General features: G+C 44.5%; 1 pseudogene and 7 gene segments (V, D, J or C); all 8 read right to left on the bottom strand.

The window, feature by feature from the left end:
* Positions 1-14,924: 14,924 nt before the first annotated feature.
* Positions 14,925-15,440, bottom strand: LOC132516951 (immunoglobulin heavy variable 3-11-like). The segment is given in 2 exon segments: positions 14,925-15,241; positions 15,346-15,440. Coding segments are annotated over 2 exon segments (363 nt in total).
* A 7,640-nt stretch (positions 15,441-23,080) lies between these two features.
* LOC132515325 (immunoglobulin heavy variable 4-59-like) lies at positions 23,081-23,626 on the bottom strand. The segment is given in 2 exon segments: positions 23,081-23,484; positions 23,569-23,626. Coding segments are annotated over 2 exon segments (450 nt in total).
* A 6,100-nt stretch (positions 23,627-29,726) lies between these two features.
* Positions 29,727-30,242, bottom strand: LOC132516593 (immunoglobulin heavy variable 3-23-like). The segment is given in 2 exon segments: positions 29,727-30,043; positions 30,148-30,242. Coding segments are annotated over 2 exon segments (363 nt in total).
* A 3,198-nt stretch (positions 30,243-33,440) lies between these two features.
* On the bottom strand, positions 33,441-38,240 carry LOC132515275 (immunoglobulin heavy variable 4-59-like). The segment is given in 4 exon segments: positions 33,441-33,448; positions 35,199-35,240; positions 37,814-38,110; positions 38,195-38,240. Coding segments are annotated over 4 exon segments (393 nt in total).
* A 5,267-nt stretch (positions 38,241-43,507) lies between these two features.
* On the bottom strand, positions 43,508-44,028 carry LOC132516453 (immunoglobulin heavy variable 3-23-like). The segment is given in 2 exon segments: positions 43,508-43,824; positions 43,929-44,028. Coding segments are annotated over 2 exon segments (363 nt in total).
* Positions 44,029-51,511: 7,483 nt separating this feature from the next.
* Positions 51,512-52,046, bottom strand: LOC132515235 (immunoglobulin heavy variable 4-59-like; annotated as a pseudogene).
* Positions 52,047-54,435: 2,389 nt separating this feature from the next.
* LOC132516367 (immunoglobulin heavy variable 3-23-like) lies at positions 54,436-54,902 on the bottom strand. The segment is given in 2 exon segments: positions 54,436-54,752; positions 54,857-54,902. Coding segments are annotated over 2 exon segments (363 nt in total).
* Positions 54,903-68,510: 13,608 nt separating this feature from the next.
* Positions 68,511-68,983, bottom strand: LOC132516860 (immunoglobulin heavy variable 3-23-like). The segment is given in 2 exon segments: positions 68,511-68,827; positions 68,932-68,983. Coding segments are annotated over 2 exon segments (363 nt in total).
* Positions 68,984-72,089: the final 3,106 nt, after the last annotated feature.

The raw sequence follows: 72,089 nt of genomic DNA, 5'->3' as shown, positions 1-72,089 counted from the left end.
TTTTCCCTTCTTTCTGCATTTGCTCGCTTCTCTGATTAAACTTATTCTTTGGCTAAATATTTTTCCACAGAAAAATGGCAGGTGGAAAGCATGAGATGAAGGACGATTTCATTTCCACGCCTAGATGTGGGGAGAGCACCTTTCACATGGGAGGTTTATTTTTTGCTTCAGGGTGACAGGGAGGAAGGTCAGCATGTCCCTCTGCACTGGCTCTGTCTTAAGTCACTTTGAGGCATATTTTCGGGTGACCTACCCTGGGCGCCAACACTCAGGGCCTCTTTTATTATTTTGTTTCTACATATGCACACCAAGCATTTGATGTAGGTAACGAGACACTTGAATCTACAGATGTGAAGCTAAACTGCAGCCTGGACTTGGCACGTGATGTGCTGGAGAGCACACATCACGACACAGTGAGACCTCCTGTCGAGGCCTGGGCTTCTCCACCCTGGACCTGGCCTCCCCTGCAAAGGTTCCTGGACAGAGGTGGGCCTGCCTGTAGGTCTGCAGGACTCTTCGTGGAACGAGAAGCTGTGGGACTTTCCTGCATTTTAGTGCTCACGTAAGATGCTGTGGAGAAGAAAGGAGAATAGACTTGTTTTCAGCAGCTTGTGAAAATTCATGTTATTATCCACCTGACTCTAAACGTTCCCAACCAACTACATATGTGTCTATCGGTAATAGCTTTGATGATGAATATTTGACATAAAATAAACTGCGCAGTAGAACAGGATGCAGGTATGATCTAAGCGTATAGGGATTCTACTGGCCCTGGAAGCAAGGCGCACATGTAGAAACACCCCCACCCAGGTCCCCTCTAACTGGCATCTTTCCCAGTGACCCCTTGAGGATCCGGGACTGCTCAGCGCATTTATGCTTCTCATGCAAGAGGTTAGCAGGCAAGTCAACAGGCAGCATCCTGGCAGGGACAGCTGGTCTACAGTAGGGCAGGGCTGAGATATCACAATGAGGAAGGAAGAATATGTTTAACTCTTTATACATCTTTCATTGTGTGATTGTTCCAGAGTAAACCCTTAGGGCCCATATATCATCTTACATATGCACTCACATCCTGTGATGTAGCTGTCATTGTTAGCCTCATGTTAGAGGTGTAAACTACACCCAGAGGAATGGAGGGTGTGTGTAGTGTCCAAGGAGAAACATGGGGCGACCGTTAGATCCAGCATCTGCTCCTGAGCTCTGGGCCAGGCTGCTCCCGGGAACCTAGTTCAGGACAGAGTTGGAGTTTTCCGGGTGAGGTTTGCAGATCCCCCTCCTGTAATGAGGTCATGATGACTTTGCTCTCTTCTCGTGTTTACCTAAAACATATGGAGGGGGTCAGGGTTGATGAGAAGTATTTTCAAGAGTCTCTTATGTTTCAGTATCTTCCCTTCACTCCTTCCCTCCCAACTCATGCATTTCTTTATTTGTAATTACTTTAATGAGGTTCTTGACATGTAACAAAGCGCACACACTCAGAATGAACACTGTGATGAATACTGACGGAGGCATAAGCATTATCAGGAGAGAACAAATCAATTCCTCTCATTATTTTCAGTAGTTTCTGCGTTTCCTCCTTCCTGTCCCTTCTTATCTTCCATCCTGTCCCCACATCACTGTTGATCTTCCCTTGTTAATTCAGGTTACTTTTCATTTTCTAGAATTTATAAAAGTGGGAACATAACATAAGTCCAAAACAAAAAAAAATATATATATATTCTTATTGTTATGGCCTATTTTAGTCAGCACAAATATTTGTGAATACTCTCATGTTTTTGTTTGCATCAAGAATCCTTGGTTTTAATAACAGGTTGCATTTAATGAATGATCATAGCACGATTGGCTTATTTATTAAGCTGATGTGTGATATTGGAACCCTTTCCAGTTTCTGGGTGTTACGATAAAGCTGATACTCGTCTTGGAGACGCAGAGAGATGAGAAGCTGAGAAAATGCTTCTTATTTAATGTTCTTAAAACAGCCTCAAAATGGGGCAAGTTGAACATTATCAGAATCTCACCAATATATCAGATAATTATAGAACGAAGACAGCAACAAATTTAAATCTTGGAGAGAGACAAGTGCTCACAGAATAACAAAGACTAAGATTGTTAATCCTGACATAGGCTGCTCAATGGAATAAAAACTACTACAAGATTAAACTAGAAATGGATGCTTTGAGGTCAAGTGTGGTTAGGGTGTAATAGTGTCCCAACGTCTCCTAAGTAACTACCTCGCCAGTGTCAGCGTGGTCCTTCTAAAGTGTGAGTCAGATGGTGTTACCTCTATCCACACAGGTGTGTCTTCCTACCTGGGACAGCTCAGGATTCCTGCCTGAGCTCTTAGGTCCTCCTGCATCCTGGGGAGGAGGACCTTGGCCCTGGACTTGGATCTGCACTCTTTCATAGCATCTCCGCTCACAGCGTGACCTTTGTCCCCTCATCCAGTCCCACTGTGCCATATATTTACCACATATGAAATAGGATCGCAGGCGGAAATGCATAAGAATGTTTCAGGGCTGACTCATGCACAAAACCCTGCTACAACTGCTGACAGTTTACACTGACAGCAGCTCTTTACTTTGTTCACCGTCTCTGCTTAGGGAGGGCCTGGAGGAGAAGCCCATCCTGCCCCATGCAGGGTCGCTGTGAGAGGCTCAAGTTCAGCTACAGGACCTGCTCCTGTGATGCACACTCACGTGTAAGGGAGGGTGACCCTGACTGTAGGCTGGGGGCTCAGCCGGGTCTGAGGGCTGGGCCTTGTGTCCACCTCGTGTGGACATTGCTTGGGCTCTGACTTCCTTTCAGCACGATGCCTGGGTCAGCTGAGTGGTCTCTGCATCAGAGCCCATCCTCCATGCAGTCACTCACACACCTAGACAGAGCTTAATGTAAGATCTCAGGAGTCATGCTCGTAATATTTACATAACTGACTTGAAACTTAGAGCTGCATCATCGACTGCCCATGAATTATTGTGGTCTCTTCATTTACAACTGAGAAAAAATGGAATCCACAAATACGTTCTTCCAAAAATTAGTACATAAACAATGCGTGATGTATCCATGCTGTGGAATTGTATTCAGCAAATAAAATATTAAACTACTATACCATGAAAGGACATGAGGGAATCTTAAATGCATAGTGCTAATTAAAAAATCGGTCTGAAGACGTTCAATTTCACCTATTTCACATTTGGAAAAGGCAAGTCTATATATAAGCCAATCAGTTGAGCATTTAGCAGGAATGTGGGAGAAGGTTTTTGGTACGTGAAACATGGACAATATTTAAGGATAGTGAAATTCTTCTCAATGAAATTGCAGTAGAGGAATCATTGCACTATGAATGTGTTAAAATATATACAGTAAGAGGAGAACCTTTTTAATATAAATATAAATTTCATTTAGAAGTTCAGAGACTGAAGGATGGAACGATGCACACTGTATAGATGATACCTAATATCATAGTGAATCTATGAATTAACATGGCTGGAGAAGGTGGGAAAGTAGGTTTTGACCTAAGTGACTTTGGAAATGAGTGGAGTCTGAAGGCTAAGTTCTAAGCCACTGCATGTAAGCACTAGAGCCTGGTGGATAACGGTATTTCCATCAGGAGTCAGGCTAAGCATTCAGTTACTACTGTGCATGTGGAATTGAACAATTAGCAGCTGGATGGCATCGGTGGAGCCAGGCTTCTCACTGTTGGATGGAAAGTAACAGACAAGCAAGGTGGAAAGTCTAGATTCAACCATGTGATGTTGCTCTAGGATGGGAGATGTAAGAATTGTCTCACATTTACCTTAACACAGGTCAGAAGGTGAGATACACAGCTAGTTGCAGACGTGGGTGTGTATACGTGGGGTAGTGCACACAGATATATTTCCAAGGTCTTTTAGCTTATAGGGTCTAGAGCCAATGCTCCCAGTAGACAGGACACCAGCATTAGTATCCTAATACCCAATCTTCTGATTCCTATTACTATTCTCCAGAATGGGATACGCAACTCAGCTGTGGCATGGCTAATTCTAGGGCCAGAGAAGAGAATACACATGATTGTCCTGCAGATTCTTGTAGCACCAGAAAGTGAGGAAGTCTTCACACAAATGGATGGGTGCCCTTAAAGAGGATACAGGAGACAATCTGAAAGAGCTCCCCGTGGCTGACAAGTGGTCACAATTACAGAAGCAAAGAAAATACCTTAGTATATAACCTTAACACATGGTATGAAACAAATACCTTGACTCATACTTATATAAAGAAATTGAATAAATATATCTAATGGGGAAGGTAGGATAAATGTCCCTTAAGGAATAACTTCAGGTACCTCATCATGGTCATCCTCCCTTCAAGAAGGTGAACTTAACCCTCCATCCCTGAAAGTGGCCTGGAGTATGGACATGGCAGAACTTATGGGTGCCCTTGAGTTACATGATGAATTTTTGGATATAATACCCCGAACAATATTCATAATATAAATTTATAATTTTCTGTATCCATTAAAAATTCTGTTTATAAACAATGATAGCAACAGTAAGAATAACTTCACTGATAAGGGAATTAGGCACAGACTTGGAGAATGTGCTTTCTAGTATCATATTTATATGGACTTGTATCATGAATATACAGCAAATTAACAGCTCAACAACAGCAACAAATAATGAAGATAATGTACACTGTGCCAGTGATCTGAAGATACTTATACATAGAAGACATAAAGGTTTTAAAAGGATTCTTCATTAAGGAAACATAAAATAACACGACGATGAAATACTGCTACTCACTTATTACAACAGTGAAAGCACAAAATTAAAAAAAATTCAAATACTGGGGAAGATGTAGAGCAAAAGGCCCCTCATCCGCTTGCTGGAAGGATGCCAGTGGCCGCCAATCGGAATATATTTGTCAATTTCTTAGAGAGAAAACCAGACACTCATCAAGTGATGGAGGAGTGAGCTAGAAAAGAATTTTCAAAAGATTTAAAAATATTTACGTTAATACAAATAACTTCATACGGGTGCTTGTATCATCTTTACACCTTCCAGCCTTTACCATTCCCTAAAAAAGGGTTATGTAGTCAGTTTTTATGGTTATTTTCCATACGACTAGGATATACTTGTTTCTGTTCCATTTTATCTATCTCTCTATTTTATCTAATTATCTATTATCAATCTCCACACTAGATGACAAGGTGCAGGCAACACAGCCTACATGTTACAGCCCAGCCTGTGTCCCGACATTTCCAAAGGTCCCGTGAGCAGAAAATGCCTGCAGTGCTGTATGGACATCAATTTCCAAATATCAGCATGACTCATACTATTCAAGTGAAAGGAGTTGCATCAGACAGGACTGGAGAGGTTGTCAGGATGAGAGGAATTGGAAATCCATCTGATGGAATCCATCTGGTGGACAGCAGATTTAAAGTTCAACAGTAAAAATTATCTATGTCATTAAACGATTAAAAACTTGACAACTAATAACAGAAAGTAGTAACCTAATCTTCAAATAAAGGTCCCAAGAAGAAATATATCTGTGCAGCTCTTCCAAAGATAGATGGGGAAAGACAGACAAGCCTGAATCCATGAAAAACGTCTCAAGTTTAGAAACAAGAAAGTTTCCTGTAATCACTGTGGATGAGGCTTTCAAGGGCGGCAATGGTCCAGTGGAGAAACCACAGCTTCTGAGAGAGAATCCCTCCATCCCAACCTCTGCACCTGCCCTGAAATGGGTCCTCTTGTTTCCAGATGACCATGAGCGCCCCCTGGTGGTTGGAGCGCCCCCTGCAGGGAGGGTCGTGTCTGGACTCATCCTGACTTCTCACTGAACCAACTGGGACAGTAACACAGGGCTGTGTCCTAGGTCGTCACGGAGCTGAGCTGCAGGGAAAACTGAATTTGTGAGGTGTCTCTGGAGGTGAAGAGTCATTTCTGGAGAGACATCTTGTATGCTGTGCTATTCCCAGAACCAAAGCACCCCAGTCACCTCAGCCCTTTCCCTGGGGGCTGAGGGATCCAGTCCCAGCAGCCAGCACTGTTTGTGATGGAGAATCCAGAGACTGAGCGGGTAAGAGAGAGGGTCTTCAATAGTCCTGGGCCCGATTCCTGCACCAGCACCTGGGACAGTACGCCTCCGAAGGAGAATCAAGGAGACACCCAGTTCACAGATGTCACCCCATAACTCCACCTTCCTCAGACCCAGGAGATGCTCACAGCTGAGGGATGCCCGCAAGAGGAGGAATGACCAGAAGATTTTCAAGTTCATTTTGATCAATGCTTTGACTTTCAGAGAGTTATGTCAGTGAAGGTGAGAACACGAACTCTGAGTAGCACAGGTACTGTGCTTTCCCCTTGAGCCTGGGTGTGATGTGCAGGTGGAAGCATGTCTCTATATAAAGATGGTCATGGCTGGTCCTTCTCTAGGGCTGTGGAGGAGGGTGCTGGCTGAGATCCAGGGTGGACACCGCTTCATGTCACCTCTGAAGAATGGGTGATGTTTCTTTTCCAATACGATACTTACATTTCCATATATGTCTATCTGCGTCTATATTATAGGTGTACTCGTTGGCTAGTGTGGCCATTACAGAATAACAGACTGGGTGGATTAAACAACAGCAATGGATTCCTCTCAGGTCTGGAGGCAAGAAGTCTAAGGTCACGGTGTCAGCAGGTTTGGGTCCTTCTCAGGCCTTTCTCCTTTGCTTGCAGATGGACGTCTTCTCACTGAGTCCTCAGATGGTCTTTTCTCTGTGTGTCTGTGTGCATCCCTGGTTTACTTGTATGTTCATTATTCCTCTGCTTAAGTGTGACAAAGACCCCTGACCACCCCTTAGCCAACAGGCTCCTTGCAATTCTCTTCTCAACTAGTCTTGACCTGTGGGCTTCTGTGTTTATATGTGCATGGCCAGGTTTTGTCAAGAGCCCTGCTAAGTGAGAATAATGAGAATCCCCTACCCTTGAACTCTGATCACCCGCAGTATTTGATCAAAGCCATCAAAGCTCCTATCACCCACACGGTATCTGATCACCCTGGTGTCCCTTTAGCAAGAATCCTTTTGAGTCTATGTAACAAGAATCCCCTTAGCTTGTATTTCTTCTCTTAATAATTTCCAGTCCACTCCACCCCACCGCCTTCTTGGCCATAAGCCCCCACTTGCCAGGCTGTATTTGGAATTAAGGCAAGTTTCCAAGGCTGCATCCCATATGCGGCAGCAGTTTTGTCTTCATGTTTTGGGTGAGCTGCATATTGGAGACATGAGTATCATTTCACCACCCATGGCCATATAACGCATGACTGAATGAAGCTGATGTCTCATGTATATTTTCCCTAAGTCCACTCACAGCCATTTGTGCGTAGGGACACTAGACTGTCCCTCAGCCCTATGCCTGGGACTACTTTAAACAATCGCCAAGAATCACAGAAATGTGAAAAGCATGGCACTAATTTGAGCCCAGAAAGTGCTCAATTACAGGATGGGATGAAACAAGAAAAGAGAGCATCACCTTGACTGACCACAGCTGGGAATGTGTGTGTGTGTGTGTGTGTGTGTGTGTGTCTCTGTGTGTGTGTGTGTGTGTGTGTGTCTGTGTGTGTGTTTGTGTGTGTATGAGTGTGTTGGGTGATTCAAACAACTGGCCACATTGTAAAAGTCCGTGATGACCAGAAAATGACAGTATTTATTTTGTGGTGCTCATAAAAGCTAGAAGTAGGTGAATTTGCAGATATTCAATCTGTGAATAACGAGGATAATTGCATGTGCAGTATTGGAGCACTCTGGTGTTAGAGTCTATAACACTGCCTGCTGCAGAATTCAAAATGTTTGTGCAGGTTGCCTGAAAGCAGGAGGGTGTGCCTCTTCTTTCCACAGGTACAAAAACCAAACAACAACTCATACTGTTTAAAAATCTCATGTGCGCTCTCAGGATATTTACAAGTTTCACGAACTTCAGGCTGAAATTGAACGTTATGGTGAGCCGCAGGGTTGTTCTGAGCTCCTTTGAGAAAAAGGTAAATAAAGATATGAAAAACAACCTTAATTCTTGAGTATTAAATGTGTCTGTGCATATGAATATATATATATACACAACTATAATAAAAATTAAGCAAATATATACATGCACACAAATTTTCTAGACACTTCATAATCCACAGCAATGGAACATTAGGATACAGAACAGGGTCTCTGGTGGAGCTCCTGGGCAGGAAGAGGAAAGCACAGGTTCTATCAAGAATTCCCTCCCAGCCCCTATCTGCAGCTGCCCCAGGCCTCAGCCCTGTACTTGGTGGGTCCTGTGCGACCCCTGGTGGTAACGGGCCTCCGTGCAGGGAGGTTTGTGTCTGGGCTCACACTGACTTCCCCTCACTGTGTCTCTCGCACAGTAATACACGGCTGTGTCCTCAGTTGTCAGGCTGCTCAGCGATAAGTAGACTTGGCTCTTGGAGGTGTCCCTGGTGATGCTGAGCCGGGACTTAAGAGTTGGGTTATAATATGCGCTTCCACTATAACCCATTGCACCAACCCATTCCAGCCCCTTTCCTGGAGGCTGTCGGACCCAGGCTACATAACAGCTGGTTAATGAGAATCCAGAGACAGTGCAGGTGAGGGAGAGGGTCTGTGAGGGCTTCACCAGGCTGGGTCCCGACTCCTGCAGCTGCACCTGGGACAGGGCACCTGTGGACAGAGAGAACCACGGTGACTCATGGGCTCAGATGCAACTTCCCCAAGTGTTCACGTCTGAATCCCTGAGAAACTCACCTCTGGGAGCTGACACCAGGAAGAGGAAGAACCACAGTGGATTCATCTTCTTGCAGATGAGATTCCTGAAGCCCAGAAATTCTCTTCAAGCATGAGGAGAAACCCGAATTTAAGTGAACTGGTACTTTGTTTTTACCTTGTGACATAAGGGGATGTTTGCATATGGGAGGGACCAGTCTATAAAAAGCAGAAGGTAGTGAAGGGAGGTCCCAGTCTCTGGGGCTCCACCTGAGGAGGGTGCTGACTGTGCCTTCAGAGAACTCAGCCCCAACCTGGGGTCCCCTCTCTATGCCTGGGGGACTCTGTGTCCAGGAATGAAATGATGCTGAAGGGCTAGTCAGGAAGTCAGCTGTGCTCAAGGATTAACGGCAGATTTGGGGAGTAGACTTTAATCCCATGGATGTATATATTTCACATAAATACCCATCACACATTCAGGGTCCTCCAAGATGTCAGACACAGACTCTTGTTTTTCCTTTTCTGCATTACCTCCTGTTTATTAGCTGGATGGGCAAGTATTTGAGACAAACCATACATGTAATAATGACATTGAATTCAGACAAAGTCAAGTAAAATTTAATGTTTATCATAATTCACAACGGATTTCGTGTTTCCCTTAATTTGGGTGAACATTTCTTCACCTGAAACAGTTTAAATATTATCAAGAGTTGCTCTGGAGGTGGATTTCCTCTTAACAACTAAACACACCGTGTGTTTTGTGGACAAGGTAGTCATTCTTGCTGAGATGGTCATGGATCCCAGCACTGCTGACATGGCCAGTAGCCTGAGCTGCCTGTTTCCTGTGCACAACTGAGTGTCTGCAGGAACACCGCGAGCTTCAGGGCTCCTTCCTTGCGGGTGGACATTGAGGAATCCCCAGGGCTAGCAAGGGGTAAGAACAGACAGCTCCTGGAAGCCCCTCAGGACTCCAACCTGCTGGGCAGGTGACCTGGTCACAGTGCACAGACTCACTCCTTCTAGAAGTGTTCATTTCTAACTCTGTCACAGCCAGTGACACTAGAGGTCAGGGAACACAGTTCCCACTGCACTGGGTGAGAGAACATGCATGATTCTTAGAAGTAAACCTTCACAGTGATTGGCTTGCAGAGTATGAGGGTATCATGGTCAGAGGAAAGCTCCCACTTCAGGAAGCAGGTTCCCTTAAAAAGTCCACGTGAGAGCAGCTCTCCAGAGTCCCTGGGTCAGTGAGTCCTGGGACTGTGCCTGAGGTCATTTAAGTAAATGGTGATGGAGAGCAGAGCACAGCTCCATCGCATCTCGCTGTGGGTACTGAGGATGTGGCCTCACCATCTGCATTTCAGTCTGCAAGGATCAAATTCGGGATCACGATGGTAATGGGATGTCTGAACTTTATAGTGGGGTTGCCAGGGGTGTTGGATTTGACATGAGTGTCATCAGTGATGTTACTTCTGCTGGGAACCAGAAAGACCAATGTGAGTCCCCATCTCTGACTGACACCCTGTACATGTAGCCCTGGCTCCACTCCTGCCCTGAGAGGTCACACCTGTGGGTCTGGGGCACGTCAGCTCTCCCTCAGCCCAGTGATTTCACCTGTACACTGACTGATGTCGAGCCTGCTGCCTGTGAGAAGATATTTACTCCATACTATTTCCTGAACACAGTACGATACTTCTTCTAGCTTTTCCAATAATATTTGCAGAGTAAATTAAATACTAAATAATCTGCCTGCTTGAATGTTGATAATAGGAGAGCCAACCAAAGTAATATGGGCAAGAATCACAGGACAAGTCTGGACCCTGTTGTCAGGACCTGAAAATTGAGCTGATACGCTGTGGGGTAGGGAAGCGGAAGGGATGGCATCTAAAACCTAGAACAAGGTGGGCCCATTATTCACCAGATGGACGAAGGTCCTGCATTTGTACAGATGCCCCAGCGTCTGACCTGCCTTTCTTGAGCTGGTGGATTAGAGGAGATCCATCCAAATTCATGTTAACATAGAAGGATATATAGCAGGTGTCTTTATGTTTCAGTGGGTGGAGATGTGTCGTTAGGGTCGATTTATCCCTAGGAAAAATGTGTTAGGTCACAAGAACTAAAAAAAGTTATTTTTCCTTTCTAGAGATAATTGGGGTCCATTAAGTCTAGAACCAGATCATATGATAATGCTGGAGGGAATATCCATTAGAGATGCCCAGTGGGTGATGGGAAAAAGAAATGGGGAGATTTCACTCATCTGGCTTTGAAGGTTACCAGTGATGGTCACAGCAAGAAGGCCTGACCATCGTGATAGGAGGGAGAAGGGCTGGTGGTTGTGGGTTCATGGGGACCACTTGGACAGGTCCTCTGATGGTCTCTGTGTTTTCCCTTGTAAAATCTTGAGAGTATAAGCTCAGAATGAGGTGTGGACTTCAGGAACATTGAGGACAGATGGTTTAGGTCATTTAGTATGTTTGTTGGAATCGCTGAGAAAAGAAGAAGCAGGAGCTATACTTGGAAATCAGCAATGCCCTCGTGTGATATTAAATTAGTTGTCTTAGATGTTACTGACTGTAGAGACATTCGCTGTCCTCACATTTCATCTTCTAGGTCCACTTGGAATCCAGTTTCAAATGTGAGGGATTTAATGAAACATTTATTATGAAACAACAAGGTATCTAAAATTTAAGAAGTATAAGTCAAAGTAATGGAAATGTGTTACTGAAATTGTGATTGTCAAATTCTTCTCTGGGGCAACATAAATTAAAATTAATAATAATAATTCAAGGTATTGATTTTGTTTCAACCTTTGCTAAATCCATTGAATTATTCAAGTTACAATCATTCATAAACTCAGATCCATCACGGGTAAAATTTATTGTTAGGAAACCGTCATTCTAACTGATGAAATCTCACTCTCTCATCAAGGATCTGTGTCTCTGTGGACACGCAGCACAATTCTCACCAGCAACACAGGAGGGAGGGTACGTTGGTACATTTCTACTTTTTCAGAAAAGCATCTCTGACGAAGTCCCCCCTCTGTTTACCCATTCCATCCCTGTAGTATCTGAAAGAGGTTTTGAGTGTACTGTGACATGTTCCCACATGAAGTTCCCATGGCTTAGGAAGTGAAAGTTTAACTTCACTTTTCATTGTAATAGAAACACAACAAGTAATAATTGAGAAGCAAAAAGAAATACATTTAAAATTTATCCAGAGGCAAACTACAGATTGGCAGAAATTATTTACAAAAGACATATCTAGTATATGTGATTGTTATCTAATATGTACCAAGAAGCCTTAAACTCAACAATAAGAAAGAAACAAAAGGATTAAAAAATGGGCTAAAACCCTTAACAGAAACCTGACCAAAAAGACAAAAAGTTTGCAAGTAAGACTGTGGGAGAACATATGTCACAGGGAAGTGCCAATGAGAACAAGGACATATCCCTGAAAACTTACAAGAGTGGATCAGATCAGGACTCTGAGAACCTTAAACACCTGCAGGATGTGAAGCAGCAGGGGGTCCATTCACAGCTGGTGGGGATGCAGAACAGTGTGCACCTTGGGAGACATTTTGGGGGCTTCCTGCAATACTAAACATACCCGTATCTATGTTTCAGCAGCAGTAGTGCTCCTTGGTATGTATCTGAAAGACAATAAGATTTTAGTCCAGAGAAAACCCTGCACACGATACTTTCTTAGCTTTATTCATATTTGCCACAATTTGGAAAAGACCAAGATGTCCTTTCATAGGGTATGACTAATAAACTGTGTACATCCAGACAATGGACACTGAAATCTCACACCTATTTGGAAGAAATATCGAATAGTGAGATGGAAATGCAAAGTAGAGATTCCAGAAGAACACACCTGGCAAGGTGATGTCAGCAGAGTGACAGTGGCCGTGAGGACTGAGGTTCCTAAGAGGTTGTACAGCGTGAGGCTGAACAGAAGACAACTTGGATTTGTCAGGAGGGAAATCTCTTCCTCGGCCCCTCTTGAGTTCCTGAGGCTGCACTGATAATAAAACTAACAAAGACAGATGAACAGGAGAAAAGAAAACCATTTTAACCATAGACATGGACGTGCCATAGAAATGGACCCAGAAGTCATCAAAGCAGGCAGCTTTTATATATTTAGACAAAGATGCAACATTTGTGAGGAACTGGTAGAAGGAGGAAATGTGTGCTTTGGGTGCTAAATTAGTGAAGAACCTAAGCAGAGTATGGGGGTGGCTAGTGCATTAAAAAAAGAATAAGTTTTGTTCATAGACGCTTCCAGGCCTGAATTCCCCATGCCTGGTGATAAGAGTGTCCCTCTGCAAAGGAAAGCAGGGTCCGGCTGCTCGGTCCTGAAAAGCCAATAAAGAGGCAAAGTTGGTAGAAAGGAAAGTTTGCTTTATTTTAGCTGCACCCGGGGGTGGGGGACAGACTTCTCTCCAAAGGCCACCCCTCACTGAGCATCTGTGGGAAAGGGCTTTTATAGGCGGAAGGAGGGGCTACGGGCAGAAACGGCAGAGTGAACTGTGACAGTCGTCTTGCAGTTGGTCATGTGGTGGTCTGATCAGCCTCCTCTTGATTGTTTTAAGTAGAGTTAATCAGGTCCAGGGTCGGTTTGTTCCCATTTCTTTGAGGCCAGTTCTTGCAATTGTGGCAGCTTATGTCATGGCTACAGTCTGGTCATCATGCAGTTAACTTCTTCCTCCTGGTGGGAAGTTCAGTATCTATAAGACGGCTCATGGGACATGGACAAGAATATTATCTGCAGCCCTTGAGGAGGAACTAAAGGTCCTTGATTTGCTTAATTAGCAAACTATTATTATTTAGTCTTGTTGGACAGTTTTCCCTTCTTTTTGCATTTGCTCGCTTCTCTGATTAAACTTATTCTTTGGCTAAATATTTTTCCACAGAACAAAGGCTGGTGGAAAGCATGAGGTGAAGGACGATTTCATTTCCATGCATAGATGTGGGGAGAGCACCTTTCACATGGGAGGTTTATTTCTCGCTTTGGGAAGACACGGAGGAAAATCAGCATGTCCCTCTGCACTGGCTCTGTCTTAAGTCACTTTGAGGCATATTTTCGGGTGGCCTACCCTGGACCCCAACACTCAGGGCCTCTTTTATTATTTTGTTTCTACATATGCACACCAAGCATGTGATGTAGGTAACGAGACACTTGAATCCTACAGATGTGAAGCTAAACTGCATCCTGGAATTGGCACGTGATGTGCTGGAGAGCACACATCAGGACAAAGTGAGACGTCCTGTCAAGGCCTGGGCTTCTCCACCCTGGACCTGGCCTCCCCTGCAAAGGTTCCTGAACAGAGGTGGGCCTGCCTGTAGGTCTGCAGGACTCTTCGTGGAATGAGAAGCTGTGGGACTTTCCTGCATTTTAGTGCTCACCTAAGATGCTGGGTTGAAGGAAAGAGAATAGATTTCTTTTCAGCAGCTTGTGAAAATTCATGTTATTATCCACCTGACTGTAAACTATCCCAACCAACTACATATGTGTCTATTGGTAATAGCTTTGATGATGAATATTTGACATAAAATGAACTGCACAGTAGAAGAGGATGCAGGTCTTATATAAGCATATAGGGATTCTATATAGCAAGGAGCACATGTAGAAACACCCCCACCCACGTCCCCTCTAACTGGCATCTTTCCCAGCGACCCCCTGAGGATCCGGGGCTGCTCAGCGCACTTATGCTTCTCATACAAGAGGTTAGCAGGCAAGTCAACAGCCAGCATCTTGGCAGGGACAGCTGGTCTACAGTAGGGCAGGGCTGAGATATCATAATGAGGAAGGAAGAATCTGTTTAACTCTTTATACATCTGTTGGGATAGTTTTGAAACGGGTCTATTTAGACAAGAGTTAGACAAGGGAAAACCTGAATATATAACTTTGAGTCTCTGCCTTTCATATATGTCACTTATTCTCCTATTTCGAAAAGTCTTTGTAATTGAGAGACTGAATGTGTAAGTCAAGAACCATGGATGAGTACAGAGAGGTTCCCCAGGGAAAACTGGTATATGGAGAGGAAACCCCAGACCCTTAGAGGAAAGCAGCCCTTAACTACCATCTGCACCTGCTCCTGGGGCTGAAACACACAGCAGTTGTATGTCCTGAGTGCCCCCTGCATCCCCCCTCCTCCCTCCTTGCATCCCCCCTCCTGTCTCCCTGCAAGGAGGTTTGTGTCTGGGCTCACACTGACTGCCTCTCACTGTGTATCTTTCGCACAGTAATACACGGCAGTGTCCTCAGATCTCAGGCTGTTCATTTGCAGATACAGCGTGTTCTTGGAGTTGTCTCTGGAGATGGTGAATCGGCCCTTCACAGAGTCTGCATAGTTTGTGTAACTACCACTATAACTAATAACTGAGATCCACTCCAGCCCCTTCCCTGGAGCCTGGCGGACCCAGCTCATGGCATAATCATCAAAAGTAAATCCAGAGGCTGCACAGGAAAGTCTCAGAGACGCCCCAGGCTTCACCAAGCCTCCCCCAGACTCCACCAGCTGCACCTCACACTGGACACCTGCAAACACAGAGACATCCTGGTCAGGAGATTGTCACACATCCACTGATTCCCTCACTCACATCCACTCACATCCTCAGTGTCTCTTGCTCTCCATAAATTACCTTGTAAAATAGCCACAAGGACAACCCAGCTCAGCCCAAAGTCCATGGTGAGTGTTCTTTCCGGAACCCCGAATGGAGCACGTGGAAATCCCAGGCTGGAGCTCCTCTCCCAGAGCTGCAGCGTCAGGGCTGGGGCTGCTTTATATCAGCAGAGGAAGGACCCTATTTGCATGACCTTCTAGTATATAAGAGGCTATGTCGTTGAATGTCCTCAGAAAGGGCAGGGTCTCAGAGCAGGTGTGAGAGTCTTGGATTTTGTGGTGTTGATAGCAACTGGGAAATATAATTTTCATTGTGTGATTGTTCCAGAGTAAACCCTTTGGACCCATATGTCATCTTACATATGCACTCACATCCCGTCATGTAGCTGTCATTGTTGCCCTCATGTTAGAGGTGTAAACTACACCCAGAGGAATGGAGGGTGTGTGTAGTGTCCAAGGAGAAACATGGGGTGACCGTTAGATCCAGCATCTGCTCCTGAGCTCTGGGCCAGGCTACTCCCTGGAACCTACTAGAGGACAGAGTTGGAGTTTCCGGGTGAGGTTTGCAGATCCCCCTCCTGTAATGAGGTCATGATGACTTTGCTCTCTTCTCGTGTTTACCTAAAACATATGGAGGGGGTCAGGGTTGATGAGAAGTATTTTCAAGAGTCTCTTATGTTTCAGTATCTTCCCTTCACTCCTTCCCTCCCAAGTCATGCATTTCTTCATTTGTAATTACTTTAATGAGGTTCTTGACATGTAACAAAGCGCACACACTCAGAATGAACACTGTGATGAATACTGACGGAGGCATAAGCATTATCAGGAGAGAACAAATCAATTCCTCTCATTATTTTCAGTAGTTTCTGGGTTTCCTCCTTCCTGTCCCTTCTTATCTTCCATCCTGTCCCCACATCACCGTTGATCTTCCCTTGTTCCTTCAGGTTACTTTTCATTTTCTAGAATTTATAAAAATCGGAACATAACATATGTTAAAATAAAATATATATATATATATATTTATTGTTATGGCTTATTTTACTCTGTCCAAATATTTGTGAATACTCTCATGTTTTTGTGTGCATCAAGAATCCTTGGTTTTAATAACAGGTTGCATTTAAAGAATGATCATAGCATGATTGGCTTATTTATTAAGCTGATGTGTGATATTGGAACCCTTTCCAGCTTCTGGGTGTTACAATAAAGCTGATACTCGTCTTGGAGACGCAGAGAGATGAGAAGCTGAGAAAATGCTTCTTATTTAGTGTTCTTAAAACAGCCTCAAAATGGGGCAAGTTGCACATTATCAAAATCTCACCAATATATCAGATAATTATAGAACGAAGACAGCAGCAAATTTAAATCTTGGAGAGAGACAAGTGCTCACAGAATAACAAAGACTAAGATTGTTAATGGTGCCATAGGCTGCTGAATGGAACAAAAACTACTACAAGATTAAACTAGAAATGTTTGCCTTGAGTTCGAGAGTGGTTAGGGTGTAATAGTGCCCCAACGTCTCCTAAGTAACTACCTCGCCAGTGTCAGCGTGGTCCTGCTAAAGTGTGAGTCAGATGGTGTTACGTCTCTATCCACACAGGTGTGTCTTCCTACCTGGGACAGTGCAGGATTCCTGCCTGAGCTGTTAGGTCCTCCTGCATCCTGGGGAGGACCTTGGCCCTGGACTTGGATCTGCACTGTTTCATAGCATCTCCGCTCACAGTGTGGCCTTTGACCCCTCATCCAGTCCCACTGTGCCATATACTTACCACATATGGAATAGGATCACACGAGGGAATGAATAATTATGTTCCAGGTGCTGAATGACGGACAAAACCCTGCCACAACCCCTGACAGTTTCTACTGACAGCAGCTCTTTATTTTGTTCACCGTCTCTGCTTAGGGAGGGCCTGGAGGAGAAGCCCACCCTGCCCCATACAGGGTCGCTGTGCAAGGCTCAAGATCAGCTACAGGACCTGCTCCTGTGATGCACACTCACGTGTAAGGGAGGGTGACCCTGACTGTAGGCTGGGGGCTCAGCCGGGTCTGAGGGCTGGGCCTTGTGTCCACCTCGTGTGGACATTGCTTGGGCTCTGACATCCTTTCAGCACGATGCCTGGGTCAGCTGAGTGGTCTCTGCATCAGAGCCCATCCTCCATGCAGTCACTCACACACCTAGACAGAGCTTAATGTAAGACCCCAGAAGTCATGCTCATAATATTTACATAAGTGACTTGAAACTTAGAGCTCCATCATCGACTGCCCATGAATTATTGTGGTCTCTTCATTTACAACTGAGAAAAAATGCAAGCAACAAATACGTTCTTCCATAAATTAGTACATAAACAATGCGTGATGTATCCATGCTGTGGAATTGTATTCAGCAATTTAAATATTAAACTATTATACCATGAAAGGACATGAGGGAATCCTAAATGCATATTGCTATTTAAAAAATCGGTCTGAAGACGTTCAATTTCACCTATTTCACATTTGGGAAAAGGCAAGTCTATATATAAAGCAAGCAGATGAGCATTTAGCAGGAATTGGGGAGAAGATGTTTTGATATGTGAAACATGGGCAATATTAAAGGATAGTGAAATTCTTCTCTATGAAATTGCGGTGGTGGAAACATTGCACTATGAACTTGTCAATATATATATAGTAATAGGAGAAAGAGTGAACCTTATTGAATATAAATATAAATTTCATCTATAAGTCAGAGACTCAAGGATGGAACGATGCACACTGTATAGATGATACCTAATATTTTAGTGAATTTTTGAATTAACATATAACATGTTAATTAACATGTTAACAATTAACATTAACAATTAACATGTAAACATTTGCATTAACATGCAACATGTAACATTAACATGTAAACAATCAACATTAACAATTAACATGTCTGAAGAAGGTGGAAAAATAGGTTTTGACCCAGGTCACTTGGAAATGTGTGGTGTCTGAAGGCTAAGTTGTAAGCACTGCATGTAAGCACTAGAACCCGGTGGATAACGGTATTTTCATCAGGAATCCGGCTAAGAATTCTGTCACTACTGTGCATGTGGAATTGAACAACTAGTAGCTGGATGGCATCGGTGGAGCCAGGCATCTCACTGTTGGATGGAAAGTAACAGACAAGCAAGGGGGAAAGCCTGGATTTCCCCAAGTGATGTTGCACTAGGATCGGAGATGTAAGAATGATCTCACTTTTACCTTCACACAGGTCAGAAGGTGAGATACAGAGATAGTTGCAGACGTGTGTGTGTATACGTGGGGTAGAGCACACAGACATATTTCCAAGGTCTATTAGCTTATGCGTCTAGAGGCAACGTCGCCAGTGGACAGGACACCAGCATTAGTGTCCTAATACCTACCCTTCAGGTTGCTAATGCTATTCTCAACAAAAGGATCCACGACTCATGTGAGGCCTGGCTAATTCCAGGGCCACAGAAGAGAATACACATGCTTATCCTGCAGATTCTTGTGGCACCAGAAATTAAGGAAGTGTTCACACCAATGGATGGGTGCCCGTAAAGGGGATACAGGAGACAATCTGAAAGAGCTCCTCATGGGTGACAAGCTGTAACAATTACAGAAGCAAAGAGAATGCCTTAGTATATAACCTTAATACAAGGCATGAAACAAATATCTTGAATCATACTTATATAAAGAGATGGAATAAATATATCTAATGGGGAAGGTAGGATAAATCTCCCGTAAGGAATAACTTCAGGAATCTCATCATGGTCATCCTCCCTTCAAGAAGGTGCACTTAACCCTCCATCCCAGAATGAGGCCTGGCGTAGAGATGTGATAGAAATTAAAGAGTGTCCTTGAGTTTCATGATGAATTTTTAGGTATAATATCCCAAACATCATTCGTAAAATCAATTTGTATTTTTTCTGTATCCATTAAAATTTCTGTCCTGAAACCAACAACAGTAACAGTAACAAAAACTTCACTGAGAAGGGAATTAGGCACAGACTTGGAGAATGTGCTCTCTAATATCATATTTATAAAGGACTTGTATCATGAATATACAGCAAATTCACAGCTCAACAACAGTAACAAAAAGTGAAAATAATGAACCCTGTGCCAGTGATCTGAAGATACTTCCGCAAAGAAGAGATAAAAGGCTTGAACAAGATTCTTCATTAAGGAAACATAAAATAACACCATGACGAGATACTGCTACTCACTTATTACAACAGTTAAAGCACAAAATAATAAGCAATTCAAATACTGGGGATGATGTAGAGTGAAAGGCCCTCATCCGCTTGCTGGAAGGATGCCAGTGGCCGCCAATTGGAATATATTTGTCAATTTCTCAGAGAGAAAACCAGACACTCACCATGGGATTGAGGAGTGCGCTGGAAAAGTATTTACCAAATTTGTTTGAATATTTATGTTTGTTCAAATAACTTCATACGGGTGCTTGTATCATCTTACAGCTTCCAGCCTTTACCACTCCCTAAAAATGGGTTATGTAGTCAGTTTTTATGGTTATTTTCCAGACGATGATGATATACCTGTTTCTGTTCCCTTTTATCTATCTCAGTATTTTATCTAATTATCTACTATCAATCTCCACACTAGATAACAAGGTGCAGGCAACACAGCCCACATGTTACAGCCCAACCTGTGTCCCAACATTTCAAAATGTCCTCTGAGGAGAAAATGACTGCAGTGCTGTATGGACATCAATTTCCGAATATCAACATGACTCATTCTATTCAAGTGAAAGGCATTGCATCAGACAGGACTGGAGAGGTTTTCAGGATGAGAGGAATTGGAAATCCATCTGATGCTGGAAAGCAGATGTAAAGTTCAACAGTAAAAATTATTTGTCATTAAACGATTAAGAACTTGACAACTAATAACACAAAGTAGTGACCTAATCTTCAAATAAAGGTGTCATGGAGAAATATTTCTGTGTGGCTCTTCCTAAGATAGATGGGGAAAGACAGACAAGCCTGACTCCATGAAAAAGTCTCAAGTTTAGGGACAAGAAATTTCCCTGGAATCATTGTTTCTTAGTTGTGGCATGCGAACTATTTGTTGTGACATACATGTGGGATTTATTTACCCAACCAGGGATTGAACACGGGCCCCCTGCATTGGGAGCTCAGAGTCTTACCACCCACTGGGCCACCAGGGAAGTCTCTCCCTGGAATTATTACGGATGGAGACTGCAAGGGCGGCAGTGAACCAGGGAAGAAACCACAGCTTTAAGAGAAAATCACTCCATGACATCTGCATCTGCCCTGAATTGGGTCCTCTTGTTTCCTGATGACCCTGCGCGCCCCCTGGTGGTTGGAGAGGCCCCTGCAGGGAGAGTCGTGTCTAGACTCACCCTGACTTCTCACTGAAACTCCTGGGACAGTAACGCAGGGCTGTGTCCTAGGTCATCACGGAGCTGAGCTGCAGGGAAAACTGAATTTGTGAGGTGTCTCTGGAGGTGGAGAGTCATTTCTGGAGAGACATCTTGTATGCTGTGCTATTCCGAAACCCAAAGCACCCTAGTCACCCCAGCCCTTTCCCTGGGGGCTGAGGGTTCCAGTCCCAGCAGTCAGTACTGTTTGTGATGGAGAATCCAGAGACTGAGCGGGTAAGGGAGAGGGTCTTCAATAGTCCTGGGCCCGATTCCTGCACCAGCACCTGGGACAGGACACCTGGGGAAGTAGAAACAATGAGACACCCACTTCAGAGATGTCACCCTGTAACTCCACCTTCCTCAGACCCAGGAGATGCTCACAGCTGAGGGATGCCAGCAAGAGAAGGAAGAGTTTCATGTTCATTTTGATTAATGCTTTGACTTTCAGAGAGTTATGTCGGTGACGATGAGAACCCTGACTCTGAGTAGCACAGGTGCTGTGCTTTCCCCTTGAGCCTGGGTGTGATGTGCAGGTGGAAGCATGTCTCCATATAAAGATGGTCCCGGCTGGTCCTTCTCTAGGGCTGTGGAGGAGGGTGCTGGCTGAGATCCAGGGTGGACACAGCTTCATGTCACCTCTGAAGAATGGGTGATGTTTCTTTTCCAATACGATACTTACATTTCCATATATGTCTATCTGCGTCCATATTATAGGTGTACTCGTTGGCTAGTGTGGCCATTACAGAATAACAGACTGGGTGGATTAAACAACAGCAATGGATTCCTCTCAGGTCTGGAGGCAAGAAGTCTAAGGTCACGGTGTCAGCAGGTTTGGGTCCTTCTCAGTCCTTTCTCCTTTGCTTGCAGATGGACGTCTTCTCACTGAATCCTCAGATGGTCTTTTCTCTGTGTGTCTGTGTGCATCCCTGGTTTACTTGTATGTTCATTATTCCTCTTCTTAAGTGTGACAAAGACCCCTGACCACCCCTTAGACAACAGGCTCCTTGCAATTCTCTTCTCAACTAGTCTTGACCTGTGGGCTTCTGTGTTTATATGTGCATGGCCAGGTTTTGTCAAGAGCCCTGCTAAGTGAGAATTATGAGAATCCCTTACCCTTGAATTCTGATCACCCGCAGTATTTGATCAAAGCCATCAAAGCTCCTATCACCCACACGGTATCTGATCACCCTGGTCTCCCTTTAGCAAGAATGCTTTTGAGGCTATGTAACCAGAATCCCCTTAGCTTGTATTTCTTCTCTTAATAATTTCCAGTCCACTCCACCCCACCGCCTTCTTGGCCATAAGCCCCCACTTGCCAGGCTGTATTTGGAATTAAGGCAAGTTTCCAAGGCTGCATCCCATATGCAGCAGCGAGTTTTGTCTTCAGGTTTTGGGTGAGCTGCATATTGGAGACATGAGTATCATTTCACCACCCATGGCCATATAACGCATGACTGAATGAAGCTGATGTCTCATGTATATTTTCCCTAAGTCCACTCACAGCCATTTGTGCATAGGGACACTAGACTGTCCCTCAGCCCTATGCCTGGGACTACTTTAAACAATCGCCAAGAATCACAGAAATGTGAAAAGCATGGCACTAATTTGACCCCAAAAAGTGCTCAATTACAGGAGGGGAATTGAAAGAAGGAAAGAGAGCATCACCTTGACTGACCTCAGCTGAGAATGTGTGTGTGTGTGTGTGTGTTGGGTGATTCAATGAACCGGCCACATTGTAAATGTCCGTGAACGATCACAAAATGACAGCATTAATTTTGGGGTGCTAATAAAAGCTAGCACGTAGCTGAATTTGAAAATATGTAATCTGTGAATAACGAGGATCATTGCATGTGCAGAATTGGGGCGATCTGGCTTAGAGTCTGTAACACTGCATGTTGCAGAACTCAACCTGCTTGTGCAGGTTGACTGAAAGCAGGATGGTGTGTCTCTTCCTTCCACATGTACAAAAGGAGGACAAAAATTAATAATGTTTAAAAGTCTCATGTGCCTTCTCCGGATATTTACCAGTTTCACAAACATCAGTCTCACACTGAACGTTACGGCGTGGCTCAGGGTTGTACTGAGCTCGTTTGTGAAAAAGAAAACTAAAGACATGAAAACCAACCTTAATTCCTGTATACTATATGTGTGCGTGTATGTATAGATATAGATGTATTTATATATCTCTAACTATAATAAAAATAAAAATAAGCAAATATGTACATGCACACAGAATTTTCTAGACACAACATAATCCACAACAATGAAATAGTAGGATACAGACGAGGGTGTCTGGTGGAGGTCCTGAGCAGGAAGTGGAAAGCACAGGTTCTACCAAGAATTCCCTCCCAGCCCCTATCTGCACCTGCTGCAGGCCTCAGCCCTGTACTTGGTGGGTCCTGTGCGACCCCTGGTGGTAACGGGCCTCCGTGCAGGGAGCTTTGTGTCTGGGCTCACACTGACTTCCCCTCACTGTGTCTTTCGCACAGTAATACACGGCTGTGTCCTCAGTTGTCAGGCTGCTCAGCGATAAGTAGACTTGGCTCTTGGAGGTGTCCCTGGTGATGCTGAGCCGGGACTTAAGAGTTGGGTTATAATATGCGCTTCCACTGTAACCCATCACACCAACCCATTCCAGCCCCTTTCCTGGAGGCTGTCGGACCCAGGCTACACCATAGCTGGTTAAAGAGAATCCAGAGACAGTGCAGGTGAGGGAGAGGGTCTGTGAGGGCTTCACCAGGCTGGGTCCCGACTCCTGCAGCTGCACCTGCGACAGGACACCTGTGGACAGAGAGAACCACGGTGACTCATGGGCTCAGATGCAGCTTCCCCAAGTGTTCACATCTGAATCCCTGAGACACTCACCTCTGGGAGCTGACACCAGGAAGAGGAAGAACCACAGTGGATTCATCTTCTTGCAGATGAGATTCCTGAAGCCCAGAAACTCTCTTCAAGCATGAGGAGAAACCCGAATTTAAATGAAGTGGTACTTTGATTTTTACCTTGTGACATAAGGGTATGTTTGCATATGGGAGGGACCAGTCTATAAAAAGCAGAAGGTAGTGAAGGGAGGTCCCAGTCTCTGGGGCTCCACCTGAGGAGGGTGCTGACTGTGCCCTCAGAGAACTCAGGTCCCACCTGGGGTCCCCTCCCTATGCCTGGGGGACTCTGTGTCCAGGAATGAAATGATGCTGAAGGGATAGTCAGGAAATGAGCTGTGCTCAAGGATTAACGGCAGATTTGGGGAATAGACTCTAATCCCATGGATGTATATATTTCACATAAATACCCATCACACATTCAGGGTCCTCCAAGATGTCAGACACAGACCCTTGTTTTTTCCTTTCTGCATTACCTCCTGTTTATTTCCTGGATGTGCAAGTATTTGAGAGAAACCATACATGTAATAATGACATTGAATTCAGACAAAGTCAGGTAAAATTTAATGTTTATCATAATTCACAACGGATTTCGTGTGTCCCTTAACTTGGGTGAACATTTCTTCACCTGAAACAGTTTAAATATTATCAAGAGTTGCTCTGGAGGTGGATTTACTCTTAACAACTAAACACACAGTGTATTTTGTGGACAAGGTAGTCATTCTTGCTGAGATGGTCATGGATCCCAGCACTGCTGACATGGCCAGTAGCCTGACCTGCCTGTTTCCTGTGCACAACTGAGTGTCTTCAGGAACACCGTGAGCTTCAGGGCTCCTTCCTTGCGGGTGGACGTTGAGGAATCCCCAGGGCTAGCAAGGCCTATAACAGACAGCTCCTGGAAGCTCCTCAGGACTCCAACATGCTGGGCAGGTGACCTGGTCACAGTGCACAGACTCACTCCTTCTAGAAGTGTTCATTTCTAACTCTGTCACAGCCAGTGACATCGGAGCTCAGGGAACACATTTCCCACTGCACTGGGTGAGAGAACATGCATGATTCTTAGAAGTAAACCTTAACAGTGATAGGCTTGCAGAGTATGAGGGTATCATGGTCAGAGGAAAGCTCCCACTTCAGGAAGCAGGTTCCCTTAAAAAGTCCACGTGAGAGCAGCTCTCCAGAGTCCCTGGGTCAGTGAGTCCTGGGACTGTGCCTGAGGTCATTTAAGTAAATGGTGTGGAGAGCAGAGCACAGCTCCATCGCATCTCGCTGTGGGCACTGAGGGTGTGGCCTCACCATCTGCATTTCAGTGCAAGGATGCAAATTCGGGATCACGATGGTAATGGGATGTCTGAACTTTATAGTGAGGTTGCCAGGGGTGTTGGATGTTGACATGAGTGTCATCAGTGATGTTACTTCTCCTGGGAACCAGAAAGACCAATGTGAGGCCCCATCCCTGGCTGACACCCTGTACATGTAGCCCTGGCTCCACTCCTGCCCTGAGAGGTCACACCTGTGGGTCTGGGGCACGTCAGCTCTCCCTCAGCCCAGTGATATCACCTGTACACTGACTGATGTCGAGCCTGCTGTCTGTGAGAAGATATTTACTCCATACTATTTCATGAACACAGTACGATACTTCTTCTAGCTTTTCCAATAATATTTGCAGAGTAAATTAAATACTAAATAATCTGCCTGCTTGAATGTTGATAATTGGAGAGCCAACCAAAGTAATATGGGCAAGAATCACAGGACAAGTCTGGACCCTGTTGTCAGGACCTGAATATGGAGCTGATACGCTGTGGGATAGGGGAGCGGAAGGGATGGCATCTAAAACCTAGAACCAGGTGGGCCCATTATTCACCAGATGGACGAAGGTCCTGCATTTGTACAGATGCCCCAGCGTCTGACCTGCCCTTCTTGAGCTGGTGGATTAGTGGAGATCCAGCCAAATTCATGTTAACATAGAAGGATATATAGCAGGTGTCTTTATGTTTCAGTGGGTGGAGACGTGTTGTTAGGGTCGATTTATCCCTAGGAAAAATGTGTTAGGTCACAAGAACTAAAAAAAGTTATTTTTCCTTTCTAGAGATAATTGGGGTCCATTAAGTCTGGAGACCAGATCATATGATAATGCTGGAGGGAATATCCATTAGAGATGCCCAGTGGGTGATGGGAAAAAGAAGTGGGGAGATTTCACTCATCTGGCTTTGAAGGTTACCAGTGATGGTCACAGCAAGAAGGCCTGACCATCGTGATAGGAGGGAGAAGGGCTGGTGGTGGTGGGTTCATGGGGACCACTTGGACAGGTCCTTCTGATGGTCTCTGTGTTTTCCCTTGTAAAATCTTGAGAGTATAAGCTCAGAATGAGGTGTGGACTTCAGGAACATTGAGGACAGATGGTTTAGGTCATTTAGTATGTTTGTTGGAATCGCTGAGAAAAGAAGAAGCAGGAGCTATACTTGGAAATCAGCAATGCCCTCGTGTGATATTAAATTAGTTGTCTTAGATGTTACTGACTGTAGAGACATTCGCTGTCCTCACATTTCATCTTCTAGGTCCACTTGGAATCCAGCTTCAAATGTAAGGGATGCAGATGAAATATTTATTATGAAACAACAAGGTATCTAAAATTTAAGAAGTATAAGTCAAAGTAATGGAAATGTGTTACTGAAATTGTAAATGTCAAACTCTTCTCTGGGGCAACATAAATTAAAATTAATAATAATAATTCAAGGTATTGATTTTGTTTCAACCTTTGCTAAATCCATTGAATTATTCAAGTTACAATCATTCATAAACTGAGATCCATCACGGATAAAATTTATTGTTAGAAAATGGTCAATCTAACTGACGAAATCTCACTCTCTCATCAAGGATCTGTGTCTCTGTGGACACGCAGCACAGTTCTCACCAGCAGCACAGGAAGGAGGGTACGTTGGTACATTTCTACTTTTCCAGAGGAGCATCTCTGAAGAAGTCCCGCCTCTGTTTTCCCATTCCCTCCTTGTGGTATCTGAAAGAGGTTTTGAGTGTACTGTGACATGTTCCCACATGAAGTTCCCATGGCTTAGGAAGTGAAAGTTTAACTTCACTTTTCATTGTAATAGAAACATAACAAGTAATAATTTAGAAGCAAAAAGAAATACATTTAAAATTTATCCAGAGGCAAACTACAGATTGGCAGAAATTATTTACAAAAGACATATCTAGTATATCTGATTGTTATCTAATATGTACCAAGAAGCCTTAAACTCAACAATAAGAAAGAAACAAAAGGATTAAAAAGTGGGCTAAAACCCTTAACAGACACCTGACCAAAAAGACAAAGAGTTCGCAAATAAAGCTGTGGGAGAACATATGTCACAGGGAAGTGGCATTCTAAACAAGGACATATCCCTGAAAACTTACAAGAGTGGATCAGATCAGGACTCTGAGAACATTAAACACCTGCAGGATGTGAAGCAGCAGGGGGTCCATTCACAGCTCGTGGGGATGCAGAATGGGGTGCACCTTGGGAGACATTTTGGGGGCTTCCTGCAATACTAAACATACCCGTATCTATGTTTCAGAAGCAGTAGTGCTCCTTGGTATGTATCTGAAAGACAATAAGATTTTAGTCCAGAGAAAACCCTGCACGTGATACTTACTTAGCTTTATTCATATTTGCCACAATTTGGAAAAGACCAAGATGTCCTTTCATAGGGTATGACTAATAAACTGTGTACATCCAGACAATGGACACTGAAATCTCACACCTATTTGGAAGAAATATCGAATGGTGAGATGGAAATGCAGAAAGGAGATGCCAGAAGAACACACCTGGCAAGGTGATGTCAGCAGAGTGACAGTGGCCGTGAGAACTGAGGTTCCTAAGAGGTTGTACAGCGTGAGGCTGAACAGAAGATAACCTGGACTTGTCAGGAGGGAAATGCCCTCCTCTGCCCCTCTTGAGTTCCTGAGGCTGCACTGATAATAAAACTAACAAAGACAGATGAACAGGAGAAAAGAAAACCATTTTAACCATAGGCATGGACGTGCCATAGAAATGGACCCAGAAGGGACCAAAGCAGGCAGCTTTTATATATTTAGACAAAGATGCAATATTTGTGAGGAACTGGTAGAAGGAGGAAATGTGTGCTTTGGGTGCTAAATTAGTGAAGAACCTAAGCAGAGTATGGGGGTGGCTAGTGCATTAAAAAAAGAATAAGTTTTGTTCATAGACGCTTCCAGGCCTGAATTCCCCATGCCTGGTGATAAGAGTGTCCCTCTGCAAAGGAAAGCAGGGTCCGGCTGCTCGGTCCTGAAAAGCCAATAAAGAGGCAAAGTTGGTAGAAAGGAAAGTTTGCTTTATTTTGGCTGCACCCGGGGGTGGGGGACAGACTTCTCTCCAAAGGCCACCCCGCACTGAGCATCTGTGGGAAAGGGCTTTTATAGGTGGAAGGAGGGGCTACGGGCAGAAACGGCAGAGTCAGCTGTGACAGTCATCTTGCAGTTGGTCATGTGGTGGTCTGATCAGCCTCCTCTTGATTGTTTTAAGTAGAGTTAATCAGGTCCAGGGTCGGTTTGTTCCCATTTCTTTGAGGCCAGTTCTTGCAATTGTGGCAGCTTATGTCATGGCTACAGTCTGGTCATCATGCAGTTAACTTCTTCCTCCTGGTGGGAGTTTCAGTATCTATAAGACGGATCATGGGACATGGACAAGAATATTATCTGCAGCCCTTGAGGAGGAACTAAAGGTCCTTGATTTGCTTAACTAGCAAACTATTATTATTTAGTCTTGTTGGACAGTTTTCCCTTCTTTTTGCATTTGCTCGCTTCTCTGATTAAACTTATTCTTTGGCTAAATATTTTTCCACAGAACAAAGGCTGGTGGAAAGCATGAGGTGAAGGACGATTTCATTTCCATGCATAGATGTGGGGAGAGCACCTTTCACATGGGAGGTTTATTTCTCGCTTCGGGAAGACACGGAGGAAAATCAGCATGTCCCTCTGCACTGGCTCTGTCTTAAGTCACTTTGAGGCATATTTTCCGGTGGCCTACCCTGGACCCCAACACTCAGGGCCTCTTTTATTATTTTGTTTCTACATATGCACACCAAGCATGTGATGTAGGTAACGAGACACTTGAATCCTACAGATGTGAAGCTAAACTGCAGCCTGGAATAGGCACGTGATGTGCTGGAGAGCACACATCAGGACACAGTGAGACGTCCTGTCAAGGCCTGGGCTTTTCCACCCTGGACCTGGCCTCCCCTGCAAAGGTGGCTGGACAGACGTGGGCCTGCCTGTAGGTCTGCAGGACTCTTCGTGGAATGAGAAGCTGTGGGACTTTCCTGCGTTTTAGTGCTCACCTAAGATGCTGGGTTGAAGGAAAGAGAATAGATTTCTTTTCAGCAGCTTGTGAAAATTCATGTTATTATCCACCTGACTGTAAACTATCCCAACCAACTACATATGTGTCTATTGGTAATAGCTTTGATGATGAATATTTGACATAAAATGAACTGCACAGTAGAAGAGGATGCAGGTCTTATATAAGCATATAGGGATTCTATATAGCAAGGAGCACATGTAGAAACACCCCCACCCACGTCCCCTCTAACTGGCATCTTTCCCAGCGACCCCCTGAGGATCCGGGGCTGCTCAGCGCACTTATGCTTCTCATGCAAGAGGTTAGCAGGCAAGTCAACAGGCAGCATCCTGGCAGGGACAGCTGGTCTACAGTAGGGCAGGGCTGAGATATCATAATGAGGAAGGAAGAATCTGTTTAACTCTTTATACATCTGTTGGGATAGTTTTGAAACGGGTCTATTTAGACAAGAGTTAGACAAGGGAAAACCTGAATATATAACTTTGAGTCTCTGCCTTTCATATATGTCACTTATTCTCCTATTTCGAAAAGTCTTTGTAATTGAGAGACTGAATGTGTAAGTCAAGAACCATGGATGAGTACAGAGAGGTTCCCCAGGGAAAACTGGTATATGGAGAGGAAACCCCAGACCCTTAGAGGAAAGCAGCCCTTAACTACCATCTGCACCTGCTCCTGGGGCTGAAACACCCAGCTGTATGTCCTGAGTGCACCCTGCATCCCCCCTCCTGTCTCCCTGCAAGGAGGTTTGTGTCTGGGCTCACACTGACTTCCTCTCACTGTGTATCTTTCGCACAGTAATACACGGCAGTGTCCTCAGATCTCAGGCTGTTCATTTGCAGATACAGCGTGTTCTTGGAGTTGTCTCTGGAGATGGTGAATCGGCCCTTCACAGAGTCTGCATAGTTTGTGTAACTACCACTATAACTAATAGCTGAGATCCACTCCAGCCCCTTCCCTGGAGCCTGGCGGACCCAGCTCATGGCATAATCATCAAAAGTAAATCCAGAGGCGGCACAGGAAAGTCTCAGAGACGCCCCAGGCTTCACCAAGCCTCCCCCAGACTCCACCAGCTGCACCTCACACTGGACACCTGCAAACACAGAGACATCCTGGTCAGGAGATTGTCACACATCCACTGATTCCCTCACTCACATCCACTCACATCCTCAGTGTCTCTTGCTCTCTATAAATTACCTTGTAAAATAGCCACAAGGACAACCCAGCTCAGCCCAAAGTCCATGGTGAGTATTCTTTCCGGAACCCCGAATGGAGCACGTGGAAATCCCAGGCTGGAGCTCCTCTCCCAGAGCTGCAGCGTCAGGGCTGGGGCTGCTTTATATCAGCAGAGGAAGGACCCTATTTGCATGACCTTCTAGTATATAAGAGGCTATGTCGTTGAATGTCCTCAGAAAGGGCAGGGTCTCAGAGCAGGTGTGAGAGTCTTGGGTTTTGTGGTGTTGATAGCAACTGGGAAATATAACTTTCATTGTGTGATTGTTCCAGAGTAAACCCTTTGGACCCATATGTCATCTTACATATGCACTCACATCCCGTCATGTAGCTGTCATTGTTACCCTCATGTTAGAGGTGTAAACTACACCCAGAGGAATGGAGGGTGTGTGTAGTGTCCAAGGAGAAACATGGGGTGACCGTTAGATCCAGCATCTGCTCCTGAGCTCTGGGCCAGGCTACTCCCTGGAACCTACTAGAGGACAGAGTTGGAGTTTCCGGGTGAGTTTCGCAGATCCCCCTCCTGTAATAAGGTCATGATGACTTTGCTCTCTTCTCGTGTTTACCTAAAATATATGGGGGGGATCAGTGTTGATGAGAAGTATTTTCAAGAGTCTCTTATGTTTCAGTATCTTCCCTTCACTCCTTCCCTCCCAAGTCATGCATTTCTTCATTTGTAATTACTTTAATGAGGTTCTTGACATGTAACAAAGCGCACACACTCGGAATGAACACTGTGATGAATACTGACGGAGGCATAAGCATTATCAGGAGAGAACAAATCAATTCCTCTCATTATTTTCAGTAGTTTCTGGGTTTCCGCCTTCCTGTCCCTTCTTATCTTCCATCCTGTCCCCACATCACCGTTGATCTTCCCTTGTTACTTCAGGTTACTTTTCATTTTCTAGAATTTATAAAAATCGGAACATAACATAAGTTCAAAACAAAATATATATATATATATTTATTGTTATGGCTTATTTTACTCTGTCCAAATATTTGTGAATACTCTCATGTTTTAGTGTGTACCAAGAATCCTGGTTTTAATAACAGGTTGCATTTAAAGAATGATCATAGCATGATTGGCTTATTTATTAAGCTGATGTGTGATATTGGAACTCTTTCCAGTTTCTGGGTGTTACGATAAAGCTGATACTCGTCTTGGATACGCAGAGAGATGAGAAGCTGAGAAAATGCTTCTTATTTAATGTTCTTAAAACAGCCTCAAAATGGGGCAAGTTGCACATTATCAAAATCTCACCAATTTATCAGATAATTATAGAACGAAGACAGCAGCAAATTTAAATCTTGAAGAGAGACAAGTGCTCACAGAATAACAAAGATTAAGATTGTTAATGCTGCCATAGGCTGCTGAATGGAACAAAAACTACTACAAGATTAAACTAGAAATGGATGCTTTGAGGTCAAGTGTGGTTAGGGTGTAATAGTGTCCCAACGTCTCCTAAGTAACTACCTCGCCAGTGTCAGCGTGGTCCTGCTAAAGTGTGAGTCAGATGGTGTTACCTGGCTATCCACACAGGTGTGTCTTCCTACCTGGGACAGCGCAGGATTCCTGCCTGAGCTGTTAGGTCCTCCTGCATCCTGGGGAGGACCTTGGCCCTGGACTTGGATCTGCACTGTTTCATAGCATCTCCGCTCACAGTGTGGCCTTTGACCCCTCATCCAGTCCCACTGTGCCATATACTTACCACATATGGAATAGGATCACACGGGGGAATGAATAATTATGTTCCAGGTGCTGACTGACGGACAAAACCCTGCCACAACCCCTGACAGTTTCTACTGACAGCAGCTCTTTACTTTGTTCACCGTCTCTGCTTAGGGAGGGCCTGGAGGAGAAGCCCATCCTGCCCCATGCAGGGTCGCTGTGCAAGGCTCAAGTTCAGCTACAGGACCTGCTCCTATGATGCACACTCACGTGTAAGGGAGGGTGACCCTGACTGTAGGCTGGGGGCTCAGACGGGTCTGAGGGCTGGGCCTTGTGTCCACCTCGTGTGGACATTGCTTGGGCTCTGACATCCTTTCAGCACGATGCCTGGGTCAGCTGAGTGGTCTCTGCATCAGAGCCCATCCTCCATGCAGTCACTCACACACCTAGACAGAGCTTAATGTAAGACCCCAGAAGTCATGCTCGTAATATTTACATAACTGACTTGAAACTTAGAGCTGCATCATCGACTGCCCATGAATTATTGTGGTCTCTTCATTTACAACTGAGAAAAAATGCAAGCAACAAATACGTTCTTCCATAAATTAGTACATAAACAATGCGTGATGTATCCATGCTGTGGAATTGTTTTCAGCAATTTAAATATTAAACTATTATACCATGAAAGGACATGAGGGAATCCTAAATGCATATTGCTATTTAAAAATTCGGTCTGAAAACTTTCGATTTCACCTATTTCACATTTGGGAAAACTTCAGTCTATATATAAAGCAAGCAGATGAGCATTTAGCAGGAATTGGGGAGAAGATGTTTGATATGTGAAACATGGGCAATATTAAAGGATAGTGAAATTCTTCTCTATGAAATTGTGGTGGTGGAAACATTGCACTATGAACTTGTCAAAATATATATAGTAATAGGAGAAAGAGTGAACCTTATTGAATATAAATATAAATTTCATCTATAAGTCAGAGACTCAAGGATGGAACGATGCACACTGTATAGATGACACCTAATATTTTAGTGAATTTTTGAATTAACATATTAACATGTTGATTAACATGTTAACAATTAACATCAACAATTAACATGTAAACATTTGCATTAACATGCAACATGTAACATTAACATGTAAACAATCAACATTAACAATTAACATGTCTGAAGAAGGTGGAAAAATAGGTTTTGACCCAGGTCACTTGGAAATGTGTGGTGTCTGAAGGCTAAGTTGTAAGCACTGCATGTAAGCACAGGAACCTGGTGGATAACGGTATTTTCATCAGGAATCCGGCTAAGAATTCTGTTACTACTGTGCATGTGGAATTGGACAATTAGTAGCAGGATGGCATCGGTGGAGCCAGGCATCTCACTGTTGGATGGAAAGTAACAGACAAGCAAGGGGGAAAGCCTGGATTTCCCCAAGTGATGTTGCACTAGGATCAGAGATGTAAGAATGATCTCACTTTTACCTTCACACAGGTCAGAAGGTGAGATACAGAGATAGTTGCAGACGTGTGTGTATATACATGGGGTAGAGCACACAGACATATTTCCAAGGTGTATTAGCTTATGGGTCTAGAGGCAATGCCGCCAGTGGACAGGACACCAGCATTAGTGTCCTAATACCCACCCTTCAGGTTGCTAATGCTATTCTCGACAAAAGGATCCACGACTCATGTGAGGCCTGGCTAATTCCAGGGCCACAGAAGAGAATACACATGCTTATCCTGCAGATTCTTGTGGCACCAGAGAGTAAGGAAGTGTTCACACCAACGGATGGGGGCCCGTAAAGGGGATACAGGAGACAATCTGAAAGAGCTCCTCATGGCTGACAAGCTGTAACAATTACAGAAGCAAGGAAAATGCCGTAGTATATAACCTTAACACAAGTTCTGAAACAAGTATCTTGATTCATACTTATATAAAGAGATGGAATAAATATATCTAATGGGGAAGGTAGGATAAATCTCCCATAAGGAATAACTTCAGGAACCTCATCATGGTCATGCTCCCGTCAAGAAGGTGCACTTAACCCTCCATCCCAGAATGAGGCCTGGCGTAGGGATGTGATAGAAATTAAAGAGTGTCCTTGAGTTTCATGATGAATTTTTAGGTATAATATCCCAAACATCATTCGTAAAATCAATTTGTATTTTTTCTGTATCCATTAAAATTTCTGTCCTGAAACCAACAACAGCAACAGTAACAATAACTTCACTGAGAAGGGAATTAGGCACAGACTTGGAGAATGTGCTTTCTAGTATCATATTTATATGGACTTGTATCATGAATATACAGCAAATTAACAGCTCAACAACAGCAACAAATAATGAAGATAATGTACACTGTGGCAGTGATCTGAAGATACTTCCGCATAGAAGAGATAAATGTTTTAAAAGGATTCTTCATTAAGGAAACATAAAATAACACGACGATGAAATAATGCTATTCACTTATTACAACAGTTAAAGGCAAAATAATAAGCAATTCAAAGATTGGGGATGATGTAGAGCGAAAGGCCCCTCATCCGCTTGCTGGAAGGATGCCAGTGGCCGCCAATTGGAATAGTTGTCAATTTCTTAGAGAGAAAACCAGACACTGACCATGGGATTGAGGAGTGCGCTAGAAAAGTATTTACCAAATTTGTTTGAATATTTATGTTTGTTCAAATAACTTCATACGGGTGCTTGTATCATCTTTACACCTTCGAGCCTTTACCACTCGCTAAATATGGGTTATGTAGTCAGTTTTTATGGTTATTTTCCAGACGATGATGATATACCTGTTTCTGTTCCCTTTTATCTATCTCTCTATTTTATCTAAATATCTATTATCAATCACCACACTAGATAACAAGGTGCAGGCAACACAGCCTACATGTTACAGCCCAGCCTGTGTCCCGACATTTCCAAAGGTCCCCTGAGCAGAAAATGCCTGCAGTGCTGTATGGACATCAATTTCCGAATATCAACATGACTCATTCTATTCAAGTGAAAGGAATTACATCAGACAGGACTGGAGAGATTGTCAGGATGAGAGGAATTGGAAATCCATCTGATGGCGGAAAGCAGATTTAAAGTTCAACAGTAAAAATTATTGATGTCATTAAACGATTAAAAACTTGACAACTATTAACAGAAAGTAGTGACCTACCTTCAAATAAAGGTCTCTTGGAGAAATATTTCTGTGTGGCTCTTCCTAAGATAGATGGGGAAAGACAGACAAGCCTGACTCCATGAAAAAGTCTCAAGTTTAGAGACAAGAAAGTTCCCTGGAATCATTGTGGATGAGGCTTTCAAGGACGGCAATGATCCAGTGGAGAAACCACAGCTTCTGAGAGAAAATCCCTCCATCCCATCCTCTGCACCTGCCCTGAAATGGGTCCTCTTGTTTCCAGATGACCCTGAGCGCCCCTTGGTGGTTGGAACGACCCCTGCAGGGAGGGTCGTGTCTGGACTCACCCTGACTTCTCACTGAACCAACTGGGACAGTAACACAGGGCTGAGTCCTAGGTCATCACGGAGCTGAGCTGCAGGGAAAACTGAATTTGTGAGCTGTCTCTGGAGGTGGAGAGTCATTTCTGGAGAGACATCTTGTATGCTGTGCTATTCCCAGAACCAAAGCACCCCAGTCACCACAGCCCTTTCCCTGGGGGCTGAGGGATCCAGTCCCAGCAGCCAGCACTGTTTGTGATGGAGAATCCAGAGACTGAGCTGGTAAGGGAGAGGATCTTCCATAGTCCTGGGCCCGATTCCTGCACCAGCACCTGGCACACGACACCTGGGGAAGTAGAAACAAGGAGACACCCACTTCACAGATGTCACCCCATAACTCCACCTTCCTCAGACCCAGGAGATGCTCACAGCTGAGGGATTCCCGCAATAGAAGGAATGACCAGAAGATTTTCATGTTCATTTTGATCAATGCTTTGACTTTCAGAGACTTATGTCAGTGAAGATGAGAACCCTGACTCTGAGTAGCACAGGTGCTGTGCTTTCCCCTTGAGCCTGGGTGTGATGTGCAGGTGGAAGCATGTCTCCATATAAAGATGGTCCCGGCTGGTCCTTCTCTAGGGCTGTGGAGGAGGGTGCTGGCTGAGATCCAGGGTGGACACCGCTTCATGTCACCTCTGAAGAATGGGTGATGTTTCTTTTCCAATACGATACTTACATTTCCATATATGTCTATCTGCGTCTATATTATAGGTGTACTCGTTGGCTAGTGTGGCCATTACAGAATAACAGACTGGGTGGATTAAACAACAGCAATGGATTCCTCTCAGGCCTGGAGGCAAGAAGTCTAAGGTCACGGTGTCAGCAGGTTTGGGTCCTTCTCAGTCCTTTCTCCTTTGCTTGCAGATGGACGTCTTCTCACTGAGTCCTCAGATGGTCTTTTCTCTGTGTGTCTGTGTGCATCCCTGGTTTACTTGTGTGTTCATTATTCCTCTTCTTAAGTGTGACAAAGACCCCTGACCACCCCTTAGGCAACAGGCTCCTTGCAATTCTCTTCTCAAGTAGTCTTGACCTGTGGGCTTCTGTGTTTATATGTGCATGGCTAGATTTTGTCAACAGCCCTGCTAAGTGAGAATAATGAGAATCCCCTACCCTTGAACCCTGATCACCCGCAGTATTTGATCTAAGCCATCAAACCTCCTATCACCCGCACGGTATCTGACCACCCTGGTCTCCCTTTAGCAAGAATCCTTTTGAGTCTATGTAAATACAGCTTAAGGTCTCCCTTAGCCTGTATTTCTTCTCTGAATAATTTCCAGTCCACTCCACCCCACCCTCTTCTTGGCCATAAGCCCCCACTTGAAATACTGTATTTGGAATAAGGCCAAGTTTCCAAAACTGCATCCCATATGCAGCAGTGAGTTTTGTCTACATGTTCTGCATGAGATTTATATTGGATACATGAATATCAATCCCACAGCCCATGGCCATGTAATCATGCCTGAATGAAGCTGATGTCTCATGTATATTTTCCCTAAGTCCACTCACAGCTGTTTGTGCGTAGGGACACTAGACTGTTCCTCAGCTGTATGCCTGGGACTACTTTAAACAATTGCCAAGAATCACAGAAATGTGAAAAGCATGGCACTAATTTGACCCCAGAAAGTGCTCAATTACAGGATGGGAGTTGAAACAAGAAAAGAGAGCATCACCTTGACTGACCTCAGCTGGGAATGTGTGTGTGTGTGTGTGTGTGTGTGTGTGTGTGTGTGTGCGCGCGCGCATGTGTGTTGCCTGATTCAAACAACCGGCCACATTCTTAATGTCCGTGAATGACCACAAAATTGACAGTATTTATTATGTGGTGCTCATAAAAGCTAGAAGTAGGTGAATTTGCAGATTTGGAATCTGTGAATAACGAGGATAATTGCATGTGCAGTATTGGAGCACTCTAGCGTTAGAGTCTATAACACTGCCTGCTGCAGAATTCAGAATGCTTGTGCAGGTTGCCTGAAAGCAAGACGGTGTGTCTCTTCCTTCCACATCTACAAAAGCAAAACAACAATTAATACTGTTTAAAAGTCTCATGTGCACTCTCAGGATATTTACAAGTTTCACGAACTTCAGGCTGAAATTGAAAATCTTGAGTATTAAATGTGTCTGTGCAAATGAATATATATATATACACAACTATAATAAAAATAAAAATTAAGCAAATATGTACATGCACACAAAACTTTCTAGACACTTCATAATCCACAACAATGAAACATTAGGATACAGAACAGGGTCTCTGGTGGAGCTCCTGGGCAGGAAGAGGAAAGCACAGGTTCTAACACGAATTCCCTCCCAGCCCATATATGCACCTACTGCAGGTCACAGCCCTGTACTTGTTGGGTCCTGTGCGACCCCTGGTGGTAACGGGCATCCGTGCAGGGAGGTTTGTGTCTGGGCTCACACTGACTTCCCCTCACTGTGTCTTTCGCACAGTAATACACGGCTGTGTCCTCAGTTGTCAGGCTGCTCAGCGATAAGTAGACTTGGCTCTTGGAGGTGTCCCTGGTGATGCTGAGCCGGGACTTAAGAGTTGGGTTATAATCTGTGCTTCCACCACCACCATATATCACCCCAACCCACTCCAGCCCCTTTCCTGGAGCCTGCCGGACCCAGGCTACATAATAGCTGGTTAATGAGAATCCAGAGACAGTGCAGGTGAGGGAGAGGGTCTGTGAGGGCTTCACCAGGCTGGGTCCCGACTCCTGCAGCTGCACCTGCGACAGGACACCTGTGGACAGAGAGAACCACGGTGACTCATGGGCTCAGATGCAGCTTCCCCACGTGTTCACGTCTGAATCCCTGAGACACTCACCTCTGGGAGCTGACACCAGGAAGAGGAAGAACCACAGTGGATTCATCTTCTTGCAGATGAGATTCCTGAAGCCCAGAAATTCTCTTCAAGCATGAGGAGAAACCCGAATTTAAGTGAACTGGTACTTTGTTTTTACCTTGTGACATAAGGGGATGTTTGCATATGGGAGGGACCAGTCTATAAAAATCGGAAAGTAGTGAAGGGAGGTCCCAGTCTCTGGGGCTCCACCTGAGGAGGATGCTGACTGTGCCCTCAGAGAACTCAGCCCCACCTGGGGTCCCCTCAATATGCCTGGGGGACTCTGTGTCCAGGAATGAAATGATGCTGAAGGGCTAGTCAGGAAGTCAGCTGTGCTCAAGGATTAACGGCAGATTTGGGGAATAGACTTTAATCCCGTGGATGTATATATTTCACATAAATACCCATCACACATTCAGGGTCCTCCAAGATGTCAGACACAGACCCTTGTTTTTTCCTTTCTGCATTACCTCATGTTTATATCCTGGATGCGCAAGTATTTGAGAGAAACCATACATGTAATAATGACATTGAATTCAGACAAAGTCAGGTAAAATTTAATGTTTATCATAATTCACAATGGATTTCGTGTGTCCCTTAACTTGGGTGAACATTTCTTCACCTGAAACAGTTTAAATATTATCAAGACTTGCTCTGGAGGTGGATTTACTCTTAACAACTAAACACACAGTGTATTTTGTGGATAAGGTAGTCATTCTTGCTGAGATGGTCATGGATCCCAGCACTGCTGACATGGCCTGTAGCCTGACCTGCCTGTTTCCTGTGCACAACTGAGTGTCTGCAGGAACACCATGAGCTTCAGGGCCCCTTCCTTGCGGGTGGACGTTGAGGAATCCCCAGGGCTAGCAAGGCCTATAACAGACAGCTCCTGGAAGCTCCTCAGGACTCCAACCTGCTGGGCAGGTGACCTGGTCACAGTGCACAGACTCACTCCTTCTAGAAGTGTTCATTTGTAACTCTGTCACAGCCAGTGACATTGGAGCTCAGGGAACACAGTTCCCACTGCACTGGGTGAGAGAACATGCATGATTCTTGGAAGTAAACCTTCACAGTGAATGGCTTGCAGAGTATGAGGGTGTCATGTTGAAAGGAAAGTCCTCACCTCAGGAAGCAGGTTCCATTGAAAAGTCCACCTGAGAGCAGCTCTCCCGAGTCCCTGGGTCAGTGAGTCCTGGGACTGTGCCTGAGGTCACATCAGTAAGTGGTGCTGGAGAGCAGAGCACAGCTCCATCGCATCTCACTGTGGGCACTGAGGATGTGGCCTCACCATCTGCATTTCAGTCTGCAAGGATGTAAACTGGGGATCACGATGGTAATGGTATGTCTGAAATTTATAGTGGGGTTGCCAGGGGTGCTGAATGTTGACATGAGTGTCATCAGTGATGTTATCTCTCCTGGGAACCAGAAAGACCAATGTGAGTCTCCATCTCTGACTGACACCCTGTACATGTAGCCCTGGCTCCACTCCTGCCCTGAGAGGTCACACCTGTGGGTCTGGGGCAGGTCAGCTCTCCCTCAGCCCAGTGATTTCACCTGTACACTGACTGATGTCGAGCCTGCTGTCTATGAGAAGATATTTACTCCATACAATTTCATGAACAGAGTACTATACTTCTTCTAGCTTTTGCAATAATATTTGCAGAGCAAATTAAATTCTAAAGAATCTGCCTCCTTGAATATTGATAATAGGAGAGCCAACCACAGTGATATGGGCAAGAATCACAGGACAAGTCTGGACCCTGTTGTCAGGACCTGAAAATTGAACTGATACGCTGTGGGATAGGGGAGCGGAAGGGATGGCATCTAAAACCTAGAACCAGGTGGGCCCATTATTCAGCAGGTGGAAGAAGGGCCTGCATTTGTACAGATGCCCCAGCATCTGAGCTGCCCTTCATGAGCTGGTGGATTAGAGGAGATCCAGCCAAATTCATGTTAACATAGAAGGATATATAACAAGTGTCTTTATGTTTCAGTGGGTGGGGATGTGTTGTTAGGGTCTATTTAACTCTAGGAAAAATGTGTTAGGGCACCCGGACTAAAAAAATGTTATTTTTCCTTTGTGGAGCTAATTGGAAGGAATTATGTCTGGAGACCAGATCATATGGTAATGCTGGAGGGAATATCCATTAGAGATGCCGAGTGGGTGATGGGAAATGAAGTGGGGAGACTTAAGTCATATTGCTCTGCAGGTTACCAGTGATGGTCACAGCAAAAGGGCCTGACCATCGTGATGGGAGGGAGAAGGGCTGATGGTGGTGGGTTCATGGGGGCCACGTGGACAGGTCCTTCTGATGGTCTCTGTGTTTTCCCTTATAAAATCTTGAGGGTATAAGCTCAGATTGAGGTGTGGACTTCAGGAACATTGAGACCAGATGGTTTAGGTCATTTTGTACCTTTGCTGGAAACATTGAGCAATGAAGAAGCAGGAACTATACTTGGAAATCAGCGGCGTCCTCATGTGATGTTAGGTTTGTTGCCTTAGATGTTACTGAATGTAGAGACATTCGCTATCCTCACATTACGTCTTCTAGATCCACTTGGAATCCAGTTTCAAATGTGAGGGATGTAGATAAAACATTTGTTATGAAACAACGTGGTATCTAAATTTTAAGAGCTATAAGTCAAAATTATGGAAATGTGTTACTGAAATTGTAATTGTCAAACTCTTCTCTGGGGCAAAATAAATTAAAATCAATAATAAAAATTCAAGGTATTGATTGTGTTTTCAATCGTTGCTAAATCCATTGAATGTTTCGAGTTACGATCATTCATAAACTGAGATCCGTCACGGGTAAAATTTATTGTTACGATATGGTCATTCTAACTTTGGACAGGGTAACCCAAGCGCTGACACTACCTGGACCACCATCAAAAAATGTTCTGAAACATAACCTGGTTCTTACTCCTACTTGGGCCCCTGGTTACAATAATTCTTTTACTGATCTTTGACCCCTGCCTTCTTTTAACCAACTTGTTTAGTTTGTTCTCTCTAGAACACAGCAGTCTTCTAGACAAGATGACAATAATGCAAAGATTCCAGCCACTCCTCAGAACAGGTCCTGCCAAGATAAGAAGTCACCCTGGGGCCCCTTAACAAAACGGAGCTCTGGGCTTCCCTGGTGGCGCAGTGGTTGAGAGTCCGCCTGCCGATGCAGGGGTCACAGGTTCGTGCCCCAGTCTGGGAAGATCCCACATGCCGCGGAGAGGCTGGGCCCGTGAGCCATGGCCGCTGAGCCTGCGCGTCCGGAGCCTGTGCTCTGCAGCGGGAGAGGCCACAGCAGTGAGACACCAGTGTACCGCAAAAAAAAAAAAAAAAAAAAAAAAGAAGGAACAAGGTTTGTTCATAGAGGCTTCCAGGCTTGAATTCCCCATGCCTGGTGATAAGAGTGTCCCTCTGCAAAGGAAAGCAGGGTCCGGCTGCTGGGACCTGAAAGGCCAATAAAGAGACAAAGTTGGTGAAAGGAAAGTTTGCTTTATTTTGGCTGCCTGCACCCGGGGGTGGGGGACAGACTTCTCTCCAAAGGCCACCCCGCACTGAGCATCTGTGGGAAAGGGCTTTTATAGGCGGAAGGAGGGGCTACGGGCAGAAACGGCAGAGTCAGCTGTGACAGTCGTCTTGCAGTTGGTCATGTGGTGGTCTGATCAGCCTCCTCTTGATTGTTTTAAGTAGAGTTAATCTTCAGGTCCAGGGTCGGTTTGTTCCCATTTCTTTGAGGCCAGTTCTTGCAATTGTGGCAGCTTATGTCATGGCTACAGTCTGGTCATCATGGAGTTAACTTCTTCCTCCTGGTGGGAGTTTCAGTATCTGTAAGACGGCTCAGGGGACATGGACAAGAATATTATCTATAGCCCTTGAGGAGGAACTAAAAGTCCTTTATTTGCTTAATGACAAAACTATTACTATTTAGTCTTATTGGAGAGTTTTCCTTTCTTTCTGCAATTGCTCACTTCTCAGATTAAAGTTATTCTTTGGCTAAATTGTTTCTACAGAAAAAAGGCAGGTGGAGAGCACGAGGTGAAGGACCGTTTCACTTCCACACCTAAATGGGGGAGAGCACCTTTCACATGGGACGTTTATTTTTCATTTCAGGGTGACTTGGAGGAAATTCAGAGTGTCCCTGTAGTGGGCTCTGTCTTACATCACTTGGAGGCATATTTAGGGGTGGCCTACCCTGGACCCCAACACTCAGGGCCTCTTTTATTATTTTGTTTCTACATATGCACACCAAGCATGTGATGTAGGTGTCGGTTTACCTGCATCTTACAGATGTGAAGCGAAAGTGCAGCCTGGACTTGGCATGTGATGTGCTGGAGAGCACACATCAGGACACAGTGAGACCTCCTGTCGAGGCCTGGGCTTCTCCACCCTGGACCTGGCCTCCCCTGCAAAGGTTCCTGGACAGACGTGGGCCTGCCTGTAGATCTGCAGGACTCTTCATGGAATGAGAACCTGAGTGAATTTCCTGCATTTTAGTGCTCACGTGAGATGCTGCAGTGAAGAAAGGAGAATAGATCTGTTTTCAGCAGTTTCTGAAAATTCATGTTATTATCCACCTGACTATAAACTTTCCCTACCAACTACATATGTGTCTATTGGTAAAAGCTTTGATGATGAATATTTCACATACAATAAACTGCACAGTAGAAGAGGATGCAGGTCTTATATAAGCATATAGGGATTCTATATAGCAAGGCGCACATGTAGAAACACCCCCACCCACGTCCCTCTAACTGGCATCTTTCCCAGCGACCCCCTGAGGATCCGGGGCTGCTCAGTGCACTTATGCTTCTCATGCAAGAGGTTAGCAGCAAGTCAACAGGCAGCATCCTGGTAGGGACAGCTGTCTACAGTAGGGCAGGGCTGAGATACCACAATGAGGAAGGAAGAATATGTTTAACTCTTTACACATCAGCTGGAATCATTTTGAAATGGGTCAATTTAGACAAGAGTTAGATAAGGGAAAACCTGAATATATAGCTTTGAGTCTCGGACTTTCATATATGACATTTTTCCCCGAAATTTGAAAAGCCTTTCTAATTGAGAGACTGAATGTGTAACTGAAGAACCATGGATGAGTACAGAGAGGTTCCCCAGGGAAAACTGCTATATGGAGAGGAAACCCCAGACCCTTAGAGGAAAGCAGCCCTTAACTACCATCTGCACCTGCTCCTGGGGCTGAAACACACAGCAGTTGTATGTCCTGAGTTCCCCCTGCATTCCCCCTCCTGTCTCCCTGCAAGGAGGTTTGTTTCTGGGCTCACACTCACTTCCCCTCACTGTGTATCTTTCGCACAGTAATACACGGCCGTGTCCTCAGATCTCAGGCTGTTCATTTGCAGATACAGCGTGTTCTTGGAGTTGTCTCTGGAGATGGTGAATCGGCCCTTCACAGAGTCTGCATAGCATATGGTACCACCACTATTACTAATGCCTGAGATCCACTCCAGCTCCTTCCCTGGAGCCTGGCGGACCCAGCTCATGGCATAGGTACTGAAGGTAAATCCAGAGGCTGCACAGGAGAGTCGCAGAGACCCCCCAGGCTGCACCAAGCCTCCCCCAGACTCCACCAGCTGCACCTCACACTGGACACCTGCAAACACAGAGACATCCTGGTCAGAAGACTGTCACACATCCACTGATTCCCTCACTCATATCCATTCACATCCTCAGTATCTCTTGCTCTCCATAAATTACCTTGTAAAATAGCCACAAGGACAACCCAGCTCAGCCCGAAGTTCATGGTGAGTGTTCTGTCCTGAACCCCGAATGGAGCACGTGGGAATCCGGGGCTGGAGCTCCTCTCCCAGAGCTGCAGGGTCAGGGCTGGGGCTGCTTTATATCAGCAGAGGAAGGACCCTATTTGCATGACCTTCTAGTGTATAAGAGGCTATGTCGTTGAATGTCCTCAGAAAGGGCAGGGTCTCAGAGCAGGTTTGAGAGTCTTGGATTTTGTGGTGTTGGTAGCAACTGGGAAATATAACTTTCATTGTGTGATTGTTCCAGAGAAAACCCTTAGGACCCATATATCATCTTATATATGCACTCACATCCCGTGATGTAGCTGTCATTGTTACCCTCATGTTAGAGGTGTAAACTACACCCAGAGGAATGGAGGGTGTGTGTAGTGTCCTAGGAGAAATATGGGGTGACCGTTAAATCCAGCATCTGCTCCTGAGCTCTGGGCCAGGCTGCTCCCTGGAACCTACTAGAGGACAGAGTTGGAGTTTCCGGGTGAGTTTCGCAGATCCCCCTCCTGTAATGAGGTCATGATGACTTTGCTCTCTTCTAGTGTTTACCTAAAATATACGGAGGGGGTCAGGGTTGATGAGAAGTATTTTCAAGAGTCTCTTATGTTTCAGTATCTTCCCTTCACTCCTTCCCTCCCAAGTCATGCATTTCTTCATTTGTAATTACTTTAATGAGGTTCTTGACATGTAACAAAGCGCACACACTCAGAATGAAACTGTGATGAATACTGACGGAGGCATAAGCATTATTAGGAGAGAACAAATCAATTCCTCTCATTATTTTCAGTAGTTTCTGGGTTTCCTCCTTCCTGTCCCTTGTTATCTTCCATCCTGTCCCCACATCACTTTTGATCTTCCCTTGTTCCTTCAGGTTACTTTTCATGCTCTAGAATTTATAAAAGTGGGAACATATTATATGTTCAAAACAAAAATATATATATTTTATTGTCATGGCTTATTTTACTCAGCACAAATATTTGTGAATACTCTCATGTTTTAGTGTGCATCAAGAATCCTGGTTTTATTAACAGGTTGCATTTAAAGAATGATCATAGCATGATTGGCTTATTTATTAAGCTGATGTGTGATATTGGAACTCTTTCCAGTTTCTGGGTGTTGCAATATAGCTGATACTCGTCTTGGAGACGCAGAGAGATGAGAAGCTGAGAAAATGCTTCTTATTTAATGTTCTTAAAACAGCCTCAAAATGGGCCACGTTGCACATTATCAAATTCTCACCAATTTATCAGATAATTATAGAACGAAGACAGCAACAAATTTAAATCTTGGAGAGAGACAAATGCTCACAGAATAACAAAGAATAAGAATGTTAATCCTGCCATAGGCTGCTGAATGGAATAAAAACTACTACAAGATTAAACTAGAAATGGATGCCTTGAGGTAGAGTGTGGTTAGGGTGTAATAGTGCCCCAACGTGTCCTAAGTAATTACCTCGCCAGTGTCAGCGTGGTCCTGCTAAAGTGTGAGTCAGATGGTGTTACCTCTCTAACCACACAGGTGTGTCTTCCTACCTGGGACAGCGCAGGATTCCTGCCTGAGCTCTTAGGTCCTCCTGCATCCTGGGGAGGAGGGCCTTGGCCCTGGACTTGGATCTGCACTGTTTCATAGCATCTCTGCTCACAGTGTGACCTTTGTCCCCTCATCCAGTCCCACTGTGCCATATACTTACCACATATGAAATAGGATCGCACGCGGAAATGAATAAGAATGTTCCAGGTGCTGACTGACGCACAAAACCCTGCCACAATCCCTGACAGTTTCTACTGACAGCAGCTCTTTGTTTTGTTCACCGTCTCTGCTTAGGGCGGGCCTGGAGGAGAAGCCCACCCTGCCCCATGCAGGGTCGCTGTGAGAGGCTCAAGTTCACCTGCAGGACCTGCTCTTGTGATGCACACTCAAGTGTAAGGGAGGGTGACCCTGACAGTAGGCTGGGACTCAGCTGGGTCCTAGGGCTGGGCCTTGTGTCCACCTCGTGTGGACATTGCTTGGGCTCTGACATCCTTTCAGCACGATGCCCGGGACAGCTGAGTGGTCTCTGCATCAGAGCCCTTCCTCAGTGCAGTCACGTACACACCTAGACAGAGCTTAATGTACGACCCCAGACGTCATGCCCGTAATATTTACATAACTGACTTGAAACTTATGTCTCCATCACAGACTGCCCATGAATTATTGTGGTCCCTTCTTTTTTTTTTTTTTTTTTTTTTTGTGGGTGGGTACGCGGGCCTCTCACTGTTGTGGCCTCTCCCGCTGCGGAGCACAGGCTCCGGACGTGCAGGCTCAGCGACCATGGCTCACGTGGTCCCTTCTTTTACAACTGAGAAAAAATGGAAGCCACAAATATATATATATACTATATATACTATATATAAACTATTATACCACGAAAAGAAATGAGGGAATCCTAAATGCATATTGATAATTAAAAAATCAGTCTGAAAACGTTCAATTTCACCTATCTCACATTTGGGAAAAGGCAAGTCTATATATAAAGGAAACAGATGAGCATTTAGCAGGAATTGGGGAGAAGATGTTTCATATGTGAAACATGGGCAATATTTAAGGATAGTGAAATTGTTCTCTATGAAATTGCAGTGGTGGAAACATTGTACTATGAACTTGTCAAAATATATAAAGTAATAGGAGAAAGAGTGAACCTTATTGAATATAAATGTAAATGTCACTTATAAGGCAGCGACTCAAGGATGGAACAATGCACACTGTATACATGATACCTAATATCATAGTGAATCTATGAATTAGCATTTCTGAAGAAGGTGGAAAAATAGATTTTGACCTAAGTGACTTTGGAAATGAGTGGAGTATGATGGCTAAGTTTTAAGCCACTGCACATAAGCACTAGAACCTGGTGGATAACCGGTATTTCCATCAGGAATTAGGCTAAGCATTCAGTTACTACTGTGCATGTGGAATTGAACAATTAGTAGCTGGATGGCATCGGTGGAGCCAGGCTTCTCACTGTTGGGTGGAGAGTAACAGAGAAGCAAGGGGGAAAGGCTGGATTTCCCCAAGTGATGTTGCACTAGGATCGGAGATGTAAGAATGATCTCACTTTTACCTTCACACAGGTCAGAAGGTGAGATACAGAGATAGTTGCAGACGTGTGTGTGTATACGTGGGGTAGAGCACACAGATGTATTTCCGAGGTCTTTTAGCTGATAGGGTCTAGAGGCAATGCCCCCAGTGGACAGGACACCAGCATTAGTGTCCTAATACCAACTCTTCTGGTTGCTAATGCTACTCTCCAGAAAAGGATCCAGGACTCATGTGACGCCTGGCTAATTCCAGGGCCACAGAAGAGAATACACATGCTTATCCTGCAGATTCTTGTGGCACCAGAAAGTAAGGAAGTGTTCACACCAATGGATGGGTGCCCGTAAAGGGGATACAGGAGACAATCTGAAAGAGCTCCCCATGGCTGACAAGCTGTAACAATTACAGAAGCAAAGAAAATGCCTTAGTATATAACCTTAATACAAGGCATGAAACAAATATCTTGATTCACACTTATATAAAGAGATTGAATAAATATATCTAATGGGGAAGGTAGGATAAATCTCCCGTAAGGAATAACTTCAGGAACCTCATCATGGTCATCCTCCCTTCAAGAAGGTGCACTTAACCCTCCATCCCAGAACGAGGCCTGGCGTAGAGATGTGATAGAAATTAAAGAGTGTCCTTGAGTTTCATGATGAATTTTTAGGTATAATATCCCAAACATCATACATAAAATAAATTTGTAGTTTTCCTGTATCCATTAAAATTTCTGTCCTGAAACCAACAACAGCAACAGTAACAATAACTTCACTGAGAAGGGAATTAGGCACAGACTTGGAGAATGTGCTCTCTGATATCATATTTATAAAGGACTTGTATCATGAATATACAGCAAATTCACAGCTCAACAACAGTAACAAAAAGTGAAAATAATGAACCCTGTGCCAGTGATCTGAAGATACTTCCGCAAAGAAGAGATAAAAGGTTTTAACACGATTCTTCATTAAGGAAACATAAAATAAAACAATGATGAGATATTGCTACTCAGTTATTACAACACTTAAAGGCAAACTAATAAGAAATTCAAATACTGGGGATGATATAGAGCAAAAGGCCCCTCATCCGCCTGCTGGAAGGATGCCAGTGGCCGCCAATTGGAATATATTTGTCAATTTCTCAGAGAGAAAACCAGACACCCACCATGGGATTGAGGAGTGAGCTGGAAAAGTATTTACCAAATTTGTTTGAATATTTATGTTTGTTCAAATAACTTCATACGGGTGCTTGTATCATCTTTACACCTTCCAGCCTTTACCACTCCCTAAAAATGGGTTATATAGTCAGTTTTTATGGTTATTTTCCAGACGATGATGATATACCTGTTTCTGTTCCCTTTTATCTATCTCTCTATTTTATCTAAATATCTATTATCAATCACCACACTAGATAACAAGGTGCAGGCAACACAGCCTACATGTTACAGCCCAGCCTGTGTCCCGACATTTCCAAAGGTCCCCTGAGCAGAAAATGCCTGCAGTGCTGTATGGACATCAATTTCCGAATATCAACATGACTCATTCTATTCAAGTGAAAGGCATTGCATCAGACAGGACTGGAGAGATTGTCAGGATGAGAGGAATTGGAAATCCATCTGATGGTGGAAAGCAGATTTAAAGTTCAACAGTAAAAATTATTTATGTCATTAAACGATTAAGAACTTGACAACTAATAACAGAAAGTAGTGACCTAACCTTCAAATAAAGGTGTCATGGAGAAATATTTCTGTGCAGCTCTTCCAAAGATAGATGGGGAACGACAGACAAGCCTGACTCCATGAAAAAGTCTCAAGATTAGAGACAAGGAAGTTCCCTGGAATCATTGTGGATGAGGCTTCGTGGGTGGCAATGATCCAGTGGAGAAACCACGGCTTCTGAGAGAAAATCCGTCCATCCCAACCTCTGCACCTGCCCTGAAATGGGTCCTCTTGTTTCCAGATGACCCTGAACATCCCCTGGTGGTTGGAACGACCCCTGCAGGGAGGGTCGTGTCTGGACTCCCCCTGACTTCTCACTGAACCAACTGGGACAGTAACACAGGGCTGTGTCCTAGGTCATCACGGAGCTGAGCCGCAGGGAAAACTGAATAAGTGAGGTGTCTCTGGAGGTGGAGAGTCATTTCTGGAGAGACATCTTGTATGCTGTGCTATTCCCAGAACCAAAGCACCCCAGTCACCTCAGCCCTTTCCCTGGGGGTTGAGGGATCCAGTCCCAGCAGCCAGCACTCTTTGTGATGGAGAATCCAGAGACTGAGCGGGTAGGGGAGAGGGTCTCCAATAGTCCTGGGCCCGATTCCAGCAGCAGCACCTGGGACAGTACGCCTGCGAAGGAGAATCAAGGAGACACCCAGTTCACAGATGTCACCCCATAACTCCACGTTCCTCAGACCCAGGAGCTGCTCACAGCTGAGGGATGTCCGCAAGAGGAGGAATGACCAGAAGATTTCCATGTTCATTTTGATTAATGCTTTGACTTTCAGAGAGTTATGTCAGTGAAGATGAGAACCCTGACTCTGAGTAGCACAGGTGCTGTGCTTTCCCCTTGAGCCTGGGTGTGATGTGCAGGTGGAAGCATGATTCCATATAAAGATGGTCCCGGCTGGTCCTTCTCTAGGGCTGTGGAGGAGGGTGCTGGCTGAGATCCAGGGTGGACACCGCTTCATGTCACCTCTGAAGAATGGGTGATGATTCTTTTCCAGTACGATACTTACATTTCCATATATGTCTATCTGCGTCTATATTACAGGTGTACTCGTTGGCTAGTGTGGCCATTACAGAATAACAGACTGGGTGGATTAAACAACAGCAATGGATTCCTCTCAGACCTGGAGGCAAGAAGTCTAAGGTCACGGTGTCAGCAGGTTTGGGTCCTTCTCAGTCCTTTCTCCTTTGCTTGCAGATGGACGTCTTCTCACTGAGTCCTCAGATGGTCTTTTCTCTGTGTGTCTGTGTGCATCCCTGGTTTACTTGTGTGTTCATTATTCCTCTTCTTAAGTGTGACAAAGACCCCTGACCACCCCTTAGCCAACAGGATCCTTGTAATTCTCTTCTCAACTAGTCTTGACCTGTGGGCTTCTGTGTTTATATGTGCATGGCCAGGTTTTGTCAAGAGCCCTGCTAAGTGAGAATAATGAGAATCCCCTACCCTTGAACTCTGATCACCCGCAGTATTTGATCAAAGCCATCAAACCTCCTATCACCCACACGGTATCTGACCACCCTGGTCTCCCTTTAGCAAGAATCCTTTTGAGTCTATGTAACCAGAATCCCCTTAGCTTGTATTTCTTCTCTTAATAATTTCCAGTCCACTCCACCCCACCGTCTTCTTGGCCATAAGCCCCCACTTGCCAGGCTCTATTTGCAATTAAGGCAAGTTGCCAAGGCTGCATCCCATATGCAGCAGCGAGTTTTGTCTTCAGGTTTTGTGTGATCTGCATATTGGAGACATGAGTATCATTTCACCACCCATGGCCATATAACGCATGCCTGAATGAAGCTGATGTCTCATGTATATTTTCCCTAAGTCCACTCACAGCCATTTGTGCGTAGGGACACTAGACTTTTCCTCAGCCCTATGCCTGGGACTGCTTTAAACAATTGCCAAGAATCACAGAAATGTGAAAAGCATGGCACTAATTTGACCCCAGAAAGTGGTCAATTACAGGATGGGAGTTGAAACACGAAAAGAGAGCATCACCTTGACTGACCTCAGCTGGGAATGTGTGTGTGTGTGTGTGTGTGTGTGTGTGTGTGAGTGTTTGTGTGTGTATGAGTGTGTTGGGTGATTCAAACAACCGGCCACATTGTAAATGTCCGTGAATGACCAGAAAATGACAGTATTTATTTTGGGGTGCTCATAAACGCTAGAAGTAGGTGAATTTGCAGATATGGAATCTGTGAATAACGAGGATAATTGCATGTGCAGTATTGGAGCACTCTAGTGTTAGAGCCTATAACACTGCCTACTGCAGAATTCAAAATGTTTGTGCAGGTTGCCTGAAAGCAGGAGGGTGTGCCTCTTCTTTCCACAGGTACAAAAACCAAAAACCAATTCATACTGTTTAAAAATCTCATGTGCACTCTCAGGATATTTACAAGTTTCACGAACTTCAGGGTCAAATTGAACATTATGGTGTGCAGCAGGGTTGTTCTGAGCTCCTTTAAGAAAAAGGTAAATAAAGATATGATAAACAACCTTATATCTTTAGTATTATATGTGTGTGCACATATGAGTATATTTATAAACAACTATAATAAAAATAAAAATTAAACAAATATATACACGCACACAAAATTTTCTAGACACTTCATAATCCACAGCAATGAAACATTAGGATACAGAACAGGGTCTCTGGTGGAGCTCCTGGGCAGGAAGAGGAAAGCACAGGTTCTAACAAGAATTCCCTCCCAGCCCCTATCTGCAGCTGCCCTAGGCCTCAGCCCTGCACTTCGTGGGTCCTCCGCGTCCCCTGGTGGTTACGGGCCTCCGTGCAGGGAGGTTTGTGTCTGGGCTCACACTGACTTCCCCTCACTGTGTCTCTAGCACAGTAATACACGGCTGTGTCCTCAGTTGTCAGGCTGCTCAGCGATAAGTAAACTTGGCTCTTGGAGGTGTCCCTGGTGATGCTGAGCCGGGACTTAAAGAGTTGGGTTATAATCTGTGCTTCCACCACTACCCATCACACCAACCCACTCCAGCCCCTTTCCTGGAGGTTGTCGGACCCAGGCTACACTATTGCTGGTTAATGAGAATCCAGAGACAGTGCAGGTGAGGGAGAGGGTCTGTGAGGGCTTCACCAGGCTGGGTCCCGACTCCTGCAGCTGCACCTGGGACAGGGCACCTGTGGACAGAGAGAACCACGGTGACTCATGGGCTCAGATGCAGCTTCCCCACGTGTTCACGTCTGAATCCCTGAGACACTCACCTCTGGGAGCTGACACCAGGAAGAGGAAGAACCACAGTGGATTCATCTTCTTGCAGATGAGATTCCTGAAGCCCAGAAATTCTCTTCAAGCATGAGGAGAAACCCGAATTTAAGTGAACAGGTACTTTGTTTTTACCTTGTGACATAAGGGGATGTTTGCATACGGGAGGGACCAGTCTATAAAAAGCAGAAGGTAGTGAATGGAGGTCCCAGTCTCTGGGACTCCACCTGAGAAGAGTGCTGACTGTTTCCTCAGAGAACGCAGACCCCACCTGGGTTCCCCTCCCTATGCCTGGGGGACTCTGTGTCCAGGAATGAAATGATGCTGAAGGGCTAGTCAGGAAGTCAGCTGTGTTCAAGGATTAACGGCAGATTTGGGGAATAGACTTTAATCCCATGGATGTATATATTTCACATAAATACCCATCACACATTCAGGGTCCTCCAAGATGTCAGCCACAGACCCTTGTTTTTTCCTTTCTGCATTACCTCCTGTTTATTTCCTGGATGGGCAAGTATTTGAGACAAACCATACATGTAATAATGACATTGAATTCAGACAAAGTCAGGTAAAATTTAATGTTTATCATAATTCACAACGGACTTCTTGTTTCCCTTAATTTGGGTGAACATTTCTTCACCTGAAACAGTTTAAATATTATCAAGACTTGCTCTGGAGGTGGATTTACTCTTAACAACTAAACACACCGTGTATTTTGTGGACAAGGTAGTCATTCTTGCTGAGATGGTCATGGATCCCTGCACTGTTGACATGGCCAGTAGCCTGACTTGCCCGTTTCCTGTGCACAGCTGAGTGTCTGCAGGAACACTGTTAGCTTCAGGGCTCCTTCCTTGCGGGTGGACGTTGAGGAATCCCCAGGGCTAGAAAAGGGTAAGAACAGACAGCTCCTGGAAGCTCCTCAGGACTCCAACCTGCTGGGCAGGTGACCTGGTCACAGTGCACAGACTCACAAGCCGGCTCATGGGACATGACAAGAATATTATCTTTAGCCCTTGAGGAGGAACTAAAGGTCCTTGATTTGCTTAATGAGCAAACTATTATTATTTAGTCTTGTTGGACAGTTTTCCCTTCTTTCTGCATTTGCTCGCTTCTCTGATTAAACTTATTCTTTGGCTAAATATTTTTCCACAGAAAAATGGCAGGTGGAAAGCATGAGATGAAGGACGATTTCATTTCCACGCCTAGATGTGGGGAGAGCACCTTTCACATGGGAGGTTTATTTCTGGCTTCAGGGTGACAGGGAGGAAGGTCAGCATGTCCCTCTGCACTGGCTCTGTCTTAAGTCACTTTGAGGCATATTTTCGGGTGACCTACCCTGGGCGCCAACACTCAGGGCCTCTTTTATTATTTTGTTTCTACATATGCACACCAAGCATGTGATGTAGGTAACGAGACACTTGAATCCTACAGATGTGAAGCTAAACTGCAGCCTGGAATTGGCACGTGATGTGCTGGAGAGCACACATCAGGACACAGTGAGACCTCCTGTCGAGGCCTGGGCTTCTCCACCCTGGACCTGGCCTCCCCTGCAAAAGTTCCTGGACAGACGTGGGCCTGCCTGTAGGTCTGCAGGACTCTTCGTGGAATGAGAACCTGAGTGATTTTCCTGCATTTTAGTGCTCACATAAGATGCTGTGGTGAAGAAAGGAGAATAGATATGTTTTCAGCAGCTTCTGAAAATTCATGTTATTATCCACCTGACTATAAACTTTCCCTACCAACTACATATGTGTCTATTTGTAATAGCTTTGATGATGAATATTCACATAAAATAAACTGCACAGTAGAAGAGGATGCTGGTCTTATATCAGCATATAGGGATTCTATATAGCAAGGCGCACATGTAGAAACACCCCCACCCACGTCCCTCTAACTGGCATCTTTCCCAGCGACCCCCTGAGGATCCGGGGCTGCTCAGTGCACTTATGCTTCTCATGCAAGAGGTTAGCAGCAAGTCAACAGGCAGCATCCTGGCAGGGACAGCTGTCTACAGTAGGGCAGGGCTGAGATACCACAATGAGGAAGGAAGAATATGTTTAACTCTTTACACATCAGCTGGAATCATTTTGAAATGGGTCAATTTAGACAAGAGTTAGATAAGGGAAAACCTGAATATATAGCTTTGAGTCTCGGACTTTCATATATGACATTTTTCCCCGAAATTTGAAAAGCCTTTCTAATTCAGAGACTGAATGTGTAAGTCAAGAACCATGGATGAATACAGAGAGGTTCCCCAGGGAAAACTGCTATATGGAGAGGAAACCCCAGACCCTTAGAGGAAAGCAGCCCTTAACTACCATCTGCACCTGCTCCTGGGGCTGAAACACCCAGCTGTATGTCCTGAGTGCACCCTGCATCCCCCCTCCTGTCTCCCTGCAAGGAGGTTTGTGTCTGGGCTCACACTGGCTTCCCCTCACTGTGTATCTTTCGCACAGTAATACACGGCAGTGTCCTCAGATCTCAGGCTGTTCATTTGCAGATACAGCGTGTTCTTGGAGTTGTCTCTGGAGATGGTGAATCGGCCCTTCACAGAGTCTGCATAGTATGTGCTACCACCACTCCAACTAATAACTGAGATCCACTCCAGCCCCTTCCCTGGAGCCTGGCGGACCCAGCTCATGGCATAATCATCAAAAGTAAATCCAGAGGCTGCACAGGAGAGTCGCAGAGACCCCCCAGGCTTCACCAAGCCTCCCCCAGACTCCACCAGCTGCACCTCACACTGGACACCTGCAAACACAGAGACATCCTGGTCAGGAGATTGTCACACATCCACTGATTCCCTCACTCATAGCCACTCACATCCTCAGTGTCTCTTGCTCTCCATAAATTACCTTGTAAAATAGCCACAAGGACAACCCAGCTCAGCCCAAAGTCCATGGTGAGTGTTCTGTCCTGAACCCCAAATGGGAGCACGTGGGAATCTGGGACTGGAGCTCCTCTCCCAGAGCTGCAGGGTCAGGGCTGGGGCTGCTTTATATCAGCAGAGGAAGGACCCTATTTGCATGACCTTCTAGTATATAAGAGGCTACGTCGTTGAATGTCCTCAGAAAGGGCAGGGTCTCAGAGCAGGTGTGAGAGTCTTGGATTTTGTGGTGTTGATAGCAACTGGGAAATATAACTTTCATTGTGTGATTGTTCCAGAGTAAACCCTTTGGACCCATATGTCATCTTACATATGCACTCACAACCCGTCATGTAGCTGTCATTGTTACCCTCATGTTAGAGGTGTAAACTACACCCAGAGGAATGGAGGGTGTGTGTAGTGTCCAAGGAGAAACATGGGGTGACCGTTAGATCCAGCATCTGCTCCTGAGCTCTGGGCCAGGCTGCTCCCTGGAACCTACTAGAGGACAGAGTTGGAGTTGCCGGGTGAGGTTTGCAGATCCCCCTCCTGTAATGAGGTCATGATGACTTTGCTCTCTTCTCGTGTTTACCTAAAACATATGGAGGGGGTCAGGGTTGATGAGAAGTATTTTCAAGAGGCTCTTATGTTTCAGTACCTTCCCTTCACTCCTTCCCTCCCAAGTCATGCATTCCTTTATTTGTAATTACTTTAATGAGGTTCTTGACATGTAACAAAGCGCACACACTCAGAATGAACACTCTGATGAATACTGACGAAGGCATAAGCATTATCAGGAGAGAACAAATCAATTCCTCTCATTATTTTCAGTAGTTTCTGGGTTTCCTCCTTCCTGTCCCTTGTTGTCTTCCATCCTGTCCCCACATCACCGTTGATCTTCCCTTGTTACTTCAGGTTACTTTTCATTTTCTAGAATTTATAAAAATTGGAACATAACATATGTTCAAAACAAAAAATATATATATATATATTTATTGTTATGGCTTATTTTAGTCAGCACAAATATTTGTGAATACTCTCATGTTTTTGTGAGTATCAAGAATCCTTGTTTTAATAACAGGTTGCATTTCAAGAATGATCATAGCATGATTGGCTTATTTATTCAGTTGATGTGTGATATTGGAACTGTTTCCAGTTTCTGGGTGTTGCAATAAAGCTGATACTCGTCTTGGAGACGCAGAGAGATGAGAAGCTGAGAAAATGCTTCTTATTTAGTGTTCTTAAAACAGCCTCAAAATGGGGCAAGTTGCACATTATCAAAATCTCACCAATTTATCAGATAATTATAGAACGAAGACAGCAGCAAATTTAAATCTTGGAGAGAGACAAGTGCTCACAGAATCACAAAGACTAAGATTGTTAATCCTGACATAGGCTGCTGAATCGATTAAAAGTACTACAAGATTAAACTAGAAATGGATGCCTTGAGGTCGAGTGTGGTTAGTGTGTAATAGTGCCCCAACGTCTCCTAACTACCTCGCCAGTGTCAGCGTGGTCCTGCTAAAGTGTGAGTCAGATGGTGTTACGTCTCTATCCACACAGGTGTGTCTTCCTACCTGGGACAGCCCAGGATTCCTGCCTGAGCTCTTAGGTCCTCCAGCATCCTGGGGAGGAGGACCTTGGCCCTGGACTTGGATTTGCACTGTTTCATAGCATCTCCGCTCACAGTGTGGCCTTTGACCCCTCATCCAGTCCCACTGTGCCATATACTTACCACATATGGAATAGGATCACACGGGGGAATGAATAATTATGTTCCAGGTGCTGAATGACGGACAAAACCCTGCCACAACCCCTGACAGTTTACACTGACAGCAGCTCTTTATTTTGTTCACCGTCTCTGCTTAGGGCGGGCCTGGAGGAGAAGCCCACCCTGCCCCATACAGGGTCGCTGTGCAAGGCTCAAGTTCAGCTACAGGACCTGCTCCTGTGATGCACACTCACGTGTAAGGGAGGGTGACCCTGACTGTAGGCTGGGGGCTCAGCCGTGTCTGAGGGCTGGGCCTTGGGTCCACCTCGTGTGGACATTGCCTGGGCTCTGACATCCTTTCAGCACGGTGCCTGGGTCAGCTGAGTGGTCTCTGCATCAGAGCCCATCCTCCATGCAGTCACTTACACACCTAGACAGAGCTTAATGTGAGAACCCAACGTCATGCTCGTAATATTTACATAACTGACTTGAAACTTAGAGCTCCATCATCGACTGCCCATGAATTATTGTGGTCTCTTCGTTTACAATTGAGAAAAAATGCAAGCAACAAATACGTTCTTCCATAAATTAGTACATAAACAATGCGTGATGTATCCATGCTGTGGAATTGTATTCAGCAATTTAAATATTAAACTATTATACCATGATAGGACATGAGGGAATCTTAAATGCATATTGTTATTTAAAAATTCGTTCTGAAAACTTTCAATTTCACCTATTTCACATTTGGGAAAACTTCAGTCTATATATAAAGCAAACAGATGAGCATTTAGCAGGAATTGGGGAGAAGATGTTTGATATGTGAAACATGGGCAATATTTAAGGATAGTGAAATTCTTCTCTATGATTGCGGTGGTGGAAACATTGCACTATGAACTTCTCAAAATATATATAGTAATAGGAGAAAGAGTGAACCTTATTGAATATAAATATAAATTTCATCTATAAGTAGGAGACTCAAGGATAGAACGATGCACACTGTATAGTTGATACCTAATATTTTAGTGAATTTTTGAATTAACATATTAACATGTTAACAATTAACACGTGGACATTTACATTAACATGTAACATTAACATGTAAACAATTAACATTAACAATTAACATGTCTGAAGAAGGTGGAAAAATAGGTTTTGACCCAAGTGACTTGGAAATGTGTGGTGTCTGAAGGCTAAGTTGTAAGCACTGCATGTAAGCACTAGAACCCGGTGGATAACGGTATTTTCATCAGGAATCCGGCTAAGAATTCTGTTACTACTGTGCATGTGGAATTGAACAATTAGTAGCTGGATGGCATCGGTGGAGCCAGGCATCTCACTGTTGGATGGAAAGTAACAGACAAGCAAGGGGGAAAGCCTGGATTTCCCCAAGTGATGTTGCACTAGGATCGGAGATGTAAGAATGATCTCACTTTTACCTTCACACAGGTCAGAAGGTGAGATACAGAGATAGTTGCAGACGTGTGTGTGTATACGTGGGGTAGAGCACACAGACATATTTCCAAGGTCTATTAGCTTATGCGTCTAGAGGCAACGTCGCCAGTGGACAGGACACCAGCATTAGTGTCCTAATACCCACCCTTCTGGTTGCTAATGCTATTCTCCAGAAAAGGATCCACGACTCATGTGAGGCCTGGCTAATTCCAGGGCCACAGAAGAGAATACACATGCTTATCCTGCAGATTCTTGTGGCACCAGAAAGTAAGGAAGTGTTCACACCAACGGATGGGTGCCCGTAAAGAGGATACAGGAGACAATCTGAAAGAGCTCCTCATGGGTGACAAGCTGTAACAATTACAGAAGCAAAGAAAATGCCTTAGTATATAACCTTAACACAAGTTATGAAACAAGTATCTTGATTCATACTTATATAAAGAGATTGAATAAATATATCTAATTGGGAAGGTAGGATAAATCTCCCGTAAGGAATAACTTCAGGAACCTCATCATGGTCATGCTCCCTTCAAGAAGGTGCACTTAACCCTCCATCCCAGAACGAGGCCTGGCATAGGGATGTGGTAAAAACAAAAGAGTGTCCTTGAGTTTCATGATGAATTTTTAGGTATAATATCCCAAACATCATTCGTAAAATAAATTTGTAGTTTTTCTGTATACATTAAAATTTCTGTCCTGAAACCTACAACAGCAACAGTAACAATAACTTCACTGATAAGGGAATTAGGCACAGACTTGGAGAATCTGCTCTCTAATATCATATTTATAAAGGACTTGTATCATGAATATACAGCAAATTCACAGCTCAACAACAGTAACAAAAAATGAAAATAATGAACCCTGTGCCAGTGATCTGAAGATACTTCCGCAAAGAAGAGATAAAAGGTTTTAACACGATTCTTCATTAAGGAAACATAAAATAACACCATGACGAGATACTGCTACTCACTTATTACAACAGTTAAAGGCAAACTAATAAGCAATTCAAAGATTGGGGATGATGTGGAGCAAAAGGCCCCTCATCCGCTTGCTGGAAGGATGCCAGTGGCCGCCAATTGGAATATATTTGTCAATTTCTCAGAGAGAAAACCAGACACCCACCATGGGATTGAGGAGTGAGCTGGAAAAGTATTTACCAAATTTGTTTGAATATTTATGTTTGTTCAAATAACTTCATACGGGTGCTTGTATCATCTTTACACCTTCCAGCCTTTACCACTCCCTAAAAATGGGTTATGTAGTCAGTTTTTATGGTTATTTTCCATACGATTAGATATACTTGTTTCTGTTCCCTTTTATCTATCTCACTCTTTTATCTAATTATCTATTTTCAAACTCCACACTAGATAAAAAGGTATAGGAAACACAGCCCACATATTACAGCCCAGCCTGTGTCCCGACATTTCAAAATGTCCTCTGAGGAGAAAATGACTGCAGTGCTGTATGGACATCAATTTCCGAATATCAACATGACTCATTCTATTCAAGTGAAAGGAGTTGCATCAGACAGGACTGGAGAGATTGTCAGGATGAGAGGAATTGGAAATCCATCTGATGCTGGAAAGCAGATTTAAAGTTCAACAGTAAAAATTATTGATGTCATTAAACGATTAAAAACTTGACAACTATTAACAGAAAGTAGTGACCTAACCTTCAAATAAAGGTCTCTTGGAGAAATATTTCTGTGTGGCTCTTCCTAAGATAGATGGGGAAAGACAGACAAGCCTGACTCCATGAAAAAGTCTCAAGTTTAGAGACAAGAAAGTTCCCTGGAATCATAGTGGATGAGGCTTTCAAGGGCGGCAATGGTCCAGTGGAGAAACCACAGCTTCTGAGAGAAAATCCCTCCGTGACATCCTCTGCACCTGCCCTGAAATGGGTCCTCTTGTTTCCTGATGACCCTGAGCGCCCATGGTGGTTGGAGCTGCCCCTGCAGGGAGGGTCCTGTCTGGACTAACCCTGACTTCTCACTGGGCCTCCTGGGACAGTAACACAGGGCTGTGTTCTGGGTCATCACAGAGCTGAGCTGCAGGAAACAAAGAATTTGTGAGCTGTCTCTGAGGTGGAGAGTCATTTCTGGAGAGACAGCCTGTGTGCTGTGCTATTCCCAAAACCAAAGCACCCCAGTCACCCCAGCCCTTTCCCTGGGGGCTGAGGGATCCAGTCCCAGCAGCCAGCACTGTTTGTGATGGAGAATCCAGAGACTGAGCTGGTAAGGGAGAGGGTCTTCAATAGTCCTGGGCCCGATTCCTGCACCAGCACCTGGGACACGACACCTGGCGAAGGAGAAACAATGAGACACCCACTTCACAGATGTCACCCTGTAACTCCACCTTCCTCAGACCCAGGAGATGCTCACAGCTGAGGGATGCCCGCAAGAGGAGGAATGACCAGAAGATTTTCATGTTCATTTTGATCAATGCTTTGACTTTCAGAGAGTTATGTCAGTGAAGATGAGAACCCTGACTCTGAGTAGCACAGGTGCTGTGCTTTCCCCTTGAGCCTGGGTGTGATGTGCAGGTGGAAGCACGTCTCCATATAAAGATGGTCCCGGCTGGTCCTTCTCTAGGGCTGTGGAGGAGGGTGCTGGCTGAGATCCAGGGTGGACACAGCTTCATGTCACCTCTGAAGAATGGGTGATGTTTCTTTTCCAATACGATACTTACATTTCCATATATGTCTATCTGCGTCTATATTACAGGTGTACCTGTTGGCTAGTGTGGCCATTACAGAATAACAGACTGGGTGGATTAAACAACAGCAATGGATTCCTCTCAGGCCTGGAGGCAAGAAGTCTAAGGTCACGGTGTCAGCAGGTTTGGGTCCTTCTCAGGCCTTTCTTCTTTGCTTGCAGATGGACGTCTTCTCACTGAGTCCTCAGATGGTCTTTTCTCTGTGTGTCTGTGTGCATCCGTGCTTTACTTGTATGTTCATTATTCCTCTTCTTAAGTGTGACAAAGACCCCTGACCACCCCTTAGGCAACAGGCTCCTTGTAATTCTCTTCTCAACTAGTCTTGACCTGTGGGCTTCTGTGTTTATATGTGCATGGCCAGGTTTTGTCAAGAGCCCTGCTAAGTGAGAATAATGAGAATCCCCTACCCTTGAACTCTGATCACCCTCAGTATTTGATCAAAGCCATCAAACCTCCTATCACCCACACGGTATCTGACCACCCTGGTCTCCCTTTAGCAAGAATCCTTTTGAGTCTATGTAACCAGAATCCCCTTAGCTTGTATTTCTTCTCTTAATAATTTCCAGTGCACTCCACCCCACTGCCTTCTTGGCCATAAGTCCCCACTTGCCAGGCTCTATTTGGAGTTAAGGCAAGTTTCCAAGGCTGCATCCCATATGCAGCAGCGAGTTTTGTCTTCAGGTTTTGGGTGAGCTGCATATTGGAGACATGAGTATCATTTCACCGCCTATGGCCATATAACGCATGCCTGAATGAAGCTGATGTCTCATGTATATTTTCCCTAAGTCCACTCACAGCCATTTGTGCGTAGGGACACTAGACTTTCCTCAGCCCTATGCCTGGGACTACTTTAAACAATCGCCAAGAATCACAGAAATGTGAAAAGCATGGCAGTAATTTGACCCCAGAAAGTTCTCAATTACATGACGGGAGTTGAAACAAGAAAAGAGAGCATCACCTTGACTGACCTCAGTGGGAAAGTGTGTGTGTGTGTGTGTGTGTGTGTGTGTGTGTGTGCACGCGCGCATGTGTCTTGCCTGATTCAAACAACCGGCCACATTCTTAATGTCCGTGAATGACCACAAAATGACAGTATTTATTTTGTGGTGCTCATAAAAGCTAGAAGTAGGTGAATTTGCAGATTTGGAATCTGTGAATAACGAGGATAATTGCACGTGCAGTATTGGAGCACTCTGGCATTAGAGTCTATGACACTGCCTGCTGCAGAATTCAGAATGCTTGTGCAGGTTGCCTGAAAGCAGGACGGTGTGTCTCTTCCTTCCACATCTACAAAAACAAAACAACAATTAATACTGTTTAAAAATCTCATGTGCATTGTCAGGATATTTACACGTTTCACAAACTTCAGGCTGAAATTGAACATTATGGTGAGCTGCAGGGTTTTTTTGAGCACCTTTGAGAAAAAGGTAAATAAAGAAATGATAAACAACCTAAACTCTGAGTATTATATTTGTCTGTGCATATGAATATATATATACACAACTATAATAAAAATAAAAAGCAAATATGTATATGCACACAAAATTTTTTAGACACTTCATAATCCATAGCAATGAAACATTAGGATACAGAAGAGGGTGTCTGGTGGAGCTCCTGGGCAGGAAGAGGAAAGCACAGGTTCTAACAAGCATTCCCTCCCAGCCCCTATATGCACCTGCTGCAGGTCTCAGCCCTGTACTTTTTGGGTCCAGTGCGACCTCTGGTGGTAATGGGCCTCCGTGCAGGGAGGTTTGTGTCTGGGCTCACACTGACTTCCCCTCACTGTGTCTCTCGCGCAATAATGCACGGCTGTGTCCTGAGTTGTCAGGCTGCTCAGCGATAAGTAGACTTGGCTCTTGGAGGTGTCCCTGGTGATGCTGAGCCGGGACTTAAGAGTTGGGTTATAATTTGTGTCTCCATCTTTCCACATGATACCAACCCTCTCCAGCCCCTTTCCTGGAGGCTGTCGGACCCAGGATACACTATCGCTGGTTAGTGAGAATCCAGAGACAGTGCAGGTGAGGGAGAGGGTCTGTGAGGGCTTCACCAGGCTGGGTCCCGACTCCTGCAGCTGCACCTGGGACAGGACACCTGTGGACAGAGAGAACCACGGTGACTCATGGGCTCAGATGCAGCTTCCCCAAGTGTTCATGTCTGAATCCCTGAGACACTCACCTCTGGGAGCTGACACCAGGAAGAGGAAGAACCACAGTGGATTCATCTTCTTGCAGATGGGATTCCTGAAGCCCAGAAATTCTCTTCAAGCATGAGGAGAAACCCGAATTTAAGTGAACTGGTACTTTGTTTTTACCTTGTGGTCTAAGGGGATATTTGCATAAGGGAGGGACCTTTTTATAAAAAGCAGAAAGTAGTGAAGGGAGGTCCCAATCTCTGGGACTCCACCTGAGGAGGGTGCTGACTATTTCCTCAGAGAACTCAGCCCCCACCTGGGTTCCCCTCCCTATGCCTGGGGGACTCTGTGTCCAGGAATGAAATGATGCTGAAGGGCTAGTCAGGAAGTCAGCTGTGCTCAAGGATTAACGGCAGATTTGGGGAGTAGACTTTAATCCCATGGATGTCTATATTTCACATAAATACCCATCACACATTCAGGGTCCTCCAAGATGTCAGACACAGAATCTTGTTTTTCCTTTTCTGCATTACCTCATGTTTATATCGTGGATGCGCAAGTATTTGAGACAAACCATACATGTAATAATGACATTGAATTCAGACAAAGTCAGGTAAAATTTAATGTTTATCATAATTCACAACGGATTTCGTGTTTCCCTTAACTTGGGTGAACATTTCTTCACCTGAAACAGTTTAAATATTATCAAGACTTGCTTGTGGTCTTGATAATATTTAAACTGTTTCAGGTGAAGAAATGTGGTCTCACCATCTGCATTTCAGTCTGCAAGGATGTAAACTGGGGATCACGATGGTAATGGTATGTCTGAAATTTATAGTGGGGTTGCCAGGGGTGCTGAATGTTGACATGAGTGTCATCAGTGATGTTACTTCTCCTGGGAACCAGAAAGACCAATGTGAGTCCCCACCTCTGACTGACACCCTGTACATGTAGCCCTGGCTCCACTCCTGCCCTGAGAGGTCACACCTGTGGGTCTGGGGCAGGTCAGCTCTCCCTCAGCCCATTGATTTCATCTGTGCACTGACTGACGTCGAGCCTGCTGTCTGTGAGAAGATATTTACTCCATACTCTTTCATGAACACAGTACGATACTTCTTCTAGCTTTTCCAAAATATTTGCAGAGTAAATTAAATACTAAAGAATCTGCCTGCTTGAATGTCAATAATAGGAGAGCCAACCACAGTGATATGGGCAAGAATCAGAGGACAAGTCTGGACCCTGTTGTCAGGACCTGAAAATTGAGCTGATACGCTGTGGGATAGGGGAGCGGAAGCGATGGCATCTGAAACCTCGAATCAGGTGGGCCCATTACTCAGCAGGTGGAAGAAGGGCCTGCATTTGTACAGATGCCCCAGCATCTGAGCTGCCCTTCTTGAGATGGTGGATTAGAGGAGATACAGCCAAATTCATGTTAACATAGAAGGATATATAGCAGGTGTCTTTATGTTTCAGTGGATGGGGATGTGTTGTTAGGGTCCCTTTTACCCTAGGAAAAATGTGTTAGTTCACCAGCACTAAAAAAAGTTATTTTTCCTTTGTGGAGCAAATTGGAGGAAATTGTGTCTGGAGACTGGATCATATGATAATGCTTGAAGGAATATCTATTAGAGATGCCCAGTGGGTGATGGGAAATGAAGTGGGGAGATTTCAGTCATCTTGCTCTGCAGGTTACCAGTGATGGTCATATCAAGAGGGCCTGACCATGGTGATGGGAGGGAGAAGGGCTGATGGTGTTGGCCTCTTGGGGACCTTGTGGACAGGTCCTTCTGATGGTCTCTGTGTTTTACCTTATAAACTCTTGAGGGGATAAGCTCAGAATGAGGTATGAGCTTCAGCAACATTGGGACCAGAGGGTTTAGGTCATTTAGTATCTTTTCTGGAATCATTGGACAAAGAAGAAGCGGGAACTATAGTTGGAAATCAGCAGCGTCCTCGTGTGATGTTTGATTTGTTGCCTTAGACGTTACTAAATGTAGAGACATTCGCTGTCCTCACATTTCATTTTCTAGGTCCACTTGGAATCCAGTTTCAAATGTGAGGGATGTAGATGAAACATTTATTATGAAACAACATGTTGTCTAAGTATTAAGAGGTATAAGTAAACATTTTGGAAATGTGTTACTGAAATTGTAATTATCAAGCTCTTCTCTGGGGCAATATAAATTGAAATTAATAATAATAATTCAAGGTATTGATTTTGTTTTCAACCATTGCTAAATCCATTGAATCATTCAAGTTACAATCATTCATAAACTGAGATCCGTCACGGATAAAATTTATTGTTAGGAAACGGTCAGCCTTACTGATGAAATCTCACTCTCTCATCAAGGATCTGTGTCTCTGTGGACACGCAGCACAGTTCTCACCAGCAACACAGGAAGGAGGGTACGTTGGTACATTTCTGTTTTTCCAGAAGAACATCTCTGAGGAAGTCCCTCCACTGTTTTCTCATTCCCTCCTTGTGGTATCTGAATGAGGCGTTGAGTGTACTGTGACATGTTCCCACATAAAGTTCCCATGGCTTAGGAAGTGAAAGTTTAACTTCATTTTTCATTGTAATAGAAACACAACAAGTAATATTTGAGAAGCATAAAAATTACATTTGAAATTTACCCAGAGGTAAGCTAGAGATTGGAAGAAAATATTTGCAAAAGACATATCTAGTATATCTGATTGTTATCTAATATGTACCAAGAAGCCTTAAACTCAACAATAAGAAAGAAACCAAAGGATTAAAAAGGGCTAAAGTCCTTAACAGACACCTGACCAAAAAGACAAAGAGTTTGCAAATAAGGCTGTGGGAAAACATATGTCACAGGGAAGTGCCAATGAGAACAAGGACACATCCCTGAAAACTTACAAGAGTGGATCAGATCAGGACTCTGAGAATCTTAAACACCTGCAGGGTGTGAAGCAACAGGGAGTCCATTCACAGCTGGTGGGGATGCAGAACGGGGTGCACCTTGGGAGACATTTTGGGGGCTTCTTGCAAAACTAAACATACTGTTATCTATGTTTCAGCAGTAGTGCTCCTTTGTACGTATGTGAAAGACAGTAAGACTTTAGTCCAGAGAAAACCCTGCACACGATGCTCACTTAACATTATTCATATTTGCCACAATTTGGAAAAGACCAAGAGGTCCTTTCATAGGGAATGACTAATAAACTGTGTACATCCAGACAATGGACACTGAAATGTCACACCGATTTGGAAGAAATATCGAATGGTGAGATGGAAATGCAGAAAAGAGATGCCAGAAAAACACACCTGGCAAGGTGATGTCAGCAGAGTGACAGTGGCCGTGAGGACTGAGGATCCTAAGAAGTTGTACAGCGTGAGGCTGAAGAGAAGACAACTTGGACATGTCAGGACGGAAATCTCCTCCTCTGCCCCTCTTGAGTTCCTGAGGCTGGGCTGATAAAATATTGACAAAGACAGATTAACAGGAGAAAAGAAAAAATTTAACCATGGACATAGATGGGCCATAGAAATGGACCCAGAAGTGACCAAAGCAGGCAGCACTTTACATTTTTAGACAAAGATGCAATATTTGTGAGGAATTGGTAGAAGGAGGAAATGTGTGCTTTTGGTTCTCAATTAGTGAAGAAACTAAGCAGGGTTTGGGCTGGCGTAGTCATTAAAGAAGGAGCAAGGTTGTTCATAGAAGCAAGGTTGTTCATAGAAGGTTCCAGGCCTGAATTCCCATCCCTGGTGATAAGAGTGTCCCTCTGCAAAGGAAAGCAGGGTCCGGCTGCTCGGTCCTGAAAAGCCAATAAAGAGGCAAAGTTGGTGAAAGGAAAGTTTGCTTTATTTTGGCTGCCTGCACCTGGGGGTGTGGGACAGACTTCTCTCCAAAGGCCACCCCGCACTGAGCATCTGTGGGAAAGGGCTTTTATAGGCGGAAGGAGGGGCTACGGGCAGAAACGGCAGAGTGAACTGTGACAGTCGTCTTGCAGTTGGTCATGTGGTGGTCTGATCAGCCTCCTCTTGATTGTTTTAAGTAGAGTTAATCTTCAGGTCCAGGGTTGGTTTGTTCTCATTTCTTGAGGCCAGTTCTTGCAATTGTGGCAGCTTATTTCATGGCTACAGTCTGGTCATCATGGAGTTAACTTCTTCCTCCTGGTGGGAGGTTCAGTATCTATAAGACGGCTCATGGGACACGGACAAGAATATTATCTATAGCCCTTGAGGAGGAACTAAAGGTCCTTTATTTGCTGAATGACAAAACTATTATTATTTAGTCTTATTGGAGAGTTTTCCTTTCTTTCTGCATTTGCTCACTTCTCTGATTAAAATTATTGTTTGGCTAAATGTTTTCTACAGAAAAAAGGCAGGTGGAGAGCATGAGATGAAGGACCGTTTCACTTCCACGCCTAGATGGGGGAGAGCACCTTTCTCATGGGAGGTTTATTTCTCGCTTCAGGGTGACTTGGAGGAAATTCAGAGTGTCCCTGTAGTGGGCTCTGTCTTAAGTCATTTGGAGGCATATTTAGGGGTGGCCTACCCTGGACCCCAACACTCAGGGCCTCTTTTATTATTTTGTTTCTACATATGCACACCAAGCATGTGATGTAGGTGTCGGTTTACCTGCATCTTACAGATGTGAAGCTAAAGTGTAGCCTGGACTTGGCAGGTGATGTGCTGGAGAGCACACATCAGGACACAGCGAGGCCTCCTGTCCAGGCCTGGGCGTCTCCACCCTGGTTATGTTCGCTCCTGCAGGGGTACCTGGACGGAGGAGGGCCTGCATAGTGAGGCTGCAGGACTCTTCCTGGAAGGAGAATCTGTAGGACTTTCTTGCATTTTAGTGCTCACGTAAGATGCTGTGGTGAAGAAAGGAAAATAGATTTGTTTTCAGCAGCTTCTGAAAATTCATGTTATTATCCACCTGACTATAAACTTTCCCTACCAACTACATATGTATCTATCGGTAATAGCTTTGATGATGAATATTTGAAATAAAATAATTTGCACAGAACAGGATGTAGGTATTACCTAAGCGTATAGGGATTCTGTTGGGCCTGGAAGCAAGGCGCACATGTAGAAACACCCCCACCCACGTCCCCTCTAACTGGCATCTTTCCCAGCGACCCCCTGAGGATCCGGGGCTGCTCGGGCGCACTTATGCTTCTCATGCAAGAGGTTAGCAGCAAGTCAACAGGCAGCATCCTGGCAGGGACAGCTGTCTACAGTAGGGCAGGGCTGAGATACCACAATGAGGAAGGAAGAATATGTTTAACTCTTTACACATCAGCTGGAATCATTTTGAAATGGGTCAATTTAGACAAGAATTAGACAAGGGAAAACCTGAATATATAGCTTTGAGTCTCGGAATTTCATATATGACATTGTTTCCCCTATTTCGAAAAGTCTTTCTAATTGAGAGACTGAATGTGTAACTGAAGAACCATGGATGAGTACAGAGAGGTTCCCCAGGGAAAACCGCTATATAGAGGAAACCCCAGACCCTTAGAGGAAAGCAGCCCTTAACTACCATCTGCACCTGCTCCTGGGGCTGAAACACCAAGTTGTATGTCCTGAGTGCCCCCTGCATCCCCCCTCCTGTCTCCCTGCAAGGAGGTTTGAGTCTGGGCTCACGCTGACTTCCCCTCACTGTGTATCTTTTGCACAGTAATACACGGCCGTGTCCTCAGATCTCAGGCTGTTCATTTGCAGATACAGCGTGTTCTTGGAGTTGTCTCTGGAGATGGTGAATCGGCCCTTCACAGAGTCTGCATAGTATGTGCTACCACCATTCCAATTAATACCTGAGATCCACTCCAGCCCCTTCCCTGGAGCCTGGCGGAACCAGCTCATGGCATAATCATCAAAAGTAAATCCAGAGGCGGCACAGGAAAGTCGCAGAGACGCCCCAGGCTTCACCAAGCCTCCCCCAGACTCCAGCAGCTGCACCTCACACTGGACACCTGCAAACACAGAGACATCCTGGTCAGGAGATTGTCACACATCCACTGATTCCCTCACTCACATCCACTCGCATCCTCAGTGTCTCTTGCTCTCCATAAATTACCTTGTAAAATAGCCACAAGGACAACCCAGCTCAGCCCAAAGTCCATGGTGAGTGTTCTGTCCGGAACCCCGATGGGAGCACGTGGGAATCTGGGGCTGGAGCTCCTCTCCCAGAGCTGCAGGGTCAGCGCTGGGGCTGCTTTATATCAGCAGAGGAAGGACCCTATTTGCATGACCTTCTAGTATATAAGAGGCTACGTCGTTGAATGTCCTCAGAAAGGGCAGGGTCTCAGAGCAGGTGTGAGAGTCTTGGATTTTGTGGTGTTGATAGCAACTGGGAAATATAACTTTCATTGTGTGATTGTTCCAGAGTAAACCCTTAGGACCCATATGTCATCTTACATATGCACTCACATCCCGTGATGTAGCTGTCATTGTTACCCTCATGTTAGAGGTGTAAACTACACCCAGAGGAATGGAGGGTGTGTGTAGTGTCCAAGGAGAAACATGGGGTGACCGTTAGATCCAGCATCTGCAGCTGAGCTCTGGGCCAGGCTGCTCCCTGGAACCTACTAGAGGACAGATTTGGAGTTGCCGGGTGAGGTTTGCAGATCCCCCTCCTGTAATAAGGTCATGATGACTTTGCTCTCTTCTCGTGTTTACCTAAAACATATGGAGAGGTTCAGGGTTGATGAGAAGTATTTTCTCTTATGTTTCAGTATCTTCCCTTCACTCCTTCCCTCCCAAGTCATGCATTCCTTTATTTGTAATTACTTTAATGAGGTTCTTGACATGTAACAAAACACACACACTCAGAATGAACACTCTGATGAATACTGACGGAGCCATCAGCATTATCAGGAGAGAACAAATCAATTCCTCTCATTATTTTCAGTAGTTTCTGGGTTTCCTCCTTCCTGTCCCTTGTTATCTTCCATCCTGTCCCCACATCACCGTTGATCTTCCCTTGTTCCTTCTGGTTACTTTTCATTTTATAGAATTTATAAAATTGGGAACATAAGATAAGTTCAAAACAAAAAAAATCCATATATATATATTTATTGTTATGGCTTTTTTTACTCAGCACAAATATTTGTGAATACTCTCATGTTTTTGTGTGCATCAAGAATCCTTGTTTTAATAACAGGTTGCATTTCAAGAATGATCATAGCATGATTGGCTTATTTATTAAGCTGATGTGTGATATTGGAACTCTTTCCAGTTTCTGGGTGTTGCAATAAAGCTGATACTCGTCTTGGAGGCGCAGAGAGATGAGAAGCTGAGAAAATGCTTCTTATTTAGTGTTCTTAAAACAGCCTCAAAATGGGGCAAGTTGCACATTATCAGAATCTCACCAATTTATCAGATAATTATAGAACGAAGACAGCAGCAAATTTAAATCTTGGAGAGAGACAAGTGCTCACAGAATAACAAAGACGAAGATTGTTAATGCTGCCATAGGCTGCTGAATGGAACAAAAACTACTACAAGATTAAACTAGAAATGGATGCTTTGAGGTCCAGTATGGTTAGGGTGTAATAGTGTCCCAACGTCTCCTAAGTAACTACCTCGCCAGTGTCAGCGTGGTCCTGCTAAAGTGTGAGTCAGATGGTGTTACGTCTCTACCCACACAGGTGTGTCTTCCTACCTGGGACAGCCCAGGATTCCTGCCTGAGCTGTTAGGTCCTCCTGCATCCTGGGGAGGACCTTGGCCCTGGACTTGGATCTGCACTGTTTCATAGCATCTCTGCTCACAGTGTGACCTTTGTCCCCTCATCCAGTCCCACTGTGCCATATACTTACCACATATGCAATAGGATTTCAGGCGGAAATGCATAAGAATGTTCCAGGTGCTGACTCATGCACAAAACCCTGCCACAACCCCTGACAGTTTACACTGACAGCAGCTCTTTATTTTGTTCAACGTCTCGGCTTAGGGAGGGCCTGGAGGAGAAGCCCACCCTGCCCCATGCAGGGTCGCTGTGAGAGGCTCAAGTTCAGCTACAGAACCTGCTCCTGTGATGCACACTCACGTGTAAGGGGGGTGACCCTGACTGTAGGCTGGGGCCTCAGCCAGGTCTGAGGGCTGGCGTTGGGTCCACCTCGTGTGGACATTGCTTGGGCTCTGACATCCTTTCAGCACGATGCCTGGGTCAGCTGAGTGGTCTCTGCATCAGAGCCCATCCTCCATGCAGTCACTCACACACCTAGACAGAGCTTAATGTAAGACCCCAGAAGTCATGCTCGTAATATTTACATAAGTGACTTGAAACTTAGAGCTCCATCTTCGACTGCCCATGAATTACTGTGGTCTCTTCGTTTACAACTGAGAAAAAATGCAAGCAACAAATACGTTCTTCCATAAATTAGTACATAAACAATGCGTGATGTATCCATGCTGTGGAATTGTATTCAGCAATTTAAATATTAAACTATTTTACCATGAAAGGACATGAGGGAATCCTAAATGCATATTGTTATTTAAAAATTCGTTCTGAAAACTTCCAATTTCACCTATTTCACATTTGGGAAAACTTCAGTCTATATATAAAGCAAGCAGATGAGCATTTAGCAGGAATTTGGGAGAAGATGTTTGATATGTGAAACATGGGCAATATTTAAGGATAGTGAAATTCTTCTCTATGAAATTGCGGTGGTGGAAACATTGCACTATGAACTTGTCAAAATATATATAGTAATAGGAGAAAGAGTGAACCTTATTGAATATAAATATAAATTTCATCTATAAGTCAGAGACTCAAGGATGGAACGATGCACACTGTACAGATGATACCTCATATTTTAGTGAATTTTTGAATTAACATATTAACATGTTAACAATTAACATCAACAATTAACATGTAAACATTAACATGTAACATTAACATGTAAACAATTAACATTAACAATTAACATGTCTGAAGAAGGTGGAGAAATAGGTTTTGACCCAAGTGACTTGGACATGTGTGGTGTCTGAAGGCTAAGTTGTAAGCACTGCATGTAAGCACTAGAACCCGGTGGATAACGGTATTTTCATCAGGAATCCGGCTAAGAATTCTGTTACTACTGTGCATGTGGAATTGAACAATTAGTAGCTGGATGGCATCGGTGGAGCCAGGCATCTCACTGTTGGATGGAAAGTAACAGACAAGCAAGGGGGAAAGCCTGGATTTCCCCAAGTGATGTTGCACTAGGATCGAAGATGTAAGAATGATCTCA

Source organism: Lagenorhynchus albirostris, chromosome 1 (genome assembly GCF_949774975.1).
Source record: "Lagenorhynchus albirostris chromosome 1, mLagAlb1.1, whole genome shotgun sequence".
Taxonomy (NCBI): domain Eukaryota; kingdom Metazoa; phylum Chordata; class Mammalia; order Artiodactyla; family Delphinidae; genus Lagenorhynchus; species Lagenorhynchus albirostris.
Note: the sequence above shows the minus strand (reverse complement) of the source record. Positions and strands in the feature narration are given on the sequence as shown.